Raw genomic sequence first — 72,089 nt, 5'->3', positions numbered from 1 at the left:
ACCAGTACCCAAAATGAACTCCAGTGTACAATGATTGTCTGAACAAACATATCCTTATTGCCAGTCACACACTACACTGACATATACTGGCCAAAATCACAGTGTATTGGAAATCCTGAGGTGTTACAGGACATTTCACAGTCTGCCCCTACAAGCAGACAGACCTGATAGACACCAGCAGCTGTAGCAGCATGCACAGTCAGATAGGTAAAGGATGTATGGCACTCACATCTGCTACTTTCCCCTACCCAGCCCAACAGACATCTACACACAACACTGCTACACAATCCTGGCAGTGTGTTCACAATGGCCAGACATACATAACTGTCATATGTACAGCTTTCCACAGAATTTCTAGTGCATGGAACCATAATCCTGGCCATCACCGCATATCATGGCCAGGAGTCTGCTAGGTCACTGGGATAATAACTGGAATGCAGTTGGTAATTAAGGTTATACCATACCTCTGTACCTCGTAGTGCAGAACATCTGGACAACGCATGATGTATTTGGGGCACAGGGGACAGAAAGAGGGACATATCACACTTAATGGTGTTACAAACTGAAACAGTAGCTGGTGTTACATGTGTTGTTCTTACATAACATCCCTGAAGGATATGATGTCTGAAACACCAATGGATGTCAACAGTTAGTGACTACAATCCTCACATTATCCTACTGACACCACAAAAAAGATGTTCGAGGAACTGACCAAACATAACAGGCAAACCTCTGGCCACTCTGTGGGCAACATGCCAGTTGAGAGATATGTTAGAGGCATATCACTGTCAGATGTCAGGTCACTCAGTAAATGCATGTCCAGATGAACCCTGTCAATCTAGAATCTCTGCATGTGTATAACAGCACTAATGACATACAATCTGTACCGAAATCTGGACCTTTGTCCCATATGTTGTTGGGCTGTCTCCACATCTCCTGTCCTGTAAGGTATTCCCACCTACTGTCTGTGAAGCTGTAACCCCCACACCTCCATAATGTCCCCTGTACAAGCAAGGAAAAGGGGCAAGGCCCACATGGAGGATGTTCCATATGTTGAAACTAGCAGCAGTGTCCAGCCCCACACCACAACAGAATGTGGGCACATACATAGCTGTATGGCCTCAACAATACCTGACAGGACAACATCAACCCCTCAAGGTAGGCTGAATGCCTGCTTTGGACAGGAGCAATACACAACTACTGTCATAGGTGGAAATAATCGCAGGACAGGCCAAGAAGGAACAAGTGCCTCATTGGCAGCCATGTCACCTTTTTCTGCACAAGCAAATAAGGTCACAGGTGATGTACACTAAGGCTGTCTTTGAGTGCAAACTGGATACATCAACCAAGGTCAATCAGTAAGCCTTACAGACACGTGTCTACAATTCCAGAGGCAACACACATAGCTGCTCTGTAGTGGTGGTCAATAACATCACATGAATATATGACATCACTCTAGTCATAGGTGACTCTATAGTCAAGCACACTGATGTTCTACTCACCAGGCTAAACAAGGAGAAAGTTACTGTCAGCTGCCTGTCAGGTGCCAGGATCTGCCACATAACGCATGCACTCAGGTCACTCCACAACAAGTACAAATATGACACTGTCATTGTCCATGTTGGTGTGAATATCTTGAGATGTACCTCCCTGGACTACATGAAAAGAGACATGGAGAAGCTCTCCGATCTTGTAGCCCAGGCAAGTATAACCCTAGCCCTGAGTAGCATCCTGCCATCACCCAAAATGATACCACAGTACAAGGACAAAATGACTGACTTCAACAATTGGCTAAGCTTCTGGTGTCATTCTATGGGAATCCAGTATTTGTCTGCCTGGGATGCACAACACCTGCAACACATAGACCACACAGTCAGAGTGTCAAGCAGTTACAGCCCTTAAGGCCAAACACAATGCCAGACACACTAGTCATTGGTGACTCCATAGTCAGACACACTGACGTCCCACTCACCAGACTGAGTAAGGAGAAGGTCACAGTAAGCTGCCTGTCGGGTGCTAGAATCTGCCACATAACGCATGCACTCAGGTCTCTCAACAGCAGGTACAAGTACGACTCAATCATTGTCCACGCTGGTGTTAATGACCTGAGACGTACCTCCTTGGACTACATGAAAAGAGACATAGAGGAGCTCTCTGATTATGTAGCCCAAGCAGGTATGACCCTGACCTTGAGCAGTATCCTACCTTCACCAAGAATGATGCCACAATACAGAGATAAGATGATCAGCTTTAACAATTGGCTTAAACTCTGGTGTCATTCAAAGGGGATCAATGTCTGTCTGCCTGGGATGACATGCTGGACAAGCCACGCTGCTTCACAAGGGATGGCTTGCACTTCTCACCCTGGGATTCGGATTTTGGCAAAGGCTCTTGCCACCCCCATAGTGCCTTTTTAGGCAAGGCTCAAATTCTAAACCTACCACCCTAGAACAAAACAAAGAAAAAAAACTAAGGGTAATGCTGCTCAATGCCAGAAGTCTCAACCTCAAGATGCATGCACTCGAGGCCCTTCTCAGTATGGAGAACATCGATGTCTGTGCTGTGACAGAAACCTGGTTCAAGGCTCCTGAGAGCACCCCAGCACTATCAGGTTTTACCTCATATCATGCGTTCCGGCCCCAAAACCCGGACAATACCAAGAAAGGAGGAGGGTATCCATATTCATCAAGGACACCCACACCTCAAGATTGGTGGCATCGCATGATGCATCGGAAACCATCCAGGTGCAATTAACCATAGGCAAGACTGCTCTGCAATTTGTAGCATGTTACAGGCCACCCTCGCAAACTCAGGAACCTCATATGGCCTTCCTGAAAACTCTGGAGGGGATAAATGTATCTCCGAACACCATCATACTAGGTGACTTCAACTACCCTAATATAGACTGGGAACACTACTCAAGCCCAAACACTCTAGCACAAAAGTTCCTGGAATTCATAAACTCAAATGCCATGGAACAACTAGTCACCATCCCCACAAGAAGAGAAAACATACTTGATCTCATCATCACGAACATGGGAGCACAATGTTCAACGCCGGAAGTATACCCCTCACTGGTGAGATCTGATCTCAAACTAATCTCGCTGGAGCTCCTCATCCCACCACCACCGGAAATGAAAAAGAACACAGTAAAGAACTTCTCGTAAGCCGACTTCACACTTCTAAAGACTAGTGTGGTCTCCTTTAAGGCCCCTGAGCCGGCGGTTAACATTACTCAAACCGCTGAATTACTTACAAATGCCTTCTACCAGCACCTGCAGGGCTGCATGGATCAGGCAATCCCAAGCAAAACAAAGACTCTTTGTACCAAAGGCAAGTGTCCAGTCTGGTGGACCCCAGCCATAAACAAACTCTACAACAAAAGGAGAAAGCTACTACAAGATAGAGCAAAATCCTTAAAAGGTAAGACACCGCTGATCACTATAAGTAAAAAGCTAAGAGCTCTCATAAAATCATCCAAAGCTAATTTTGAGAAAAAATAGCTAAGGACTCTAAAGACAACCATAAGGCATTCTTTACCTATGTCAGAAACCTAGGAGGAAACTCCCAGATATGCTCAGAATTAGTTCAAAATGATGTGAAGATTACTGATCCTACAGACATTGCCAACATACTGGCTGACAGGTTCAGTGCAAACTTCTCCCCTCCCCTAAAGGAGAGATATCTATACCAAATGATTGTAGCCCCCCAAACATCTCTAACGCCCAGGTGAGAACTGCTGTCTCCAAGGCAAAGAACACAGCATCCATGGGACCTGATGGTGTCCCCGGCTGTGTGCTCCATGAACTCAATGAGGAATTAAACCCACAGTTAGGACAGCTGTTTAATCTTAGTCTCACCTCTGGATACGTACCCAGGGAAGTGACTGTGGTCCCACTCCACAAAGGCGGTGCCTCCACCGACCCTGGAAATTACCGTCCCATTAGCTTGACAAGCCTTATCTGCAAAGCCATGGAGAGGATCATAATGGATCTCATAAATAAAGACATAGGGAACTTGCAGACTTTGGATCCAACCCAGTTTGGCTTTGTCAAAGGCAGATCATGCCTTCTAAACTTGGTTGACTTTTTCGAAACAGTCACCAAGGCCATTGACGAGGGAAAGGCAGTCCATACAGCCTACGTAGACCTGGCGAAGGCTTTTGATACAATATCTCACTCAGGTATCATTGAAAAACTCATCAACTTAAATGTAAACCCATACATTACAAGATGGGTTGCAAACTGGCTGAGTGACAGAACCCACAGGGTCAGAGTTGCTGGCGCCATGTCAGACTCAAAGCCTGTCACAAGTGGTGTCCCACAGGGCTCAGTCCTGGGCCCACTCTTGTTTGGCATCTACTTTTCTGAAGTACAAGCAAACAAAGGAGGGTTATGGCTGACAAAGTTTGCAGATGACTGCAAACTGGGCCGTAGTTGAAAACACATCCGACACAGATATCCTTCAGAAGGGTCTCACAGAAACGGATAACTGGTGCCAGAGCCATGGCCTAAAGTTAAATGCCAAGAAATGCATAGTCATACCCTTCGGGAAAAATAAGGTTACCCCTAGCTACCATATAGGTGGCAATCCCTGAACACAGAAGAAGTTATTAGGGACCTGGGAACCCAGGTTGACAGTAGCCTTTCATTCGACACTCATATTGCTAAAGTAGTTAGGAAGACCTTCTACATTGCCCACCTTATCATGAAGGGATTCACATCTAGATCAAGGGAAGTCATAGTCTCCCTATACTCATCACTCATCAGACCAATGATCGAGTACAATGCCCCATTCGAATGTATCTGACCCGACACTTGCAGCAGCTGGAGAGGCCACAAAAGTTCCTCACCAAAAGGATAAAGGGTCTCAAAAATCTGTCTTATGCTGCCCGACTGAAAGAACTCCAGTTATATTCAGTTGCTTACCGCTTGCTCAGAGGTGACCTATGCCTGACATACAAGGCCATGTCAAACCCAGATTTGATGAACGTGCTTCATCTCAAAAAATCTAGATCCCTCAGAGCCACAAGGGGGAGACTTAAACCTCAACACGGTTATTAATAGGACGTGCTGGAGGGATAGATTCATCACCCAAAGACTCCCTATGCTGTGGAACAAAATCCCGGTTTATGTGAGGCAGATCACCTCGCTGGCCTTGTTCAAGAGGAATCTTGACCAATGGATGGGAGATCGCAGATACACCCCAGGGGTTACCTCAGTGTCACTGCTCGACAGAGGCACAGCAAAATAATGGGCATAGTTTCTCCAAACTAAAGGGGTGGCGTAAGCCACAAAACTATGGGCTAGGCTTATAAATGCCCTCAGGCAGATAGCCTAGTATGAACCTATGAACCTATGAACCTATGACAGACCACGATGCTTTGCCAGAGATGGCCTGTACCTGTCACTCTTGGGATTCCAGATACTGGCTAAGACTCTTGCCACCCCTATAGTGACTTTTTTAGGCAAGGTTCAAATGACAAATTCACCACCGTAACAGGTACAAGCACGCAAAATCTGAGAGCAATGCTACTCAATGCTAAAAGTCTAAACCTCAAAATGCACTCACTCGAGGCACTCCTTAAAATGGAGAACATCAACATCTGTGCAGTGACAGAGACCTGGCTCAAAGCTCCAGAGAGCACCCCTGAGTTACCAGGCTATAATTCATACCACACCTTTCAGCCACCTAACCCGTAATGAAGCACTAAAGGTGGAGGCTGGCCCATATTCATTAAGGATATCCACACCTCCAAGCTAGCTGCACAGCAGAATGCATCCGAGATTATCCAAGTGCAACTATCTCTGGGCAAGACCACAATCCAAATTGTAGCTTGCTACAGATCCCTCACCATACCCCAGGATTCCCACTCCTCATTTTCTGATACATAGGGTACAATCCAACACCCTAATAATGGGTGATTTATACTACTCCGCCATTAACTGGAAAAACTACTCATGTACCAACTCTTTTGCTCAACATTTTCTGTAATTCATAAATTCCAGTGCCTTGGATCAACTTATTCACACCCCCACCAGGGGCAGCAATATACTAGATCTGGTCATTACCAACATGGGCAACCGGTGTTCCATAGCAGAGGTCAATTCCTCATTGGTCAGATCCAACCACAAGCTAATCACCCTAGACATCCACATCCCACCCCCACCCTCCAGTTAGGGAATCAACTGTAAAAAACTTCTCCAAAGCCAACTTCACACTTCTTAAGACAGAAGTGACAAACTTCATGACACCCATGCAGACAGACAATAGAGATATGGCTGCTGAATCCTACACAAATGCACTTTATAAGCACTTACACGAGTGCATGGATCATGCTATCCCTAATAGAACCAAGATGCTATCCTCCAAAAAAATGAAGCCAATCTGGTGGTCCTCTGCCATAAACAAACTCTACAACAGAAGAAAGAAACTGTTGCAAAAAAGATAAATTCACATGACTGTAGGAACTCCCTGGTCAACCTCAGTAAGAAGCTGGGATCCCTCATAAAATCCTCCAAAGCTAGTTACGAAAACAAAATTGCCACTGACTCTAAAGACAACCACAAAGCATTCTATAGCTATGTCAAGAATCTCAATGGCAACACTCAGATCTGCTCTGAGTTACAGCACAATGGCACTAAATATACAGAACCAACTGATATTGCCAACATCCTGTCAGATAGGTTCAGTGCTAACTTTACCCCCACCCCCACCCCCTAGGGAGCCCATCTCTATACTGGAAGAATACAAAGTTCCTGTAATCACAGCTGCACAGGTAAAAAACACACTCTCCAAAGCCAAGAACACAGCATCCATGGGACCTGACAATATCCCAGGCTGCATTCTACATGAACTACAGAATGAACTGGCACCCTACCTAAGTACCATGTTCAATCATAGCCTCACCTCAGGCTTTGTGCCCACTGAATGGTGCACCATGATGGTTATCCCACTCTACAAAGGGGGAGCCATGATGAACCCCAGGAACTACCGACCCATTAGCCTGACGAGCCTGGTCTGCAAGGCCATGAAATGTATCATCATAGAACTCATAAACAAAGACATTGGTAATCTCCAAACCCTAGACACTATACAGTTCATGTTTGTAAAAGGCAGATCATGTCTCCTAAACTTGATTGACTTCTTTGAAGCAGTCACCAAAGCCATAGATGAGGGTAAGGTGGTTCACAAAGCATATCTAGATCTTGCCAAGGCTTTTGACACCATTCCCCACTCTGGAATTATAGATAAGCTCACTAAACTAGGTATAAATCCCGGGTCTATATTAGAACATCGAAGTTTCAAAACTTCAAATGTTCTAATATTGAACCCTATTCAGAGAAAGCTGAAAACATCGAACATACAGAACAGTGAATTTTTTCATAGGGAAAAAATTTGCTGTTCCAAAACACATACACACAACACAAGCACACCAAACAAACAGCAATCCACACATATACACCTAAAATCTTATGCCTAACCCTACAATAAACTATGCACACACCACTAACTATCCACTTACCTTAACCCAAACCCTAAGCCTAAGGTCTGTCACTATCGCACACTCACCTCACTCGCTCCCTAACCCTAACTCAACTAACCCACCCTAACCCTCACGTCCACATAATCACACACATACCTAACCCACGCCCTAACTCTTAACTCACCTAACCCACCCTAACCCTCACGTCCACACAATTGCACACTTACCTGATCCTGACCCGTTACTTTCCACCACAGTGCTGAAAATACTGAAGCAACAGAAACAGACAACTGAATTCTTTCCCTAGGAAAAAATTTGGTTTTCTGTTGCTTCGATATTTTCAGCTTTTGCTGAATAGGGTTCAATATTAGAACATTCAAAGTTTTGAAACTTTAGTGTTCTAATATAGATTCATAAATCCCTGTCACAAGATGGGTTGCAAACTGGCTCACAAACAGAACCCACACTGTGAAAGTAGCAGACTCCAAATCCGACTTCAGACCAGTGACAAGTGGAGTACCATAGGGTTCAGTTCTGGGTCCTCTCTTGTTTGGTATCTACTTCTCTGAAGTACAGGCTAACACAGAAGGTCTTTAATTAACAAAGTTTGCAGATGACTGCAAACTAGGAGCCATAATCGAAACTCCTAACGATGTGGACATACTAGAAAAAGGCCTTACTGAGACAGATGCCTGGTGTCAAAGCCATGGCCTAAAGCTCAATGCCAAAAAGTGTATTGTCATCCCCTTTGGTAAAAACTCTGTGCCCATGAACTACCACATAAGGGGTAGTCTACTTAATGCCAAAAGTGTGATAAGATACCTTGGGACACAGGTGGACAGTAGTCTCTCCTTTGATAATCACATCACCACAGTGGGCCGGAAATCCTATGTGGCTCACCTCATCACAAAAGGTTTCTCATCCAGAAAAAAAAGTTCATTGTTCCTTCTACTCATCACTCATTAGACCCATTATAGTGTACAATGCCCCTTTTGGTATGTACCTCACAAGACATCTACAACAACTGGAAAGACCACAGAAATACCTCACAAAGAGGATTACTGGCCTCAAACAGATGCCCTATGCAGACCGTCTCAAAAAACTCCAGCTTTACTCCGTCGCATATCGCCTACTCAGAGGCGATCTCTGCCTAACATACAAAGCTATGTCAAACCCATAGCTGTTGGACATTCTCCATTTAAAGAAATCCCAATCCCTCCAAGCTACATGCTCTAGGGACCTAAACCTTGTCACCAAAATAAACAGAACATGCTGGATGGCTAGATTCCTGTCCCAGAGAATTCCCATACACTGGAACAGACTACCTATCTATGTCAAACAGAGCTCCTCATTAGCACTCTTCAAGAAAAATCTTGATGATTGGTTGGGAAATAGAAAATTCACCCCAGAGATCACTTCTGTGGCTCTGCTCGAAAGGGGCACACGAAAATAATTTTCTTGGGTGGCGAAAGCCAGGATACCTTTTTGGCTAGGTTTATATAGGCCCTACGTCTAACAGCCTAGTACCTACCTATGAACCTATGAACCTATATGCCACAGATATAGGCAACCGGCTGCATACAAGTGAAGCGTAAACTTCACCCCCCTGTCCTCCCATAAATACACATGTGCATGTACAGCACCTTCCTCTTCCCCTCATGATCAGGAAACAGGTCTGTAATGCCCTCTCAAAGGCAACACACAGAGGTCTCCATAAGCCTGATACCATTCCTGGCTGCATCCTACATTAAATTAGGCATGGGCTCTCAGACCCATTCTGCAGTGTAGTCAACCACAGCCTGAGCACCGGTGTCATCCCATCTGCACAGAGGACAGACAGAAAGTTAATAGAAAACAGGCTATGCATTAGCATGAATGTTCTGAAGGATAAACATCTGAAAGTGAAATATACACCTTTATGTCATGATAGCTGTCTTCAATGACATCGTCAAAAACCTGAATACTCTCCATTTAATAAAAATAACATATTAATATGCAATAAGAGATTAATCAAAATATAGAGCTCAAATCCCCAAACCAAGGTAGTGTAATGGTCAGAGTCCCAGCTTGGCATGCAGGCATACATGGTTTGAGTACTATAGCAGACAATCCAATTTTACAAGGGAAAATAGTGTTAAAACTAATATTTTCATATTAAAATATGTGGTAAGTCAGTTTTGTCACCCAGGGTAGTGTAGCTGATGTAAAATGGAAGTGTGAGTGCATATAACATGTGAAACCACCAGTGTATACATGTGTCCCATACAGTATAGTTACACCCGTTGCTAATGTAATGGAAGCACATATAAAAATATGTATATAAAATATAATATAATATGACATAATAATATTATAAGAATATAATATAATGTTATTATTATAATAAGAATATACTACAATATATATATATATATATATATATATATATATATATATATATATATAAAGATATTTTATAAGAATGAACTCTGAGCAATGGTTACCAATGTTGAGCTATGCTTAACTGGTTTGAGCATTGCTCAAATGTGAATGGTAAGCAGCAAGTAGCTCAGCTAAGTGGATTTGTGCACTGCTAAATGTTGCTAAGTGAAGCCAACACAGATTAAGCATCTGTACGTTTAACCGTGTGTTGGTATTGCTTAATGTCGCACCATCCCACGCAAACCCACTCACAACTGTTTAAAACTGCTTTAATTACTCTGTTTCCATCAGCCACTGTTCTGCCTAGCAACAAAATAATTAGCACTGCTAAGTCTCAAACCCAGGACTCTATACACCATACCCCAGGATGCAAAAAACTCCCTTACCAGCCTCAGTAAGAAGCTGAGATCCCTCATAAAATCCTCCAAAGCTAGTTACAAAAATAAAATTGTCAAAGATTCCAAAGACAACCACAAGGCATTCTATAGCTATGTCAAGAATCTAAACGGCAATGCTCAGATCTGCTCTGAGCTACAACAGAATGGCATTAAATATACTGATTCCAAGGATATTGCCAATATCCTGGCTGATCGAGTAAGTGCAAACTTCACCCCCCCTCTCACCCCCTAAAAGGTCCATCTCAATACTGAAAGATTGCCAAATTCTGGTAATAACAGCCACACAGGTAAAAAACGTACTCTCCAAAGCTAAGAATACAGCATCCATGGGACCAGACAACATCCGTGGCTGTGTACTACATGAACTACAAAATGAACTGGCACCTCCCCTAAGTGTCATGTTTAATCATAGCCTTACCTCAGGCTTCATGCCCACTGAATGGCACACAGTTACAGTTATCCCACTCCACAAGGGGGGGTCCATGTTGGATACCGGGAACTACCAACCCATCAGTCTGACGAGCCTGATCTGCTATGCCATGGAATATATTATCATGGAACATATACACAAAGACATTAGCAACATTGAAACACTGGACCCCATGCAGTTTGGGTTCGTGAAGGGTCAATCTTGTCTCCTGAACCTGATTGACTTCATTGAATCAGTCTCCAGAGCTGTGGACAAGGATAAGGTGGTCCACACAGCCTATACGGACCATGCCAAGGCCTTCAACACCATGCCCCACTCTGGAATCATAGATAAACTTACTAAGCTGGGCATTAATCCCTACATCACTCAATGGGTTGCCAACTGGCTTACTGACAGAACCCATACAGTAAAAGTAGCCAACTCCAAATCCAGTTCCAGACAAGTGACAAGTGGAGTACCTCAGGGTTCAGCCCTGGGAACACTCTTGTTTGGCATCTACTTCTCTGAAGTACAGTCCAGCACTAAGGGACTCTGGCTAACAACGTTCACAGATGACTGCAAACTGGGAGCCATTATTGAATCCCCAAATGATGTTGATATTCTACAAAAGGGTCTTACAGAAACAGATGCTTAGTACCAGAGCCATGGGCTCAAGCTCAATGCCAAGAAATGTATAGTTATCCCCTTTGGGAAAAAATATGTACCCGTGAATTACCACATAGGTGGAAGTACTCTAAACACTGAAAGTGTGATAAGAAACTTAGGAACACAGGTGGATAGTGGTCTTACCTTCGATAACCACATCGCCACAATAGTCAGGACATCCTGCTATGTGGCACACCTCATCACTAAGGGCTTTTCATCCAGAAAGAAAAAGGAGGTCATTGTTCCACTGTACTTATCCCTCATTAGACCCATTATAGAATACAATGCCCATTTGGTATGTACCTCTCAAGACATCTGCAACAACTGAAAAGGCTGCATAAATACCTCACTAAAAGAATCACAGGCCTAAAGCAGATGCCCTATGCTGACCATCTAAAAAAACCACACCTATACTCTGTCACATATCGTCTACTCAGAAGTGATGTCTGCTTAACATACAAGGCCATGTCAAACCCAGAGCTGTTGGACATGTCACACTTAAAGAAATCCCAATCCCTCATAGACAGACGCTCCAGGGATCTAAACCTTGTCATCAGAATGACCAAAACATGCTAGAGGGATAGGTTCCTGACCCAGAGACTCTCCAGACTCTGGAATAGACTGCCATACATATCAAGCAGAGCGTCTCTTTGGCCCTCTTCAAAAGAAACCTTGATGATTGGATGGGAGGTAGGAAAGTCACCCGGGGGATCACGTCAGTCACCCTGCTAGACAGTGGTCCAGGGAAGTAAATACTGTGGGAAGAAATAGCCAGGGAATTGTTATGGCTAGGCTTGTATAGGCCCTATGGCTGATAGCCTACTACCAACCTATGAACCTATGAACCTATACTCAGAGCAATGTACCACTGCACCATTTGAGCTACAAGGAATACTGATGCTTTTTCAAACATATCGTGTAGTATAGTCATTTAACAGTAGGGAAAAGAGTCCATAGACTCAGGTTTTGTATTTATACATATACACATCTATATATGTATGGAGATGCATATATGGAAAAATATATACATAATATAAATAGAGATATACATATAAAATATATACATAATATACATATACACACATACACATATATGTATGTATATATATATACATATATATAGATATATATATATATATATATATATATATATATATATATATAAATATGTGTGTGTGTGTATGTGTGTGTATATATACATACCTATATATATATATATATATATATATATATATATATATAAATATATACAAAAATAAATAAATATATATATATATATATATATATATATATATATATATATATATATATACTCATAACATGTAGTGGAGTCATACCTCAAAACCATGCCTGTCAACCTGTTAGTGCAAGAAATTTGTCCAAAGGCTGTCCAAATGGGGGGCAATGGGCACAAACTAGGGACATATTTTAAATATTGCTCTTATAAATATTAAATATTGCTAGAATGACAGGGTTTGTTTCAGCATACATGTTCAGAAGGATGTAAGTTCTGAAACTGAAATGTATGTTCATAGGTTTATAGGTGTTTACTGGGCTAATGGCCCTGGAGCCTTTAGAAGCCTAGCCCATAGGATTACCCTGACATTGTGCCACCCGATGTTAGTTCCCAGTGCCTCTGTCGAATAAAGCCACTGGAGTGATCGTTGGGGTGAATTTTCTTTTTCCCATCTACTCACCAAGATTTCTCTTGAAGAGGGCCAGTATGTCATCATTTACTGTTAGAAATCTGCAGATCATCACAGTGATTTACCAGGGATATAATAATAATGAATTTGTGGAACAGGCTAGAACTATGAGCAATAAACCTGGACATTCTGCAACAATCCAGACAGTCGAGAGGTAGGCTCAGAACTCCTTAGTGCAACATATCTGGATGAAGCCTGACAAAGTGGGGGGAGAAAGGCATGAAAATAGGGACATATCTAAAATACTGGAGTAGATAAGCTGACACAGTTGCTGCAGTAACACCCTCATGTCTGTCCTAGCATATATTGACTGAAATAGCACAAGTCCAACACTCAATTACTTCTCACTAGTTAGTGACTGAAATCTTCTCATCATCCCAAAGATGTGTCAGAAATACACAACATTTATTGAGGCTAGGCAACAGCACATCCTACAAATATCTGGACATAACATCACATTAGGGAAACTACACTCAGCTGCTAAGCATGTTACCAAGCACTGTCCAAACTACAGTCAGACTGACTCATCCCTAACCCAAATCCGCTAGGGGGAATTACATGTGTATTGGCAAATATATCAGGCATTATAGGGATGTAAAAGCACTGAAAAACAGACACCAGTGTGAAAGTGCAGACCCACAACCAGTTCCACCACAGTCACAGAACAGTGACATATCAGTAAACCAAAGGAACAGTACAGTATAAGGACTGTGTGAACAAAATATCTCAACATGTTTGCCACTCACACACTTCCCCTACATATACTGTCCAAATTCACAGTGTAGTATGATGCCTGGCCATAGTATGGGACCTGTCTTAGTCTTCCCCTACAAACATATACAGCCGATAGACTACCAGAAACAGGAGCAGTATTCACAGGCAGATAGAAAAGGAGCCACAACACATACATCCACCCCCTCCCTACACAGGCCAAATAACATTGACACACTACACTGCTACACAATCCTGACAGTCCATCAACAACTGTCAGAAATACACAGACCTCCCAATTGTACAGAGTCCCACAGAATGTCCAGGCTTTCCCCTCATATATAAGGCCTCTTCCACATAACATGTCTGGCAGTCTGATACATCACTGGGATGATACCAGGAATGTAGGTGATTAATAATCATATGCCATACCTATCAACCTCTTACTGCATGACTTTTGGACAAAGCCTGGCATAATTGTGGGACAGAGGGCCAAAAACAGGGGCATATTTGAAATATTGCTGTTATAAACTGAGAAATCTGCTGGTGTAACAGGGTTAGTTGTAACATATCTTTTCTGAGGGATGTGAGGTCAGAAACACATTGGATGTTAGCAGTTACTGACTGCAGTCCTCAGAGTATGCTACTGATTTTCCAAAGCCAAAAAATGTCTGAGGAACACAAAAGACATAGGAGTCCAAACTCTGGCCATTCTGTTGATAGCCTTACAGTTGTGAGTTAAGTCAAACACATAGCACTATCAAAGTTAAAATCTTGCAGAAACTCCATGTCCACACAAACCCTGTTAGACTAGCATTAATGAAAATGTATAACAACAATACTTACATTCTGTCCCTATGTCTGGAACATTTTGTTGGCCTGTCTCCACAGTTTTTGTTGTAAGAAGTATTTCCAAATACCCTCTGTGATGCTGTTGTTCACACACCTCCCTGAAGTCCCCCTTACTGGCAAGGAAAAGGGCCAATGCCTACAAGAAGTACTCAATTATAGGAGTGTGTTGCCATGCCATTGGCTATATGAATAACACCACAGCTGTTCTGCATGTAATTAGCAAGTGGGGGACACCAAATGGTGCACAAGCCATCAGCTGCTTATGAGCATTACCTACACCTGCTGCCTATGCAAAACAGATGTACACCCTACTTCCATGAAAGAGAGAGAGAGAGAGAGAGAGAGACATTGAGAAATAAAAAACAGCAGGCTATAACCACCTACACATGGCAAAAAATAAGGTATGTCAAACAAGTAAGCATGTAATGGACTGTAGTAGGGGGTATGTAAGAATGGGAAATAGGAAGTTTAGTATATATGTCTCAACAAGACTTGCTCTACTGATATATTGCTGATCAGAACTGATGGCCATACCATCTGGGTCTGTCTGCAGTGACATAGATCATAGGTCAGGCCCCTGAGTCACCCCAGGAAAGGATGGCTCACATATGACTACTATTGGAGTGTGTGTTGAACAATATTGACTATGACAATGCTAGGTCAGCTACTGGGATGTCATACGTATACATACCTTACTTGTGAATACAGCTATGATATACTTGTTTGTCTCAGAAATGTGAGAGACCTATACATGGTATTTGCATAGTAAAGTATTGCTGCAGCTGTGTGTGTTGAACTGCATTTGATACACTGAGCTCATACCATGTAACTGTCCAGTGTTATGCACACTGACCATATGTGTGCCTCATATTTGTAGTCATTTACTCATCGAGTGCTGTTATGAATGGCAAATCCTTGGCAAATCTATGAAGACTGACATTACAAAATCCTCATTCTTTTTCCTCTGGCTGTTCCCATTAGGGCTTGTCACAGTGGACCATCCATTGCCATTTCTGCCTGTTCTCTGCATCTTGCTCTGTCATACCAACCACCTGCATGTCCTCTCTCACCACTTCCAGAACCTTATCTGAGGCCTTCCTCTTTTCCTCTTACCTGGCAGCTACAGCCTTACCATCCTTTTCTCAATATACTCAGCATCCCTCCTTAGCACATGTTCAAACCGATGTAATCTTGCCTCTACAGCTTTGTCTCAAAATTGTACAACATGAGCTGACCCTCTCATATACACATTGCTAATCCTGTCCACCCTCATCCCACCCAGTGCAAATTCTAACATCTGTAGCCTTGCCACATCCAGCTGTGATTCCTGCCTTTTTGTCAATGCCACTGTCTCCAACCCATATGACATAACTGGTCTCACTACCCTCTTGTAGACCTTCCCTTTCACTTTTACTGGTACTCATCTGTCACAAATCAGTCCTGACACACTTTTCCACCTTGCCTGTACTCTCTTCTTCATCTGTCCTCCACAGTTGAAATTACTCTGAAATGTTGATCCCAATCATTTCAATACATCTGCCTTTGCCAACTCTACTCCCTGCATCCTCAATATTCCGCTATCGTCCCTCTCATTCACACACAGATACTCTGTCATAGTCCTGATTATCTTCATTCCTCTCCTCTCTAGAGCATATCCCCACTTCTCCAGGTTCTCCTAAATCTGTTCCCTACTCTCAATACAGTTCACAATGTTATCTGCAAACATCATAGTCAACAGGGACTCCTGTATGATCTTGTCTGTCAACCTGTCCATCACTATTGCAAATAAGAAAGGGCTCACAGCTGATCCCTGATGTCATCCCACCTCCACCTTAAACACATCCATCACTCCCACCGCAGACCACACCGCTGTCACACCACCCTTGTGCATATCTTGTACCACTCTTACAAATATCTCTGCCACTCATGACTTCCTCTTACAATACCACAACTCCTCTCTAGGCACCCAGTCATATGCTTTCTCTAAGTCCAGAATGACACAAAGCAGCTCCTGACCTGTTCTGTACTTCTCCATCAACAGTCTCAGAGCAAACATCACATCTGTAGTGCTCTTTCCTGGCATGATACCATACTGCTGACCACTACTCATCACTTCCCTGCTTAACCTAGTTGCTACTACTCTTTCCCATAACTTCATGCTGTGGCTGATCAATGTTATTCCTCTGTAATTACTACAGCTCTGCAAATCAACCCTATTCTTAAAATGGTACCCAAACACTTTCTCTCCATTCCTCATGCAACCTCTCCCTTTCCAAGATATCATTAAACAATCTGGTTAAAAACACCACTGCCATTTTCCTAAACACCTTCAGGCTTCCAGAGGTTTGTCATGTGGACCAACAGGCTTTTCAGTACTCATCTTCTTCATAGCTATCCTTACTTCCCCATTGGTAAGCCATTGCACTTTCTTATTCACCATATCAACATCATCCAACCTTCTCTCTCGCATTCTCTTCATTCATCAGCCTCTCAAAGTACTCTGTCCATCTGCTTAACACACTCCCCTCACTTGTGAGCATGTTTCCCTCATTATCCTTATCATCCTTATCTGCTGCACATCTTTCCTAGCTCAGTCCCTCTGTCTAGCCAATCGGTACAAGTCCTTTCAACCCTCCTTAGTGTTTAACCTGCCATGCAACTCTTCATATGCCTCATCCTTAGACTTTGCCACCTCTCTCTTTGCCATGCACCTCATTTTCTTATAGGCCTGTCTACTTTCCTCATCTCTCTGAGAATCCCACTCCTTCTTCCCCAACCTCTTTCTCTGTATACTGTCCTGTACTTCCTCAGTCCCATTCCACCATCAGGTCTCCTTGTACTCCTTCCACCATCCACATGTCACACCAAGCACCTTTCTAGCCATCCCCCTTACTAACTCTGCTGTACTTACCCAGATATCTGGTAAATCATCACTGCCACCCAGTGCCTGTCTTAACTCTTCCCTGAATTCCACCTCACAATCACCCTTTTCCAGTTCCCCCCATTTAATCCTTGGTGCTGCCCTCACACTCTTCCTCTTTTTGATTACCAATGTCATATTACAGACCAACATTCTATGCTGCCTAAATACACTTTCCCCATCACCATTTTACAGTCTCCAATCTCCTTCAAACTGGCCCTCCTATATTGGATATATTTCACCTGTGTGCATCTTCCTCCACTCTTGTATGTCACCCTATGCTCCTCCCTTGTGTTATAGTACATATTCACCATAGCCATGTCAATCGTTTTTGCAAAATCCACTATCATCTTACCATTTGCATTCCTTTGATTAACACCATACATACCCATCACTTCCTCATCCCCTCTTTTTCCTTCACCAACATGCCCATTGAAATCTGCTGCAATCCCCACTCAGTCACCCTGGGGTATAGTCATCACCATGTCATCCAACTGACTTCACATTTCTCTTTCTCATCAATCGCACAACCAACTTGAGTAGCATATGCACTAACAACAGTCATCATTACAACATAATTTTCTAGCTTCATAAACATCATTCTATCAGACACTCATTTCATCTTCCAAAGACACTCTTGGCATAATGATCATTCAGGATACCCTTTACCCCCTTTCTCCTCCCATCCACACTAGGATAGCACAATTGTGACCTGCCTCACATACACCTAGCCATACTCACCTTCCATCTGGTCTCTTGCACACACAATATATTAACCTTCCCCTGGCCATCATATCAGCTAGCTCTGCCCCTAAACCAGTCACACTGCCAACATTAAAAGTTCTTACCCTCAGTACCACACTCCTAGCCTTTCTCCTCTCTTCCTTCCATATGTGTGCTGTACATCCTCTAGGGTATGCCTATCTATGCAAAGTCTGCTGTGCTATTGAATGATTCAAGTACGTTACACTAATATTAAGACAGTGTCACTAATTTTGTCCCATTGCCCCCCCATGTATGTGTGGCATCCTACAGATGTCCTGCTCTAATGGGTTAAGAGGGATGACTGGGCAGCAAGCAAGGGTGTAAATACAGTGTGCCATACTGACATAGAAGAGAAATGTACATCAGGTATTACTTGTGCACATGTCAGTATGAGTAGGTGTATCTGGTGGCCTCATAACAGACATGGGATGAAAAACGTCAGTTAATTAAGCTGTACATGTTGTACATGTATAATCTTAGTTACTGTGCATACAACAGAGTGACATTTCTAAAGCTACTGATTGTTGCATTGCCCTGACACAGCCATGTGTACTACAATAAGCATGTTTATCAGTTTGAAATTGGAGAGGTGTCCAGCTGTGTTATGACTTTGTGTCTATGCTTACTACAAACAGCTATATGAACACCTACACAGCTGTATGGACTCAGCAATACCTTACTTGTAAAACTTGCCTGCACCAAAGTAGAGTAATCCCCTTTGCTGGACTGCAGCAATACAAAAACCACAGACTTGGTCCCTATATTGACTGTACAGGGCAAAGTAGAAGCAGGCACCAAACTGGCATCAAGTCAGACATTGTCTGAACAACCATATAAGGTCACAGGTGGATTACTGTAAGACTAACTATGAGTACAAATTGGACACATCCATCAAGGCCAATCACAAGGCCATCTTCCCATATGCTGCAATCTCAGAGGCAACACACCAACCCAACCTGTAATGGTGGGCAATCAGACCACATACACACACAACATAGCTATAGCCAACCTGCTGCAGATAGGGTTAGGGCAGACATCACTCCCCTGCCTCAGCATCACTATAGGTGAATATGCACAGCACCCACACCCCTCCTCTCATCACCAATGAGCAGGTAGATATTGCCTACTGAAAGCCAACAAACATAAGTATCCATGGGACATGATAACATCCCTGTCCGCATCCTACATGAACTCAGGCATGTACTCCCAGCTCCATTACACACTTTAGTCACACCAAGCCTCGGCACCATCCACACCCCATCCACATGGAAGATGGCCAATGTCATCCATTTACACAGACCCGAATTGGGAGTAGAGGATTATGCAATTAACTGGTCCTCAGTGGAGGGAATATGACACACCAGGACCAGGAGTGCAATGCAAGCTGATACTGTGCTGATAGATTACAGCGGTATGGTGTGGTTGTGAGTGGTGGCTACTGGTATTAATGTACATGTGCAGGTTCTGAACATACTGTTGCCAAATGTATGAGGCCCTGTGATGTGTTTCCCTGTTTATGTCTTCCAGGTGTAATGTCACATCTGAGAAGGGCAAAAGTTTCAGCAGCTGGGACTACCATTATCATCGTAGCCATACTACAACACCATGCAATAATGCTTGGCTGGATCCAACAACATCTGCGGGAAAGGACTGCCCTGTGGAATGACCTTGTCCACAGGGTAAACTATGTCAGCCTGCACGCATGTGCATAAGAGCAGGTCCGGCATTGTGCAACCAACCTCATATGCCATGCCCAGCAAAGGGCTGCTGCTGTGGCCAGGGACCACACAGTCACAGGTGGGGGCCCAGCCATGCAGCCCCCCCCCCACCACCCACGAGCTCGCTCTCACCCTTGGGGGGGCACCAGTACCACATCAATCAGGGTAGAGACCCCAGACCCCCACATGCTGATAACTAATCCATCTATGTCATCAAAAGTTCTCATTAGCAGTTTTCAAGAAAAATCTTGATGACTGGGTGGGAAATAGGAAATAGACCCCAGGGATCAATTCTATGGCTGTGCTCGACAGGGTCACAGGAAAATAACTTTCTTGGGTGGCGTAAGCCAGGAAACATTGTTGGCTTGGCTTACATAGGCCCTTGGGCCAGTAGCCTAGCACATACCTATGAACCTACCTATGAACCTATGGGTGGCACCCAGACAATGGAAGATAACCGTACAGGTACGGCCCCAGTGGAGATTACTAGACTAGTGTAGCAGACATACTTGTATCTGTAGAGTATCTATATGCATGTTTCAGGTCAGATTGCAGTTGTGGATGAGGTTTTCTAATGCACAGAATTGCACATCTATGGTAAATGACAGCAAATTGTGTAGTATTGGGGGTTGTACTGTAAATTTACAGACATGCTGTATCCATCCTGTACTAATGCCACATGTGAGTCTGCTGACAATACCTCTCTCCCACAACTACCTAGGTCCCTCTGGTCTGCATGTGGGACAGCAGCCTGAAGCCGGTGAGTATGAAATTGTTCTGTTGTGGTTTGCCGATACCCAGGCATGTGAAGGGCATGCAATTTACAATGCAGACAACTGTCAGTTATAGCCATATTGGTTTATTTGCACGTTCACTTGTGGTGGGGTTAACTGCATTGCATCACAGTGGTCAACACAGGGGCCTATCTGAAGGGAATGTAACATTCCTGTAGCATACCTAATAACCTGTCAGTGCAAGACGTATGGACAGAGACCAGCAAAATGGGGAGACAAATGGCCTAAGGTAGGGACATGTGTGAAACATTACTCTTATACATCGGATATAAACAGTGTACACACTGCTGTTAAGATGCCAGGTGTTTGTGATATATACAAATCGAGACCACAATATGTCAGTCCACACCTTTTCCAACCTTTAATGTGATCCATAACATGAACAATTCACTTCTAAAACCAACCAATCTGTTGGGCAACAAATATGGAGTATACAAACCTTACAATAAGCTGGATGCCTACGTGTGCACACCCTTCAGATAATATTTTATTGCAGCAGCTTGTAATTTGCTGACAGCATTGAGTCTGCTTGGGTACACACATGCCAACAAGTAAAGGCACTCTGAGTAACACCAAACAACAGTCTGCTGTCCAAGTTGGATATTCATGACATTTGTTCAGTTGCCTGCAACTGCAGCAGCCATGGCTTGCAGACAGCTTACAAAGCAGAAAAGGGATCTCATATTTGAAAGGAATCACTCAAGAGTATGGTACAACAACATTACTACAGCATTGCATACACCATGGAACACAGTGGAGAGAGTCATCAAAAGGGGGATTGAATATGGGACAACAGTGCTGTTGAAAAGAACCTGACATCCCTTCAAAACTGATGAAAAGACATGTCCAAACCTGGTCAGGGAGGCTGCCAGGAGACATACAGCAACAATGAGGGTGTTGCAGGAATCTCTTGCAAATACTGGTGTTGTGTACTACATGTAAGAACAATCTCCCATATTCTGCATGTCTGGCCTATGGGGTAGGGTCAGATGATGGAAGCATGTTCCCACACCAAAAAACATCCAGGGGTGGATACAACTTACAATACAAAATGTGTTATGGAGTAATGAGACTATAGATTGACCTCACAGCCACAATACCAAAAGGTACGTGTGGTGCACAAGCAACACCTCCCTTCACCTGAAGACCACCATCCCCATTGTGAATCACACTGGTGGCATTGGACTGCTGTGGGGATGCTGTTGTAAAGCCGGAACTGGGCTTGTAGTCATGGTGGTGGGAATTCTGAACAGTTTAAAATAACACTCACGTCTTACCCACATCCATCAGCCATCTGCAAGAACACTGAGGATGGGGAGGGATGTCAGCATTCAACATGACAAAGACCCAAAGCATACATCCAACGCTACCTAAGAATGGCTCCACCTGAACACACTCATGGTTATTGATTGGCCCAGCCAGAGCCTAGACCTAAACCTGATAGCAAAACTCCAGTGTGACCTGATGAGGGCTGTGAACATGAGTTGCCCTTGCAATCTGACAGAGTTGGGGGAACTTTGCAAGGAAGAGTGGCCAAATAATGCCAAGTCAAGATGTCCCTTGCTGATAGACACCTTCCCAAGAAGAGTGAATGCTGTAAGTCACTTACAAGGTGCTTCAACAAAGTATGATTTTAAGGGTGTGCACACTTATGCAACCACCATATTGTACATATTTCATACATTAGATTTTACACATAACACATTTGTTTGTTTAGCGATTGGATTGCACAGGTCATATGTTACATAAAAGGTGGGTAACATATTTGAATGCATTATTGCAGTCTCATCTTACATATTACAAGAACATGGCATGTTAACTGGGTTGTGTACACTTATCATATCCACTGCAAACTTAGAAGGTTGGTGGTGTAACAGGAATTGTGTGACCACACATTTACTGCTGGTCTGGAGGTCTGAAACTCAAATGTATGTCATTAATCAGTGATGTCATTCCTTATATCATCCCACTTATGTATCAGACAAGCACAGGTGTTATGAGAAACAGATCAAAATTATGAGCCAAACATCTACACATCCTGCGAGGATCTGTATGGTTGTGAGGTATGTTCTGTAGTAGTTGCCTCTGTGCTATACAGGTGAACAGCAATGATGTGTACATGGGTGCAGTCTGTGCTGGGGAAGGGCCATCACCTACTAACACTATTCATGTATCCCAGACCTCTATATTGTTAGTTACATGTAGTAAAACTGGCTGAAATGCATGATGTTGAGGTCTGTGTGTCACGTATGTCACCATTTGGGTAATGTGAGATCTGTGTGACAGATTTGTGCCACCTCACCCATAAGTGTGTGTGTGTGTGTGTGTGTGTGTGTGTGTGTGTGTGTGTGTGTGTGTGTGTGTGTGTGTGTGTGTGTGTGTGTGTGTGTGTGTGTGTGTGTGTGTGTGTGTGTGTGTGTGTGTGTGTGTGTGTGTGTGTGTGTGTGTGTGTGTGTGTGTGTGTGTGTGTGTGTGTGTGTGTGTGTGTGTGTGTGTGTGCGCGTGTGTGGGTGTGAGTGTGTGTGTGTGTGTGTGTGTGTGTGTGTGTGTGTGTGTGTGTGTGTGTGTGTGTGTGTGTGTGTGTGTGTGTGCATGTGTGCATGTGTGTGTGTGCTTGTGTGCATGTGTGTACCAGCCAAACTGAAAGTGCAGTTATTAGTGTACATATATTGGCTTCCCCTCACAGGTGGTGATGGGGTTCTGGGTCCCTCCCACTTGGAAACTGATGTCATTGTCTCTGCAGACTCTGACAATGATGATAGGAATAGTGAGGTGCAGGTGGGGTTGTCAGGGTTGAATGTGTACCATTGGTTGGCATCCCACTCTTGTCTACACAGTGACAATGCCCACACATACCCCATCACCATTGTCCACAGATGATGGACAGTTGGCAGGTGGTGGGATGGAACAAGCTAGTGTGGTGACTATGGCAGGTGTGAGTGTATACACTGGCCATAGCCAGAGTGCAGGCAAGGTCCCACACAGGTGGATGGACAGGGATGCTCACAGGAGGGCTGCTGCTCATCAAGTCGCTGTCACAAGTGCCACAGCAGGTGTCACCAGATGCATGTTTCAGTCTGTCATGGATGCATAGGCAAGAAGTGAATTCCACACCAGACAAATACTCAGGGTGGTGGATGCAACTCTTTCTAATTTACATGGCAACATACATGACCTTGTTAAGGTCACATGTCAAAATACTGAGGTCATGAATAGATGGTGGGGTGAGACCTTGGCAATCCTCCACCGTGGCATGTCTGTGCTAGAGCGTGTGGTGGGAGATGGGCATCGGCCACGTGGACGTAGGTCAGTACCAACAACAGCTGAGAGTCTACAGGGCCATGCACCGTCACACTATTGTAGTGGCAGTGACACCACCACTACCGAAGGGGGGGTTGCTGTCCACATCACACCAGAGCAGACCATGGGCACATCGTCCTGGCCGGTCCCGTTAGGGGCACTGATCCAGCAACAGAAATCATCATCAGGAAGCAATACTGTATCTGGTCTTGGGCCTGGTGGTGTCAGTGATACCCCTGATAGGACCATATCCCATGTTCATGGCTGGAGATGGAGAAGTGGACACCCTGTCATGTATGGTCCAAGGCTGTCCAACATACCCCTGTGTAGTGCAGCCACATAGTGTGACTATGTGCACACACACACACACACACACACACACACACACACACACACACACACACACACACACACACACACACACACACACACACACACATCTGTATCACAGGCATGTCACCTACAGACACACACAGCACCTCTGCACAGCCCATCTACTGGATACCCCTCCAAACACACATACATGATGTCAACCATAAGGCCCAGCCTAGACCTCTGGCAAACCCACACCACACCTTGTGCATATGATACCTGTGCCACATCCCTGTCATCCATAACGTTGATGCAGGGACATGCTAATATGGTGATGCACAGGGTGAATATAGTACAGTGTAGCTATGTAATACTATGTAAGGTGCTGTCTGCTTGCATTTGTTATGGGTACACATACAAGTGTATGTAACTTATTAACCAGGATGCATTATTGCTGTTAGTACCACTGACTGAATGTAGTCTGACATGCTGTATTCTGTTTGTGTCCCAGCTGTCTGTGTGTATGCAGGCTGTACCCCTGCAGACATTCCCAAGATGGAGTATGTCAGAGTGGGAATACACCGGACTGTCATAGGCAAGGTACAGATTTATATGTACATGTACCAGGTGTGTATGCATGCAACAGTGTGTGATGGACACTGTTGTCAGACAGTGTGACCTTGCATACATAACCCTTGTTACAGGCAGGTAGCCTTCAGACATGTCACCTCAGTGTTGTGTAGTACCACAGGCTCATACATACAGAACAGGTTACTGCAGTACTGTCAGCAGGTCCCTCACAAGTGTAGCCATTACATTAACTGCAACAGATTCACCTGTCAACACCTGTTGGCCCTGCTGTTTCTTTCCCATACACTCAACCCTGATGCAGTTGATGAGGGCATGCATGATACTGTGTTAGACAGGTTTGTGGTATGTATGCCTGAGTTCACCAGGTGGAAAGGGAGACAAAATGGTATATCCTTTGCATACACACAGTAAGGACTGACACAGGGGATCTGCATACAGTAACACAAACACAGTTTGCAATAGACAGATTAGTAAACCTACATTTCCACTTTGATGTACTGTAGTACTACATACACATGCCATGCCCCACATAGATTATATGCATGGGACATAACACACTAAGTCTTACAACACGTAATGTTCTGAATGCCTTCATGGAGGGTGAGATAACCCACAAGAAATAGCATGTGGAGTCATGTATTGCTCCTACAAGCCTGGACAAGTGATAGTGTAGCAGATGTTGTATCAGCATGATGTTTCAGTCAGGTATGATACCTGATGCTGGCATGTGTGTCACTACACTCACTGTGGCTTATTTGGCAACAATATCACATACATGGTCATTATTAAGGAACACAGACCACATATAGGTTGTAAACATCTGTATATTTCATAGACATCTGTACAGAGGACTGGTATGGCCTGCACAATGGTTTAACATGCTGCATGTGACGCAGATGCCATTACCACACTATATAAAGTAATGCCTTGGGAGGTGAGAAACAGGAGTGGATGGTACATACATAAAATGGTATTAACGAAACTCTTTTATGACCACCCAAACATACACACTGATGCCAGTATTGAGATTAGAACCTCTACCTATCTAGTTATTACTATTATAGTGTTACACAGTTATCAGACACTCCACAGAGCTTACATGATTTCACCTAGTTCCAAGGTACTTCTATGGTGAATTACATCAGCAGGTGTAGTAACGTAGGGTGATGGGAATTTTACAGGGAATTAAAAAACACAAAATGGTATAACCCACACAGTATATGATTCTCACTCAAACACACACACACACACACACACACACACACACACACACACACACACACACACACACACACACAAACAGTTGCTAATATTGAGATTAGAACCCCTGCCTATCTAATTATTGCTACTATAGTGCTACATGGCTATTAGACGTACCACGGAGTTTACATGATTTCATTTACTCCCAAGGTACTTCTAAGGTGAATGACATCAGCAGGCCTAGTAAATTAGGGTGATGGGAAGTTTAAAGGGTGGTACACAACTCAAAATGGTATAACCCACACAGTATATGATTCTCACTCAAACACACATACACACACACACACACACACACACACACACACACACACACACACACACACACACACACACACACACACACACAGAACCAGTTGCCAGTATTGAGATTTGAGCCCCTACCTATCTAGTTATTTCTATTATAGGGTTACACAGTTATCAAATGCACCATGGAGCTTACATGATTTCATCTAGTCCAAAGGTACTTCCAAGGTGAATGACATCATCAGGCCTAGTAAAGTAAGGTGATGGGAAGTTTACAGGGTGGTACACAACTCAAAATGGTATAATCCACACAGTATACGATTCTCACTCAAACACACACACAGTTACTAGTATTAAGATTAGAACCCCTCCCTATCTAGTTACTTCTACTATAATGTTACGCAGTTATCAGACACACTGCAGAGCTTACATGATTTCACCTAGTCCCAAGGTACTTCTAAGGTGAATGACATCAGCAGGCCTAGTAAAGTAGGGTGATAGGAAGTTTGCAGGTGCATACACAACTCAAAATGGTATAACCAACACAGTATATGATTCACACACACACACACACACACACACACACACACACACACACACACACACACACACACACTTACTTCCCAGTATTGAGATTAGAATCCCTTCCTATCTAGTTATTTGTGCTATAGTGATATGCAGTAATCACATGCACTACAGAGCTTACTGAGCTGATAATTGGCCAAAGGCGCTGATAATTGCACAGCTAAGGTAAACTATTACAGGTGCCAGAAAGTCTGCCTTCAGTTTTTCCTTTAGATCTTGCTAGTTCTTTCTCTTTTGCACTTCAAATAGCTTAAAAGCTTTTCACTTCAACAAGTTTTTGTATAAATTATTCTAGCACACCTGAGAGCCATCAGCAGTAGTCAGTCCTCATGGAATTAGCTTCAGTACTTAGTAGTTATGACCACCCCTCCTGGCATGAGTAAAGTGGAGTGCTGTGTGCCTTTTCCTGTTAACCTCTTGCACTTGGGCATTCTGAGGCACTGTTGCAACATCATGTACACAGACAACCCTCTCCTCTAAACTCCCAACACTCTGACTTGTGAGATATACCCCTATAGCACCAAGTTGGAAGATATGCACCCTCCAGTGAAGACTGGACTAGTTAGTGAAGAGGAGAAGGGTCAAAACACCTGCACCACACCACAAGGAACACATACCCCTCCAGAACATCCACTATCACAGTTCTGACATACAAACAAAAAATACACCCCACCCTTCACAGAGGCACTCAATAGACATTTACCCAAACAGCAGAGACCACCAAGACAGACACCCACTTGACCACCACAACACAGCACAAACCACAGTACACATATCTCACGTATACAGTATGCCCCTCAACCTAAGCCCCTAAGGCTAACCACATTGCCCAATACAGTAATCATAGGTGACTCAATAGTGAGGCACACAGATGCCCCATTCACTAGGTTGAACATGGAGAAGGTAACAGTCAGCTGTCTATCAGTTGCCAAAATCCAACACATAACACACCCAGTCAGGTCACTCCACAACAACTAGAAGTATCACTCTGTCATTGTCCATGTGTCTGTGAATGACCGGAGTTGCACCACCCTGGACTACATGAAAAGAGACATGGTGGGGTTCTCAGATTATGTGGGCCAGGGAGGTATGACAGTAGCCCTGAGCAGTATACTACTGTCACCCAGAATGATACCACAGTACAAACAACAAATGATTGACTTCAACAATTGACTTAAGTGTCTGGTATCATTCTCAGGGGATCCAGTATCTGTCTGCTTGGGATGACATGATTAACAGACTGTGATGGCTTGCCAGAGATGGCCTGCATCTGTCACCCTGGGTTTCCAGGTACTGGATAAGTATCTTGCCACCCCTATAGCACCTTTACGCATGGTGTTCCAAATCAAATTACCACTGTAACAGCTATACATAAATACAATCTGAGGGTCATACTGCTCAACACTAGACATCTAAATCTCGAGATGCAGTCACTCAAAGCACTCCTCAAAATGGAGAACATTGACATTTGTGCTGTAACAGAGACTTGGTTTACAGCAGCAGACAGCATAACTCATTCCACAGCTGTCAGCCCTAAAACATGGACCACAGTTCCAAAGGTGGTGGTGTCTCCATATTCATAAAGGATATGCACACCTATAGACTAGTATACCATCATAATGCATCTGAGATACTTCAGGTACAACTGACATTGGGTAGTAGCACAATCCAGGTCATAGCCTGCTATAAGTCCACATCCATGTCCCTAGACTCTCAATGCACATTCCTCAACACCCTGGAATCTATCAAGGTCCAACCCAGCACTCTCACACTAGAAGACTTGAACTACCCCTCCATCAACTGGGAAAGATACTCAAGCACCAATACACTGACCCAATGCTTCCTGAAATTCATCAGTTCCAATGCCCTGGACCAGCTCCTTCTGACACCCAGTAGAGGAAGCAACATTCTTGACCTGTGTTGATTACTAACATATGGGACCTTTGCTTGACAACAGTAGTCAGTCCCTATCTGGTCAGATCCAACCATAAAGTAATCACCATGGAAATGCACATCTCACCCATACCACCCATCCCGCAAAGGTAACCACCTTGAAAAACATCTGCAAAGCTGATTTTGGACTCCTAAAAACAGAGGTGGCTAACTTCACATCACCCATGCCAATGGAAAATACCTGCATGATTGTCAAATCATACACAAATGCACTGTATAAACATGTACATCAATGCATGGCACTAGCCATACCCAACAGAACCATGATACTCTCCTCCAAACACTGGAGGCCAATTTGGTAGTCTCCTGCCATTAATAACCTGCACAACAGAAGGAAGAAACTGTTGCAAGAAAAACTTAGCCTCAACAGCAACTTGAGATCCCTCATGCAATCATCTAAGGCCACCTATGATGGCAGAACTGCAGTAGACACTGACAACAATCATAAAGCCTTTGATAGTTATATCAAGAACCTCCACAGCAATACCCAGAAGTGCTCTGAGTTATTGCACAATGCTACCTCCTATAGTGAGCCAACAGATATTGCAGACATTCTTGCCAACACATTCAGTGCCAGCTTTAGCCCTCTCCCCACCTAGGGGAACAATCAGAATGCCATAAGAATGGCAGGCACCCAGGATTACTGCCGCCCAGATTAAACCGGCATTGTACACGGGCAAGGATACAGCTTCCATGGGACCCAAAATTATCCCTGGCTGTGTTCTACATGAACTAAAGAGATACCTGGCACCACATCTATGTGTCCTGTTCGGTCACAGCCTCACCTCAGGCTATGTCCCTCCCAGATGATGCATTGCTACAGTCATCCCTCTCCATAAAGGGGTAGAGACTACAGACCCTGGGAATTATCAGCACATTAGCCTGATGAGTCTGATATGTACAGCTATGGAGTGCATAATCAGGGACCTGATCAACAAGCATATAGGTAGTCTCCTAACTCTGGACCCCACACAGTTTGGCTTTGTAAAAGGGAGATCAGGCCTTCTCAACCTGGTTGACTTCTTTGAGTCAGTCACCAGGACTGTGTACGACAGTAAGACACTGCATACAGCCTACAGCAATCTGGCCAAGGCTCTTGATACCATTCCTCAGTCAGGAAGTATTGATGAACCCACCAAACTAGGAGGGTTGCAAATTGGCTCACAGTGAGAACACACAGTGTGAAAGTAGTGAGATCCAAGTCAGACTGCCAACAAGTCGAGTCCCACAGGGATCACTCCTGGGTACTCGCCTGTTCAGCATCTGCTTCTCAGGAGTTCAGGCCAACACAAAGGAACTCTGGATGACCAAGTTCACATATGACTGCAAGCTGGGAGCCATCATTAACTCCACAAGTGATGCAGACATCCTACAGAAATGCCTCACTGAAATCACTGATTGGTGTGGAAACCATGACCTGAAGCTTAACACCATAACATGCATCATCAGCCCCTTTGATAAAAACTCAGTTCCCACTAAGTACCACATTGATTCGAGCCCACTGAACACTGTAAGCATTATAAGAGATCTGGGGACACAGGTTGACAGCAACCTTTCCTTTAACCACCACATTGACACTGTGGTCAGGAAATCCTTCTATGTGGCACATCTCATTACCAAAGGTTTTGCATCCAGGAAGAAAGGGGTCACTGTCTCTGTGTACTCTTCCCTCATTAGACCAATCATCAAGTATAATGGCCCATTTGGCATGTACCTCACTAGACACCTGCAACAGCTGGAGAGGCCACAGAAGTACCTCACAAAGGGGATCCTAGGCATTAAACACATGTCTGACACAGACAGACTCAAACGACTCCAGCTATTCTCTGTCTCATATCACCTACTTAGAGGCAATCTCTTCTTGACTTGCAAAGCCATGTCTGACTCAGCTCTTTTAGAAATGCTACATCTAAAGACATCCCAATCCCTCTGCACCACACACTGCAGGGTCCTTGACATCATTATTACAATCAACACAACATGCTGGAGGAACAGGTTCATAACCCAGAGACTGCACATGCCCTGGAATAGACTTCCCATACATGTCAAGCAAAGCACCTAGATGACCCTGTTGCAGAGAGATCTTGATGAGTGGATGGGTAATATAAACATCATCCCAGGGATCACTCCAGTGGCTCTACTTGATGGAGGCACTGTTAACTAACATTGGGTGGCACAATGGCAGGGCACTTCTATGGGCTAGGCTTGAAAAGGCTCGAGGGCCATTAGCCTAGTACACACCTATGAACCTATAAGGGGAGTGACATTAGCATGACTGATAAAGTAGGTCAGTGGGTGGGAAACCTATCAAAATACTTCTTCCTATGAATATACGCACACAATTAGAAACATGCACACACTTATATACTTGCCAGATCTGAGAGTAGAACCCCTGTCTATCTAGTTTTTTGTATTATAGTGTTACACAGTTATCACACATGCTACAGAGCTTACTGGGCTAATAACTCACCAAAGGTGCTGATAAGGGGAATGACATCAGCAAGTTGATAAAGTAGGGCAAGGGGTGGGAGACTTATCAAAATACTTCTTACAAACATACACACACACACATTCATTTGCCAGATCTGAGATTAGAACTCCTATCTACCTATTGATTTATAACATAGTGTTCCACAGTTATCAAACGTGCTACAGAGCTTACTGGGCTGACAATTGTCCAAAGGTGCTGAAAAGGGAAATGACATTAGCAGGAGTGATAAAGTAGGGCAGTGGGTGGGAGACTTATCAAAATACTTCTTTTCTTACAAACATGCACACACACTCATTTGCCAGATATGAGATTAGAACCCCTGTCTAGCTGGTGATTTGTATGACAGTGGTACACAGTTATCACACACACTTCAGAGCTTACTGGGCTGACAACTGGCCAAAGGTTCTTATAAGGGGAATGACATCAGCAGGACTGATAAAGTGGGGCACTAGGAAGTGTTGTGGGTCAGAATGGCCTTAAACTGTTTCACCTACAAACAAACACACACTCCCTCACTCTCTCACATACACAAGTGTTACACACACACACACACACACACACACACACACACACACACACACACACACACACACACACACACACTTGCCCGAATTGTGATTAGAACCCCTACCTATCTAGTTATTTGTATTATAGTGTTACACAGTTATCGCATGAGCTACAGAAGTTATAGGAGCGATGGGTGTCTAATGGTACTTCTAAGGCAAAAGAAAGTGGCAGATCTTGTGAAGTAGGGCAATGTAAAGTGTACTGAGTGGGAAGAGTCTCGTAATACGTAGACCTACAGACACACACACACATACACACACACACACACACACACACACACACACACACACACACACACACACACACACAGAGCAGGTGAAGTGATATTATAAACCCAACCTCAGTACTGTTACACAGTGGGGCTCACCTTTTATGCTGGCACGTGCAACTGTTTACAACTGGCATGCAACTGCCTACAGCAGGACATCACTGTCTTCCATTCAGGTTATCCATGTGTGTGACTCACTCTGTCTGTGTCCTCCTGTGTCTCTCTCTGTATCACTGTCTGTCTCTCAGTTGCCCACATCTATGTGTGTGTATGCTTGACATATGTTGTTATCTGTTGCCCATATATATATGTATATGTATGTATCTCACACAACAGATGCAGATATGTCACATATATGCTACTTACAGCTATCTGAGGGTAATCCTGTCTGATGTGTGTGTGGGAACAGTTCAGGTGTACATAGCTGTCTATATGCATGGACATATATACACAGTACAGTTATATATTACAATGCGAGTTGCAACATGTCCTGTGATTCTCTAAATGTAGGAGCATGCCCAGTGTGACCTTCTATAGTTAGAGTGGGACTCCATTCAAGAGATAGGTGTACTCCAGTCCAGCGTTTTGTGTGCTACAGCCATACCTCTCAGGAGTACACAGGACTTTCCTCAGGGTACTGGGTTTGTTTAGCAGACATTTTCTGACATATCTGTAGTCCGAAACTGTAATGTATTGTGTCATTACCTAGTGCCAGACATCCTCAGATCATCAAAGTGCTTTACCAGAGGAATACTAGTTGTATGATGCATAGACCAATATTATGAGGACCGCTATGTAAAATCTTGCCCAAGGCCATATGTGAGGTGTGTAAACAGTCCAGCAACCTGGCGATATACTGGCTGTGGATCTCCTGCTTGTGTGGTATCTTTCTAACCTGAGATGTCATATCCTTGTTTGGGCATATCTCTCACCTGTACATTTTTGGCAAGTTGTCAAGGTGTTTGGCTAGAGGTTTCATCCCCTCTATGTAAACTTGTGTTTTTATGGCAAGTTAGTTACATATAATTGAAGTGTGATGTTATAAAATTATACAGACATTACTGTTTCAGAATACATAACCTTCAGATAATTCCCACTACTGCAAACCCCTCACCCTACCAACTTTATCAGTATGTTAAGGTGATATTTACAACACATGCCTATCATTGTGCCTTTGTTCCACTTTTATTTCTGCCCTTATCCAGACATCTTGCTTATGGGTGTGGGTACAGAGTGCATTCAACTGTGCAGGCATTTCCATTATATGTAAAAGCAAACATAAGAAAAAGGATTATTGAGAATGACCACTGGCAACAGTACCACAAAGCACTTATATTCACAAAAGCCTTGGCACCTTTGCTACACATCCTTGAAGATGTCACTAATATGTGTAGTATATTCCACATAGCACTGTGACTTCCAGGTATGTCAGTGGCAGAGCAGTGGGTGCCACTGACATGCATAACAGTTGGCACTGCAGTTATCTGCACATGGCCCTGTCAAAGGCAGCACTGTACCTAGGGCACTACAAGACGACTGCCAGGAGAATGTGCTGGCCAGATCCAGACAGTATTAGCCACACATACACATAGCTCATCGACCCCTGCATAGTGTGGACAGGCAAAATGTTGTCATGTGTATTTGTTCAGCCCTGCCAATATGTGCTATGCTGCTATTTCCCTGCAAACATACATGTTACTGCATTTGTGTGGGTATATGGGTGGGGGGGCACACCTGTCAACTGTACACATTTGCAAAGACTGTGCTTATATTTGCTTTACATTTTGGTTCCATTTACCACACTATTGTGCCCTGTCTTGGGGACTAGAGGCATATCAGTAAAGAGCCAAGATAAGATTGTACTGGAATACATTTGAGTTTCAGACTTCTCACCCTTCATAGTCTTAGTGCAACTGTGGGTCCTGCTGTGCTATCACTGTGTGAGTCTGTAGGGGGGTTAATTCAACATTGCCACCATTTGTGTGCCTTTACTAGGCATTTCTCTGTGGTTTTCTACAGCTGATGTGCTGTGTGAGTGTTAGGGGATGTTATGGGACCCCACTCTGACATCTATGCATGTGACCTATGACCCCCCCAGTTACTTATCCCCACACATATACTTCAGTGGGATTTGCCACCTTGGGTATGACTGCATAGTGTGTGGAGGCCAGTTTTGGCCAGACATTTTCTGGTGTCCCACATAGCTATCATTTGTGTGCTGCTATCCCAGTAGGCCAACCCATTCCATTGCATGCATGCAGTATCACCATAGATATGCTAGCAAAACATACTAATCCATTCATTTATTGTTAAGAAGACTGACGTACCTTGTGCTTGCAGCAGTTGTGAGGATGGTGCTTGAGGGCCGCCTATGTTGGATGCACACAGTACACTGCCTATACGTGGTAAGTTGCAGGTAATGTGATGTGTGTGTCATCCATTTTACTGTGTGTGCAAGTCAGAGAGATTTGTCAGTCCCTGGGGTCCCTACAGTGTCAGTGTGTGTTCTGTGCATTGCCTCTTTTCCAAGGCTTGGGTATACTGGGTATGCCTATGTCTGCGTACAGGAGCAGGCTCTGGGGCCTCCTTCTGCGAGTCCCTCTGTGCCTGTGGGGACCTTGGCAATGATGGTAGGCTGTGTGGCCCTTCCACATGCTGCTCCTGCTGCAGCTGTTTCTGCAGGATCATAATGTGTGGCATGGCACAAACTATGAACATGTGTGCACATGTGGCTGGAGAGTACTGCAAGGCTCCACCGGATATGTCAAGGCAGTGGTACTGTGAATTGAGCATCCCAAACACTTGCTCTATAATGATCCTGGTCTGTGAGTGTGCCTCTTTATGACGTTCTCGTGTGGGTGTGTGTGCATTTCTGATGGGTGTCATCATCCATGCCTCCAGTGCATAGCCAACATCCCCCACCAGATGGCCATACATGATGCCGCCACTGGCAAATGCCTAGTACAGCTGTGATGAATTCCAGATGTGGGAGTCGTGATAGCTTCCAGGCCTGCCAGCACACACATTCATGATAATGTCCTGACCATTGCACATGACCTGGCAGTCGATGAAGGGGAATCCCTTGTGGTTTATGTAGACCCTACCCTTTTCACTGGGTGGTGCTTTGATGTGGATGTGCGTACAGTCTATGGCATCCAGTATCTCCGGGTATTCTGCTACATGGTGGAAGAGACGCATATTGATGGTCCTCCCCTCATGGGTGTTGGGGAAGTAAATGTGCTCACTGGGATGTGGTAGCATGGCATCCAGGAACTGGTGGAGTACCCTGGATGCAGATGCCTGTGAGACTACCATGATGTCCCCAGTAGGTCTTTGGAAAGTACCTGTAGATAGAATTTTTAAGGCTACACATACCTTGGTATCCACTGGTATGGGTTTCCCTCTGTTGGTTCTAGCTCTGAGTTGAGGCCGGCACAGCTCAGTGAGTTGCTGAAGTATGTCTCTGTCCACCCTTAGTGCTCTACTATCTCCAGATCATGTAGCCCTGGTAAGTTATCCTGGGTCTGAACACTCTTCTCCTCCTCCTTGTTCTGTGGCAGTTGTCAGTATTATCCTCCTCTCCACTGTCAGCCTATAGCACATACTGATGGATCAAAGCAATGGCAGCCCCTAACATTTTTCCAGTTAAAATTCCCCCCTGATGTGACACCAGTGGTGCAGAGTTTGTGGAAAAAAACAGACGGTAAGGTGTTTCCATGCTTTATATTGTTGTGCTGCAGATGCTGCCTGTATAATTGGTTTACTATGATGCATTCCACCTGCCAGCTATGTTATTTGTACTTGATTGCTTTAATTCTGCTATTTTTCCTTTTTTTTTCTTCTTCCCCTTCCCATTTCCTCCCCTTTTAAGTCCAGAGGCATGCCGCACAAACCCGGTGCCCAAATGTAAATAGTCCTGTTATTTCTGCTTTTTTGTTTTTGTTTGTTTGTTTTAGAATGGGTGCACACCACACAAACCCATTTAGCTTATGTAAACAGTAAGAATGGCCCTCCCCTGGCCGCAAACATCCTCCTCAGTTCATGGAATAAGACAATACAGCCTCAGACACACCCCCTTACTTAGCTGTGCTTAGCTAAGCTTATCTCTGTGCCTTAGGGCTCCAACATGCCTTACATGCCCCCTTTTCATGTCTGTTGCTCCTCCTAGTTACACCATCATGCTAGAGCACCTATACGGTTAGGTGCAGTTTGGGACTTAGAAGATTTCTGTGATTCAGTATATTTCCCCTCATTTGCATACCCCACTGCCTTAGTCCATAGTACCTGCACTTACACAAAGCCTTTCCTCTTGACAACCATGATTCCCTGGTATTGTTTTCATTCTGAATGCCATAGACTATAATGGGAAAATGCAGATTTCCCTTAAAATTGAGTTTTCACCTTATTTTTTCTTATTTTCTGCCCGATCCCATTTGCACTGCCCTATGCTTAAATGGCCGAGATTGGCCAAAAAAAAGTTTGATTTTTATAAAAAATAAACAGTTTTCCATGCCAATGGCCATATATTTGGCCATTGGTATGCCTAACCACTGTAACACATGCTTTTTGAGAGCTGTCGCACCTCTGTTTTGTTATTTGCAGAAATGTATTTGGTTAGTAATGCATTTCTGCAAATAACACTGTTCCTGTACAGATACCTGGCTGCTTGGTGAAGCACTAATTCACCTCATCTGCATGCTTTTCACCAGCAAATGAAGTAATTAGCATTCTGCAGCCATTTCCATGCAGGAACAGTGTAGGTACGCTTGTGCACGTCAGATCAGCTGTTTGCTGGATCACTTGGTGGCCATATTCCATGCAGGAATGGCTACACTGTTCCTGCACAGAAAAATCAGCTTCCCGAATCCCGGGGAGTGACATTTTAGAAAGATTACTTTTAACTAAGAGAATGAAGCCTGCAGTGGTTCTAAAGTTAAACTATGATATGAACTAATTATTGTCCAAGGGTTTTGCTAAAGAAGGGTTAGAAAAAATAAATAAAGGACAGTCACTGAGGAGCTAAACTATTAATTCCATATCACACTTTGCTTGATTAGTACTTTTAGTACATTATTATTTACCATTTGCTTACCTAGATTGTGATAAGAGGGATAAGAGGCCTTAAGTCAGATTTTGACTAAGGATATCCCATGTCAGATTTTATCTATCTTATGTATTTTATCAAATAAATAGAGGAGTATTCATTTTTTATCACGGTTGGGCTGACTAACATATAAGTTATAAATAGTCCAAGAATGTTTTTTTTTCTTGTAAAGTATTTCAACAGTCTTGTTCCATTAAAAAAAAGATTTGTTCCTTTCTGGTACACTACAGATTATTAGTGGTTCATAATTCTGAATAAGGTTATATGCCTCCTTTTAAAATTTTAATAACTGTTCTCTTTGTCATCATCAATGTCCTCATGGCAATGCCGTTCCTGAAGTTAAATTCTAATAGAGTAAAAGTTTTTCTAGACAAACTGATATAGTTGTTTATCAGAACTTTATCAGGAATTATTTTTATGATAATGAAGCAATGGGAAAATAAGGTTTGATCTCAATGCTACCTGTTCAAGGGTGAGCACATATCATACATTGTATGTGTTTCCCCTTTATGGGGATGTTATCAGCAATTCCAGGAAGGGACATCCAAGATGGACAGCTCGTGGAAAAGAAATCAGACAAAAGATAACCTACTGGAGAGTTTTGCCAAGTCAACACTACAGACAAAAGTAATCAGAAACATGTCAAAATGACAGCATAAAATAAGACCCTATGGACTGAGGAGGGTCCAACCTACTACTAAGAAGCAGAGAAGTTTGAGTATGAGGTATGTTAGAGTTTATGATGTGGATATTTTAAAGCTGGAAGAATGAGATGCTCAGAGATGAAAGGAGAGTCCAGGGCTGGAAAGTTCTAGACACCAACATGGAATGTAAGAACTGTAAACCACTGTAAACTTGAAGTGATCAAGGAGACATGACAAAAATAAATATTAACATCTTGGGAATTAACCAACTGAAGTGAACTGCAGACGGTCATTTCACATCAACTAATCATTGAGTCTTCTAATCTGGTCAAGAAACTTACAGAAGGGATAGAGTAGCCTTCACAGTTTATAAAAAGTAACAAATCAGTGTTTGTGCATGCAGCCCCACTGTTCATTGTTTTAATTTTTTTTTCTGTTTTTGCCCCTAGTGTATGACTATGAAGTCAGTACATATAAGTAAAGAAGCTCTGGTAGCAAAGCTCCTCACAGTACAGTTGGAAGGGGCTTGCTCCCATGTGAAAATATTCTCTTAGAGTAGCACAACTGGTGTTTCTGGAAATTATGTCCTCAGTCAATTGTCATGAAGCATTTCTTTAGCAACTGATCATGTCAAATTAGTGATAGAAGATGCCTACATTTTATTAGTTGACTGTTTAAAATAAAAAAATGCAGTTTAATGTCACAAAACTACAACTTCTTTGATGGGAAACTGCATCCTAGAAATGTATTTATTCATGATAATGTTTTTCTGATGCCGGTTCTTGGGTATTCACTATAATATTGATCTGTGAGGATTTTAAGAATACTAGCCTTACATTCTTACATGCTAGCCATTATATTTTTTGTATGACTACCTCAGAGATGAGCAAAACAAGGATATGTTGGGGCATTTACTTTTAGCCCCTTTTCATGAGGAACATGGATGCTAAACTGGGGGGAGGTGAATCTTTGGTTTCCTTTCCAGTCAGCCAAACTGCATTTGAGTAGAGTAAAGGAACTACTTTACGTTATGTGTAGTGGAGGATGGTTCTATAGAAGTGGCATTTTCTGCGATATATATTTATTCCTCCAAAATATCTGTTTTTTGTTGCAAATGTGAATGAGATCCCTTGGTTGTGTGTTTGCATTACCATTGGCTTGTGAACATGCAATAGCTCTGACATGACGAAGTCTATTGAGGCTCTATATGTGAGGCAGAGGTTGCCTCATAGTGACGTGTATAATACTGAGAGAAGGAACCAAGCTTTGAGATGTTCTGCATACTTTTTATGATTTAGGCTCTTGAGGTTTTAGAGAGAATGTATTGTGGTCATTCCAGTTGTGATAAGTGTTTGGACAGGTACATACCTAAAGGGGCATTATACTCAATGGCTGAGAGTTGAGTATGGTGAAATGATTACATTCCTGGATCCGGATGCCATACATTTAGATTTATGCTTTGTGATGAAAAAAAAACTTCCTTACAATAGTTGATATGTGGTGGTCAAAGGACAAGTTGTTGTCAAAATGAGTTTCCAGATTTCTGACTATGGGATCAACTTTTAGGGAAGTGTTGTCAACATGATAGTTACAAGAGAAGTCATACTTGCACAAGGATACTATTATATATTTCTTGGCATTTAGTTTTATTCCACAGTTTTGACATCAGCTATTTCTTTTGGAAAGACCCTCTTGGAGGATCTTGATATTTTCCGAGGAGTTTATGACAGCACTAAGCTTACAGTCATATGGACACTTGGTCAGCCATAAACCTGTAATATTTGCTTTGACCTCTGAAAAGTAAATGCCAAAGAAGAGTGGGCCAAGGGTTGAACACTGGGGTAAACTGCAAGCGACAGGTCATTTGGTCCAGTTAGTTACAGAGGGATTTATGTTTAACTTTGAGTACTTATCTATGATGCCTGAACATGGAATGGTGTATTAATGCATTTCTAAGGTCAAGTTATGTGCTGTGCATTGATTTACTCTTGTCCATAGCTTCAGGAATCTTCTTGAAGAAGCTGACCAGGTTCAGTAGACAGAATCTACCCTTAGCAAATGTGAACTATCTTGGGTCAAGAGTTTGTAACTTGCCTATGTTTTTATTTATTAATTCAATAGTGAATCTTTTCTTGCCTTACAGATGAAACTGGTCATATTAAAGATCTATAATTACCAGGGTCTGTTGACCCCTACCTTTGTGCAAGAGGATGACTATTGCTGTCCTACATTCATCCGGCACTAAGCCTCTTTGGAGGCTAATATTGAATACCCTCTGTATGGGGTCTGACAAGTCCTGTTTTAAACTGACCAGATGCAGTCCAGTATGTTATCTGGCTCATGAAAGTCATGCTAATGGCACAACTACTGACGGAAGCATTTCATCTCATAGTTAATGTATTGATTTGAGATATACTAGTCAGGGTATATAAAGAAAATTTTGTTTGAGCACTAACACCAGATAGTAATAATTTCTGCAGACTGACTATGAGATTGGCTTTAGACATGCCATGATGTACTATTGTTTAACTCTGAGGGTTATACAGCTAAAACTGGGAGGTGGAGTTGACTACCGTTCCTAAGAGAAAATTTGAAAATGAAAGTGTCTAAATCTATATATAAAGAACACTACCATCCACTACCATCCACTGATAAGCTGAGTGTAAAAGTGAAAGAACCAATAAGAACGTAGTTAGATCTTCAATAATGTCTACCCCTCAGAAACAACAGGAAATTATTCCCCGCCATCAAATAAGCACAACTACTCTCAGCATGTTTGCACCTGCTAATCACTGAATCTATGGTAAATGCAGCCTCATTATAACAGAACAATGTTTTCTCTTTAAGAATAAGATGTTAAACTAATGTTTATTGCTGTCATCAGAAGGACCAAGTAAGTCTGGGTACAAAGAAGATAATTCAAGTATTGAGAAGAGTTGGTAATAAAGTATCCAAAGGTCTTTCTCATCTTTTTCTAGGCAGTAATACTAGAGATGCATCCTGAGTTTCGTCATAAAAATATTTACGCCAGTAAGTCCCGAACTTGATGATCTAACACCTGCATCAGCATGACTACATTGAATTCTAATGGCATTACTGATATAAATAAGTGTTGCATGTACATGAATTTTAAGATATAATACCTTCATTATTAGGTCATGTGGCTCAAACTGATCACTGTCTAAAAAAACTTCCTCTCAAAGGTTGTACAAGCAAAGCTGGATAAAATTCTCCATTGCCATGTCTGTGCAGGCATTTTTTTTATTAAAGATACATTAAATTATAGTTCTATTTCTAAGAACTTTTGCAAATGCGCACATAGGAATATATCTTTCAAGTATTTACCAGTGTAAATTGTATTCTCTAATATAAGAACAGATAAAAAGTAGGTTGCAAAATGTAGTGAAAAATTAAGTACATTAGGTATGCCCAGATAAAATCACTGATTTTTTTATATGATCAAAAGAGAAATGAAATGATAAAATATCTTTAGAGCAATCAATCCATTGTTTTCTTATTGTAAGAATGCAGAATAAATTGAAACTGTAAAAAGACTCAAGTTGTCCATATTCTTAGTTATGAAGCATATTACATTAACTACTTACAATCTTTCTCTAGAAAGGTGCTGATAGAAGTTGATAATATGCCTGTTAGTATAGGGTAACAAAACAGGTCCCTAAATATGTGGCAATGATGACTTTCCTACAAAGTAAGTATTAAGGAAAAGAAATGCCCTCTGAAAAAATAACTATATGAATGAAATAAATTAAATCTAGTCCTTCAGCTGAAAGATTAAAATAATACACATGTACAAATCAGGTACTCTCTCCGAAGATCTAAGTGATAATTTCTTAATGTATACTATTAGGCATAGCGTTGAATGTCCACATCTACCCAGCTATAAAACAATAAGAAATAACAAAAACTTCAACCTTAATAAATTCTTAGAAGAACTTAAATTATGCAATTGGTCAATTCTAAAACAATTACCACTAGATGAGGCAGTAACACACTTTAATAACATATTCCTGGCCATCCTTGACAACCATGCACCTACACGCTCTATTAGAATTAAAACAAAACCTGCCCTCTGGCTCACTAAAGAAACCAAACAAAAGATCATCCAAATAAATAATGCCTGGAACACCTGGTGGTCCTCTAAAGCCCCACAAGATCAACTCAAATTTTGACAATATAGGAATGATACAAAAAAATCCATATTACTAGACAAAAAAAAACTATTTCTGCTATCTACAGCAGAAACACCACAACAAGCCACAGAAGTTCTGGTCAGGTATTAACAAACACCTCCACCCAAGGCAATCCACAACTCCAACCCCCTCAGCCCCAACCCAAATTTCACCAGAGTCCATTGCCAACACCTTCAACAGTTTCTTTACAGGAAACCATCCAGGCCTTTGCTAGCAAACTTAAACCCACTTGTCCTAACGCTGAAACCCCTAAACCCAGTGACATTCTCTCCTTTAACTTCCAAAAAGTTCTGACTTCACTCATTAGAGCCCTAATTAAAAAAACTCAAACCAACCACCCTTTCAGCTGACCTTCTCCCTGCAGTCTACCAGCAAAACGCTGCTGATGTTATAGCATACCCTGTCTCTATTTTGATAAACAGAACCATAACTGAAGCCTCTATCCCCTCTATATGGAAAATATCACATATCATACCACTCCACAAAGAAGGTAGCTCCATTTAGCTGTCAAACTATAGACCAATAGCTATCCTTTCTCCTCTGGCTAAAATTATGGAAAAGTGTATCCATAAATAACTTTTATACTACCTTATTCAACATAATCTTCTGGCCAACTCCCAGCATGGCTTTAGACCACAGGACAGTACCACCTCAGCCCTCCTCTTCTTTTCTAATGTCATAAATTCCAATCGTAACAACAACAAACTATCTTCTGCCCTGTTTCTTGATCTTTCCAAGGCCTTCGACATGGTTAACCACCAGCTACTCCTACTTACCCTAAATAAAATATCCCTAAGCAACCATGCCATACAATGGCTTCAATCTTATCTTAGTGGAAGACAGCAGGCTGTCCTTTAGCAGGACAAACTCTCCATCCTTCTCCCAGTTACCCTTTGTGTCCTCAGGGCTCCATATTAGGTCCCCTTCTTTTCTCCCTCTTTATCAATGACCTCCACACTGTAATCCCAGACACAACCTATATACAATATGCCAATGACTCCCCTCTGATTTGCTCAGCCTCTACCCCTACAGATCTCCTTAGTTTAACCCAGAAAACCTTTAATACAGTGGAAAACTGGATCTCTAATCAACAGCTGATATTAAACCCTAATAAAACAAAGCTATTGCTTTTCTCCCCTACTCACAAATCCTCTCAATCTTTGTTTACTATAACATCTAATAATGGGACTATAATCTTACCAGATACCAAACTCCTGGGTGTTATAATAGACAACAACCTCAAATATGATATGCACGTAAACCAAACTATTAAAACTGTTAATAAAAAACTTGGCTCCCTATACAAAAACAAACCTTTTCTCACCCCTCGAGCTAGAACTGCCATTGCCCGTACTAATCTGCATTCAACTCTACTTTATACTTCGCCAATACTCACTAACTTGAACAAAATTGATCTCAGCAAACTCTCTAGTTGGTGCAATCAAATTGCCAGGTTTGCCACAGGAACTCCTTACAGGACAGACCATTGTCAAAACCTAAACCTCTTAGGATGGCTAGAACTCCCCAGGCTAATTCAATATAATCAACTTACTGTAGCATTCAAGGTTATTAACCATCCAGAAAAAATGCCCTCCCTTAAAAACATTATCCATCCCTACAAAAATACTGGCCCACTTTGTTCCACTACAAAACTTTTAGTTCTATCTGTTAAAGTTAACAGCCTATCTGGAGAATCTTGGTTTGCAAATTCAGTAGGCAAAACCTGGAATTCGCTCCCATCTGACCTTACTCTGAACCCCTCCCTTAATCAGTTCAAAAAAATGTAACCCAGAATTTTAAATCTTACTGGTTATATCCTTGCTCTAACCCTGACTAAAGCCTCATCTACTTCCATATCCTTGCATTTCTTATTCACAGCGACGTACTTCTTACACAAAAAGGTTTGAAATGAGAAACTGTAACATCTTTGCAGATACTCTGTATATAGCTGCACCTATAGGCTTGATAAGAGAAACTGTAACATAGTTGTATATATTTCTGGATATAAACTGTATTCTTCTTAGGCTTGAAATGTGAGACTGTAACTTGTATGTTAATACATTATGTTTGTGCTTATACTGTAACTTGCTTGTCTTTATTTGTTTGTAAGTTTGGAGCTTTTTTCCCCGGGCCTCTACTGAAAATGGACATGTATCCAGTCGGACTATCCCGGTCAACAAATGTAAAATAATAAATAAATAATACATCTTTTGATATCAGTAGAATTTATACTAATTCTGCGTAAGGTTTAATATACTATTCCCTGCACAATCACACTATTACACAAACAGCATTTTTGCTCTACTGCAGTTAACCTTCCTCCCTAATTTCTACAAAAAAATGCAGCTGAAGCTCTATCTTATCCAATATCTATTCTAATATTCAATTCCAGTCTAGAATTTCATGTTGCAGTCTTATTTGGAAGAAGGCATACCTAATTCCTCTTCATAAAGTAGGATCCCTCTGCCAACTACTCCAACTTCAGAGCAATTGCCATTTGGTCACCATTGTCTAAAATATTAGAAAAGTGCACCCAATCCCATTTGCTGCAATATCTAATAATAAACAATCATGTATCACCCACACAACACAGGTTTCGTCCCAGCTATAGCACCACTAATGCCCTGCTCCACTTTGCTGATATCATTTATAAAAACAGAAATACCAGAAACCTAGTATCTTCCTTTTTCCAAAACTTGCCTAAAGCATTATACACCACCTTGCACTATAAAGTATTATTAAACCACTCCTCCTTAGTTTTCTCCCCCTCTCCCATATTTTGTCTTCCCTCTCCTCTCTCCCATCTCCTCTCTCCCCTAGCCTGGTCGAACAGCTACCTAACAGATAGATTCCAAACAGTAAAATGACAGCAAGAACACTCCTCATTTCTATCCCTGACTGTAGGGATGCCACAAGGTTCTATACTTGGACCCCTCCTGTTTAACATATTTATAAATGATCTACACACTCCTTCCAAGCACACCACTCTTACACAATATGCATATGACTCTACACTCATCAGCACAGCCTCCAACCTACAAAAACTACAAGAAATTATTTAAGATTTACATCAATAGAATCCTTGCTAGAAAAGTCGCAACTTCTACTTAACCCCCCAAAACAAGCAAACTACTACTTTTCACCCTATAAAACATCTTCCCAAAGCAAAACTCTTGTCAAAGTCACTACATTAAATAACACTCAGATTGAACAGGTCTCTAACACCAAATATTTAAGGTTCACTACTGATGACAACATGAAATTTGACCTACACTTCCAAACTGTTATTAAAAAACACCAAAAGCTTGGCCTTTTATATAGAACAAAACCCTACCTAACAGACAGAACTAGAGAAACCATAGCTAAAGTCTACAGCCTACCTAGCCCTCTATATGTCTCCCCACTGTTTACTTACCTACAAACTTACACACAAATAAAGCTACAACAAAATAGCTTACTTTGCTGTTAAATGCCCTTTCAAATTCATCACTGTCCCACAGTGAAACAACTAAATTGGACTGAAATCCCACATCACCTCCACTGTAGTCAGCTGCTATTACCTCATACTCTACTATGCTGATAAGTATCCAGTGCTACCACCTTACAAAAGCACTTCCATGTAAAGACAAACTTCCCTCTCTCACTGAAGCCCAGAATGCATCAGGAGTTTCTTTATACTTAGGCTCTATAGCTACCTCATGAAGGCCCTCCCACATGCTCTCAGGCTTTTTGAAGACCAACAGGCATTCAGAACACATCTAAGGAAACACCTGTCAACATCCTGCCTTTGTAGCTGTACATCTGCAGGATAAGTATAACATCTCTGTGTTTTCTCCTCTTCTACTATACCTGTGCTCTCCTTTACTCTATTACCAGCCATCACTCTCTCTTTACTCAACACATGTTCCACCTATGCTTCTCTTAACTCTTTTATATCTCATTTCATTTATATATTTTTTTATTTATTTATTTTTATTTTTGACATTTGTTAACGGGGTTAATCTGATTGAGCTAGAGCCCATTTTCAGCAGAGTTCTGGGGAGAAGAGCTCCAGACAGTGGCATTAAACAAAACCAGTGACATTAAATATAAACAGTAACATCACTTAGTAGTAGAAGCTTATGATACAAGACTAAATGAGTAAAATTAAATCTCAACTGTATTACAGAAGTATACAGAATGTTTGGTAGACTTAAGTAATTATACATGGAGATAGAATGTGTTTTTCATAGGAATGTATCAGTCTTACGTTAGATACTTTACTGCAGTTACAAAAAAGTAGTCTTCAATTAAGGTAGAAAGAGAGAGAAAACAGGTAGCTGGGGTAATGCAGGCCTTTGAGTGCAGCCAGTAATAGTGAGAGTGGTAGATATGGAGTAGAAGTGTAGTCAGGTATAATGAGAAGAATAGAGTACAGCTAGAAAGGATAGCACAGGAAGAGAAATTCAACTGAGATAAGGTTAATAAGAGCAGGGGTGGTATCAGGATGAATGACAGGTGGTTTATAGGACACGTAGTCTAGAGGAATAATAATGAAGGGGAGGTATGTTGGCCCATGGCAGTGGCAGATCCAAGAGTTCAGGAGAGTATCTTTTAAAGCTTTTTTAAAGATATTTGTGTTGGTTATAATTCTAACACTCAATGGAAGTTTGCTCTAGGCTTGAACAAATGAGTAGCTAACTGTAAATAAGTTTGCCAATAGTTCTTTTGGGATTATATATTTCCAAGAAATGTTGATCAGAGCTACAGAGAGAGCATTTGGGAGTATAATAAAAGATAAGAGATGACAGAGCGGGGCAGGAAGTAGGTTTCTTGAGGATGGAGTGAGTCAGGAGCAGTTGAATTAGTAGCATCTTTCACAGGAATTCAAGCCAATGTAGGTTTTTGGGAGAAAGGCAGTGGTGAGAGTTGTATGGTTGGTTTAAAGCAAATCTAGCAACTATGCTATAGGTGAGTTCCAGCTTGGATTTTAGAGTGGCTTGCAGGTTGGTTAATATTGTAGAGGCATAAAGTAGACTGGGTAGACGGTAGACATGTGCAAGGGAGAGTTCAGTCTTTAGTGAGGAATTTTTTGTTCCTATAAAGCAAGCCCAGTTTTTGGTATTTTTTTTGATGCAATATTGAACATGAAGATCAAAGTTTAATTGCTCATCTATGATGGCGCCTAAGAGCTTTGTCTGCGATACTACATTAATAGTCGTGTTATTAAGTGATGTGATGGTAAAAGCAGATTTGTGATGAGAAAGAGATTTTGGGAAGAATAGGAAAAATTTGGTTTTCTTGAGATCGAGTATGAGTTAGTTATCAGTTAGCCATCTCTCAATAGAGTAAAATGAGTTTTGAGTTAAAGTTAGGACTTGAGAGAGATTGTAAGAACAGGAGAATATTGTAGAGTCGTCTGCATATTGTATGTGAGAGGAGTGAGAGCATGATGCATGAAGGGACTTACTGAAGATGTTGGATAGCAGTTGTCTGAGGATGGAGCCCTGGGGATCACCTGTTTGGACTGGGAGAAAAGGGGAGAAGGATATGAGCTACTTGACAGACTGAAACTTGTTGGTAAGGTAGCTGGAGAACCAATTAAGAGTAGATTGGAGAGACTGAGGTCAGATAGTTTGGTCAGAAGCTTGTTGTGGGAGACAGTGTCAAAGGCTTTTGAGAGGTCTAGGAATAGACAGGAGACTAGTTTGTTGTTGTCTCAAGCTTTGGAGATAGCATGTATGAAAGAAATTAGAGCTGTAGTTGTGCTGTGGTTATGGCAAAAGCCATGCTGGGTGGTAGTGAACATTTTTTCCTGGAGAAGATAATCAAGGAGATGGTTATGTATGCATTTTTCAAGCATTTTAGATAGGGAGGACAGAATGGCTATGGGCCTGTAGTTAGAGGGGTTAGTGGAGTGTCCTCTTTTGTGTATAGGTATAGTATAGAATTTCTTCCAGATATCGGGGACTGTAGATTCTTGGCTAGATCTGCTGATTAGTATAGAGATTGGGTAGGCTATGGAGTCAGTGGCGAGCTGTAGGAAGTGGGGAGGAACCTATTCAGATACCAAACCTATACCATCATCTACTTCTAACCCTGCCATTAATAAACCCCCTACTCAACAAAATGTCATACAAACCTCATTCTCAATTCAGCTCATACCCACTGACACCATTAAGAAACTGCTACAAAAACTAAAACCCTGCTCCACCTCAACTGATATTCTTCCACCACACTACCTCAAACTGGGTGCCAACTCAGTTGCCTACCTAAATAGGTCTTTATCCAAATTAGAAGTACCTACCATATGGAAACAATCTCACATCACCCCCATCCACAAAGGAGGCAACTCTTTTGAACCATCCAATTTCCATCCTATATCAATCTTGCCACATATATCTAAAATTCTCAAGAGAAGTATCCATCAGCAGGTAATGCAATACTTATTGCAAAGCAATCTTTTAACCAAAACCCAACATGGCCGCCAACCCATACACAGCACAGCAACAGTCCTATTATCCTTTACAGGCACTGTGGAGAAGACCAGAAGTGGAGGATGCTATACAGCCTCAGTATTCCTTGATCTCTCCAAGGACTTTGACACAGTGTCTCACCCACTTACTATTGAGCGTGTCTACATTATGGCATCGAATGGGCTGTTAAGCGAATGCCCTTTTATCAACACATATTAAATAAAATACAAAAAAACCCAAATGGGCACAAAAGCAAATTTCGTCCCAGGGGAAAAAAATCATTGGCCAATACAAAAAAAAAAATTCAGACCCGACGAAGTGGGGGGCTTCACCCCCCCCACACACACCCATGTGGGGGGTTGTGCCCCCACATCATCGCTAACTAAATATACCAACTCCGTGATTGCACTACAGTGGAGGAAAGGAAAAATTCCCGATGACACCCAAGCGATTTTTCCCAAAGGGAAAAATTTGCTTTTGTGGCCATTCTGGGTTTTTGTATTTCACTTAATATGTGTTGGTAAAAGGGAATTTGGTTAACAGCCCATTCAATGCCTTAATATAGACCCCTATTGAACACACTGTCTAACTAAAGCTTCTCACATACATAGTAAAATGGTTTCACAGCTACCTCAAGGATCGTAAACAAGCAGTGAAATGGTCCGATGATCTCTTACCCTTTCTCCACAATTCTTCTGCAGTCTCTCGAGACTCCATCCCCGGACCCATACTCTTCAATATTTTCACAAACAACCTTCACACTGCCTCTCACCCTGGAACTCTCATTCAATATGCTCATGATTCCATCATAATCTGTACTGCTCAATCACTACCAGAGCTACTTTCAAAAATTCAACAGTACTTTACTGCAGTCAAATCCTGGCTAAGAAATGCCAAACTCTTTCTTAATCCAAAGAAGACTAAACTAGTACTCTTTCACCCCCAAAACACCTCCCCTGTCACTGATCATTTCAATATCCTTGCATCTGACAACACAGTCATAGAAATATTACAGGAAACCAAACTTCTAGGAGTTATCATTGACAATAATCTTTCATTTGACTCCCATATACAGCAAAATATAAAGAAAACTTACCAAAAACTGGGATTATTATATAGAAACAAAAATTTCTTTAATATAAAAACCAAAACTACCCTTGTAAAAACATTTTTACTTCCCACCCTTCTTTTCAGTGCTCCTATCCTAACTAATTTACAAACTTCTACCTTAAGCATAATGGAACAGTGCTACAACAAAGTTGTAAAGTTTGCCACGGTATGCATGCATTTGATCGGCCAGTAGATGGTCGATCTGGTTATTGTTGATTGCAGTGCATCAAAATCTCAAAAAAGCAATTGCAAGTGTTAAGAATTGCAAATTATTGCCCCCTTTATGACCCATGGCAGCGCTTGTTTAGGTGGTAGAGCCTTCAGACATGTTGAATTCGGTGTTTTTTATAACATTCCAACCATTCGGCATTAAGAAATTCGTGGATAAAAATCGGTGTACTGCATGATTGAGCAATGTGCACTTGACTAAATGAATGTAAGCCGTTTGTCACAAACTCTAAATATCACACCACTGTAAACCACTACTAGAACTAAACTGGCTTGAACTCCCCAACCAACTTGCCTTTATTCAGCTATCCACCTTGCACGATTTTATTTTCAAGCCTTCTGCCTGCCCAGCACTAGCCAATGTAGTCATACCTTACACACCAAATCGATCCCTATAATCAGATGACAAAAATCTCTTCGCTATCTCAAAACCCACAGGAAAACCAGATCACTCTCTGTATTCATACTCTGTCTCTATACTTTGGAATTCACTACCTCTAGCTACCAGGTCTATGCCTGGCCTAACCCATTTCAAAGCCTCTTTAATAAATCATCTCAAAAATACATGGCTCTGCTCCTGCATAAAGCCTGCCTAATGCTCAGCTCTTCCTCTTCTTCCACACTAGCCTCATCCTCCTCTTCTGTCACATTTCACTCCCTCATAGTCTGCAAGATCCTAAGGCTCTTCTAACTCCTTCTCAGTTTCTATACCATATCCTTAAGCTGCTGCTCAGGCTGTATTGCTTATATTCTTCTTAACTCCCTCACTGTCTTTCTGCATCACTAACTTTCTGGCTATTATTTTCCTAACCAAAACCAGGATTCATTTTTTTCATGTACTTTAACAGTCTATTTCATACATTGCACTACCCGCTTACTATTTTTGGACACTATCTACTCATAGGCTATGTATATGGTGACAGTGACTATAATTGTCTATAATGTTTTAACTCTATAGAATTGCCTAGATGTGTATAATATCTTGTAACATCTTGTAATGTAGTTTATGTTCTTTCAACTTATTTTTGTACAGTATTTCTCATGTCATTTGTGTTGGATTGGATTATATTGTATTTGTATTGTACTGTATGTGGAGCTTTTCTCCCCTGGGCCTCTGCTAAAATGTGTTCTGTAGACCCAGTCAGACCACCCCAGTAAACAAATGTCAAATAAATTAATTAACAAAAATTCCCCCTTGACAGATAGTTAATAAATCCCACCAGAGGACATAATTTTCTGGATCTAGGACTGTTGAACGAAAATTCAACAGTCCAAATCCACTATCACTGAACACACTTTAACGAAAGCACTTTCACCAAAAAAGCACTTTCGTTAAAGTGTGTTAAAAAAAAATAAACATTACATTTACGTTTTTGCCCCCTGCAACCCCCACACCCCCTACTTTTATATTCCCACTCCGAGGTCGCACTACAGTGGGGAAAAGGGAATTTTCCCTTATCCCCACTGTAGTGCGATCTCCACAACAGACATACTTATGCAAAAGTGCTTCTTCGGTGAAAAGCACTTTCACGTAAGTATGCCTGGCTGTTTCACATTTGGTGAAACGGCCGGTCGAGCATTAGTCCTGGACCCAATATTCTATATCTGATCCTTATGAAAATAGTCTCTACTTGTACTATTTGTCCGATCTCGCCTTCCATAGTTAAGACAGCCCAAAAATCTTCAAAGTCCCTGAAACCTATATCTCTAGATTTAAGGATTTGAAATGGGAAAATCTCATACAAGTAATACAACAACATTTTAAATGTCAAAACAAAAAAGCCAAGGGAAGACGCATCCAGCAAGTATGCGATACAAATGCAATACACCAACTGTTCAAATTCAGTAATGAAAGGAATAGAGCAACGATGGTTCTGTATTTTAACGTTAGAACTTTTATTGTAAACAAGCACTTTCGGAAGGCTTCGTATCCCTCCTTCCTCAGACAAAAATGAAACACTCATTTGTTACAACTTCGCCATTAAATAGGGTAACAATTATTCCATTAACAATTTACTAATTTAAGTTAATAACATAGTAATCTTGCTTAAAAATGTATTTAAAAATCAGCTTGTTCTAATACCCAATCATCAGTCATTTAAAAAAACGTAACTCTTACACTATAAATACACTATAAATACACAGTGGCTACAACCCTCTCATGGACTTCTTAACGATAAATATGTTTAGTTTAAACATAACCATAAAAAATGGTAACTGTAAAAAGCTCCTTAAAATTAAAAAACTATGTGTGTTAATTCTATATAATCAAATAAGTTGCTATTGCATTAACTAAACAGGACTAGTAGCACCACTGCCATTTTTCAAGGGCAGTACCTTAATCTAAGTTGTCCTCAATCGTCATTTCACGTCCTGAATGAAAATAAAAATACAACCTTATCATTTAAAATTTAAAATTTAAAAATGCCAGTCAGGTCCAACATACATTCCATGGGACAAAATTAATATTGTTGGTTAAATAAACCCAATTCATGAACTTGTTAAGTCAGAAAATTAATTTATCAAATAGTAATTTAAACTAATCAGGGTTGTTCAATGTATAACTAAGTATTTTTTATATATGTTTTATATGTCTATATACTTATAAGTAATATTTTTATTTAAACAATCAAATCAAGATGAATTTGTTTATTTATCTATTGTTAACTATCATTAAAATCCAAATACTAAAAAACCTTTAAATAATGATTTTTTCAAGATTATAATAATAATAAAAAAATAATAAAAATAATCATAATGTTATCAAAAATAATACTGAAAATAATAATAATGACAATAAATAATGGTTCAATAACCAATGCCCTACATATTGTAACATACCCCCTAAAAGTTGAGATGTGAGTGCAAGCCAAGTATGAAACTAGGTTAGGTTGTATTACATTATTGTACCCTAACCCAAATACCTTTGTAGGGATATTGTGCGTGCTATGCACCACCTAAAATCTACGAGATGATATGTTATCTCCTTAAAGTTAAAAGTTTTAAAATACAGGTGAGGGAGATAGCTTCATTTAGGCCTGGGTATGTATGTGCGGCCGTCCTCAATTGCCATAGCAGTTCTTCCTTTTCTAATAAGATCTGCCATGGACCTGAGTTCGCTTCCACCTTAATTTGCTTCAAAACAGCAAAATTAAAAGCGTGGTCCTTATGTTGCATGATGTGGAAAGCTAGCGCGTTGTTAATGTCGCTTTTAGCAATCGCATACAAGTGTTCGTATATTCTTTTATGCAGTGCCCTCTCAGTCTTTCCAATGTAGAAAGCCGGGCAGTGTCTGCAGCTTGCCACATAAACCACTGCTTTAGAAAAGCAGCTAAAATTTCCAATCAACCTATATTTTACATTGTTGATGACCACATGACTCCCTTCTTGTATACATTTGCATTGATTGCAAAACCCACACTTGGTCATACCTTTCAACCTTTTAAAGGTGGTGATGTTATTCATTTCTAAAAGGGCTTTTAGGTTAAAACCTTTTCTAAAAGTAATGTTGGGTGTCCTTCCTAACAAATGATGTAAGTTTGTGTCTTCCATTATATTTGCCCAATTTTTCTGTAAAATTTTTCTTATAAAATGATGGTCTATAGAAAACGTGCACAAGAACCTAACTCCCATGTCAGATTCAGTAATACTTTTATCGTTCCTCACAACCATCTCTTGGTTAACTGTTACAGATGGGTCATTTCTATTTAAAATAGGCTTAAAATATCTAGATTCCCTTTTGTACATCACCTCAGACTTAATCTCCAAAATGAGTGAATCCGGGTATCCCCTATTTAGAAACATGTTAGTCAGGTTACTGCACTCATCCTGGAAGTCTTCATCCCTGGTGGTCATACATGCCGCCCTCACCATTTGCCCTTTAACTACCGCTCTTTTTTGATGGAGAGGGTGGCAGCTGCCAAAGTGAAGGAACCCATTGGAGTAGGTGGGCTTTCTGTAGATCTTACTGATGAATCTAGAGGCACCGATGTCCTTATTTAATTTTATATCTAAAAAACTAATTTCAATGTCATTAACCTCATATGTGAAATCTAGGAAATTAGTCATAGTTTTAATGTCATCTATAAATGAAGCTACCATGTCCGGAGGCCCTTTCCATAAAAGGAACATGTCGTCCTGGTACCTAGTGTACCAGGCGACATGTTCCTTAAATAAGGGGTTGGTAAACAGTAGAGTGTTTTCCCATTGCGCCATTACGCAATTGGCAAAAGAACCCCCACAGGGTGATCCCGTGGCTACACCGGAAGATTGCCTGTAAATCGAATTGTTAAAAGTGAAAAAGTTATATTTTAGCACTAATTCCAATAAGGTCTCGATAGTGTAGATAGTGTTCTGTTCTACTTTTCTTGACTCAAGGAACTCTCTCACCCAATCCAAACCCAATTGTTGTGGGATGACAGTGTATAGATTTTTAACATCCACAGTCATAAATGTTAGGTTAGGGTCAAAGGGTATCTTATTGATGTTCTCTAGAAAGCCCCACGAGTCCCTACATATCTGAGTTTCTTTTTCTATGTATGGTTTTAAGACATTATCTACATATTTGGCACAGGCAACCAAAATGGATCCCCTGCCGTCAACTATGGGTCTAAAGGGGGGGGTCAAAAATTGATTTATGAATTTTGGGGGCTCCAAAAAAAGAAGGCATTCTTGGTGCTACAATGTTCAAATAAGTATGAATTTCAGTGTCTATAAAGTCTTCCAAGAACAAATCTTCTATTGTAGTCCTAATCCTATTGTATGCTGTATTAACCTCATTAATACTTGTTACCTCATAGGGGCCATTTTCCAAGTGGGTAGTCAATTTGTTTATATAATCTACTTGGTTCATGAAAATAAGCCCACTACCCTTGTCGGGCTTCATAACCCGGATGTTACAATCCTGTAATAATTTTATAAAATCCCGTTGTTCAGTTGTTATATTAAGGCTATGTTTGTTTTTGTTATTGGTTTTGTTAGCAGCCAAAAATCTTAAATCCAATTCACAAGATTTTTCAAAAGTTTTAAGATTGCTTACTAAAGGTGGATTAAACAAACTAGCTATTCTAAAAGGTTTAATGAGTGAGGAGTTCTTGCCTAATACGGCCAACAAGTTTAGTTTACGAACATATAGTTTCAGATCTACAATTGTTTTAACCAAGTCCATATGGGTATCAGGGACAAAGGACAGACCCTTAGAAAAAAAGTCAGCCATTCCAATGGTAATGTTGAGGGTAGTATAATTGAAAATCTTAAAATCCCCCTCAGTACTATATACAATAACTGGCTGACTTCTCCCCTTCATCATTTGTTCTTCTGATTCTGCTTGTTCCTTAATGTCATTTTGCTGCTGTTCGACCTCAGGTTCCTCTGTCGGTAGTTCTGGCCCTGTCCAAAACCCTGTTTGTATTCTACCCGTGGTTGTACAGCCCCATTGCTGGTACCATGCTGCTGTTGCCCACTATTGTTACTCTTTTGTTTTCAAGCCTTCTGCCTGCCCAGCACTAGCCAATGTAGTCATACCTTACACACCAAATCGATCCCTATAATCAGATGACAAAAATCTCTTCGCTATCTCAAAACCCACAGGAAAACCAGATCACTCTCTGTATTCATACTCTGTCTCTATACTTTGGAATTCACTACCTCTAGCTACCAGGTCTATGCCTGGCCTAACCCATTTCAAAGCCTCTTTAATAAATCATCTCAAAAATACATGGCTCTGCTCCTGCATAAAGCCTGCCTAATGCTCAGCTCTTCCTCTTCTTCCACACTAGCCTCATCCTCCTCTTCTGTCACATTTCACTCCCTCACAGTCTGCAAGATCCTAAGGCTTTCCTAACTCCTTCTCTGTTTCTGTACCATATCCTTAAGCTACTGCTCAGGCTGTAATGCTTCTATTCTTCTTAATTCCCTCACTGTCTTTCTGCATCACTAACCTTCTGGCTATTATTTTCCTAACCAAAACCAGGATTCATTTTTTTCATGTACTTTAACAGTCTATTTCATACATTGCACTACCCACTTACTATTTTTGGACACTATCTACTCATTGGCTATGTATATGGTGACAGTGACTATAATTGTCTATAATGTTTTAACTCTATAGAATTGCCTAGATGTGTATAATATCTTGTAACATCTTGTAATGTAGTTTATGTTCTTTCAACTTATTTTTGTACAGTATTTCTCATGTCATTTGTGTTGGATTGGATTATATTGTATTTGTATTGTACTGTATGTGGAGCTTTTCTCCCCTGGGCCTCTGCTAAAATGTGTTCTGTAGACCCAGTCAGACCACCCCAGTAAACAAATGTCAAATAAATTAATTAACAAAAATTCCCCCTTGACAGATAGTTAATAAATCCCACCAGAGGAAATAATTTTCTGGATCTAGGACTGTTGAACGAAAATTCAACAGTCCGAATCCACTATCACTGAACACACTTTAACGAAAGTACTTTCACCAAAAAAGCACTTTCGTTAAAGTGTGTTAAAAAAAAAAAAACATTACATTTATGTTTTTGCCCCCCTGCAACCCCCACACCCCCTACTTTTATATTCTCACTCCGAGGTCGCACTACAGTGGGGAAAAGGGAATTTTCCCTTATCCCCACTGTAGTGCGATCTCCACAACAGGCATACTTATGCAAAAGTGCTTCTTCGGTGAAAAGCACTTTCACGTAAGTATGCCTGGCTGTTTCACATTTGGTGAAACAGCTGGTCGAGCATTAGTCCTGGACCCAATATTCTATATCTGATCCTTATGAAAATAGTCTCTACTTGTACTATTTGTCCGATCTCGCCTTCCATAGTTAAGACAGCCCAAAAATCTTCAAAGTCCCTGAAACCTATATCTCTAGATTTAAGGATTTGAAATGGGAAAATCTCATACAAGTAATACAACAACATTTTAAATGTCACCTGTGACTTCACCAGCTCAGATGCTGACAAAGCAGTCAGCTTCATAGAGGAGTTCTATGCCCACTTAAACAAATGCATATAATATCCATAGTTAAGACAGCCCAAAAATCTCCAAAGTCCCTGAAACCTATATTTCTAGATTTAAGGATTTGAAATGGGAAAATCTCATACAATTAATACAACAAAATCTTAAATGTCACTTGTGACTTCACCAGTTCAGATGCTGACACAGCAGTTAGCTTCATAGAGGAGTTATATGCCCACTTAAACAAATGCATATAATTAGTAGTCCTAGTCAGAGCAAAATACAATGGGACATTCAAAAATAAACCACCTTGGTCCAACAAATTAAATAAATGAACTTTATAACAAGAGAAAAAAAAATAATTATACAGCAAATCCAAAACTTCTTATGGCAAGTCTAGTATAAAACTATTACTAGGACTAGTAAAGCAACCTGCAAAGTTAGGCTAACTTTTAAAGCTAAGAATAATTACAAATATGTTTTTATTTATGTTAAAAATTAAGGAAATACATTAAACATAGCTAAGAACTCATGTTAAAAAAAGATCACCCACTCTGACCAATTAGGTGTCACAAATATATACTACCAAACATGTTTTATTCAAATTTCAAATTTCACCCCCAAAAGATATAATCCAAAAACTACAGATCCCAGAATCCCTATTATTACCAAGAACATGGTTTGACTGCTATCAAAGACCAACAATACTTTTTCCTTGGGACCTGATAACGTACTCAGATATTTTAGAAATAGTGCCAAACCTGCCCGCAATGAAGCAAGCTCTCCTCAAACTGTTTATCCTAAGCTTAGCCATTGGATTTGTATTTGTTTCCAAATTAGGGAGCACCATAGTGGTGATGCCCATTCATAAGGGTAGTCCTATCATGGACCCCAGTAATTATTGGTCCATCATCTTTAAGAACTTTTTCTGCAAAGCAATGGAGACTATCATAACTGATCTTATAAATTATGATATCAAAAATCTCATTAGGCTAGACATTCAACAGTTCGTATTCATCAAAAAGAGATCCTGCCTGTTAAATATAGTTAACTTCTACAAGAAGTAACAAAAAAGAACTCCGACCAAGAACAAAAAAGAAAGAGCTTAAGGCAAACAAACACTTCCAGGACACCACAAATTGAAGAATAAAATGTACCAAACTAAAGTGGTGGAGATTTTGGTAAAAATTTTTACCAAAATCTCCACCACTTTAGTTTGGTACATTTTATTCTTCAATTTGTGGTGTCCTGGAAGTGTTTGTTTGCCTTAAGCTCTTTCTTTTTTGTTTTTTAACTTCTACAAGAAGATCACACAGGTGGTTTGCAGTGGTCATGTTGTTCACACAGTATAACTTGAGCTAGCCAAAGCATTTGGCACCACACCCCATGCAGAACAAGTTAGCTCCTTCCAGTGTCTGGGAGGTGAACATTTTTGGGGTAGACCAGGATTATCTTGAGAGGTAAATCATTGTTGGAAAACTCTGTTAAGATAGACAGTATAGGAAAAATGGTCAAATATGGCCACTGTGCACAATTACTTTTTTTTTTTTTTTTTTTTGAAGCATCTAGTTTGTTGGTTGAAGGACTGGGGGTCGTGAGATTGCACCACAAGTTTTATTGTGGCAGTAAAGGAGTGGTCTGCCTAGCTCAGTGTAGAAATTGAGTGGCCTTTTATATAGAGAAGATGAAGCTAAGCCTCAGGAAGAGGATTTACCAGCATAATTACAACATTGGTACAAAAGATGTTAGGAATGCTTTGTATGAGTATTTGCTTGAGAATCCTGACTATGGGTTTAGATTTATTGTTTGTTGATCAGGTGAATTTAAGTCAGAGTGGTGGACCTACTGAAGATTACCTGGAGTTCTTGGAGCTTAAATGGCAAGTAAGAGCAAATGCCACCCAGTACCCATGTTTGAATGAGATGACTTCCTTGTCAAGTGTCCTTTAATTAAAAGCGTCTGATTTCATTTAGTGTAGATATGGATTCATTGAGTCAGGGCTAGAGCATATTGTGTATGTATATTTTTGTATTTAGGAATGATTTATATATTACATTATATGTTAGATTGTATAGGCTTTTTTGGAGGGGTGCAATTTTAAGTGAAGATGATAATTTTCTGATTTGTGCTAATTTTGTATTTGTATTTCTTTTTGGGTTTTACTCATCTATTTTATTCATTGTTTAATTGTTTAATTGAATAATTACTAATGGGGCATTGAAATGCTGTTGGGATGTGGTTGTGTCATTTTGAAAAAGTCCAGTTACTGAGGGACAAAAGCGCTCAATAAATTGTCATTGTTCTGGATCTGAAGTCTTCACCTTCATTTGTTTATTTGTGTGGGAGGTGTGATTGAGGAGAAGGGAAGTCTGAATGAGAAAGTCAAAGTCAGAATCAGAGGTGTTGCAATTAAATGGCCAAAGTGTCATGGTAATTTATGACAGAAGAATGTTAAAGGTGCTGATGATTAAGGTGTACAAAATAGTGGTGTGACCAGTGTTTCTCTGTTGCACAGAAATGGACATTGAAGACAGAGTAGTTTAGGAAACATGAGATGATGTACATGAAGTGCCAATGATGGTTAGTAGTATGCCAGCTCTGAAAGAGATGAAGAATGAGGACATCAGAGCAAAAGCCAAAGTAGCCCCAGCTGCAGAAAAGGTTAAGAAGAATAGATTGCAGTGGTCTGGTCATGTACAGGAAAGCAGAAGACAATCTGCTAAAGAAGATTTGGGAGAAACAAAATGAATGCAAGAGGAGATGAGGGCATCCAGTCAAGTGATGGATGAATTGTATGAAAAAAGACCTACAACCAGAGGATGCAGAATCAGAACCCTTACCCCCAGAAGCATTGTGCAAATTGGCAGAATCAGAGGAATGGATACAGCAATGCCAAGTTTCAGAGGTGACTGTTACTGAAACTCATATCATTGCTTTCAACTCCAATGGAGACTTTAAGATTTACAGTTACAGGGGGGTGGCTATATCTACTGTGCATGCTGATTTGTTTTGTAAAGGGTATGGTTTTGTGACCAGTAAATCAGCTGATGTAGTTAAGCTTATTTGGAACTTAAAAATGTACACCCGTAATTTGAACTTGCAATTAATGTTTTGTGACAATTCTGAGTATGATAATGTCCTATGGGTTCCTAGCACTTGCAATCCAGATTTAAATCATACTTTAAAATTTTTGAGAAAGCCTGTGATGTGGATTTTTGGCATTTTATTTCCAACACAGGTTATGCTGAAAATATTTCATTTGCAGAGTGGATGCTACTTGAGGAATTAAAATCACAAAATAACTTGATATTTATGCAACCAGATAAGAGCGGGTGGGGGTGGGGTTCTCATGGAAAATAATTATTTTGTTCAGCGTATGTATATCATGCTATATGATGATGGATATACTGAAGTGTCCTTGAACAAAGTTAATGTTGGTTATAAGTATATAGATTATGCATTATCTGACATGTTATCCCAGGGACAAATTTCTATAACAGAATTTAATTGCATGACAACTTCTTGGCCTACAATTCCTGGTATCTTTGGAATACCAAAGATACACAAAAATTTAAGGGACCCCTCCCCCCTACGCTCCATAGTTGACTCAGTTTGGTCTAAGCTAGTTACATTGCATGTTTTCTTGACAAGCAACTGAAACATGAAGTATCTAAAATTCCTCACATATGCAGCGACTCCTGGCATTTTTTGACCTTATGTAATCAGATTAGCCCATTTCAAAAAAGGATTTTTATTACTGTTGATGTTAAATATTTGCACAGTTGCATTCCACATGATGTGGCCATGGCATGGTTTTTGGATTTTGTGTGTCAAGTGGTGAGTCTAGGTCAAGATAAAGTTAATACTCTTAGTCAACTAATGGAACTGGTATTAAAACACAATTACATCTATTTTAAAGGGCATTATTTTAAACAGATTTAGGGGTAGCAATGGGCTTCACATGTGGTCCATTGTTTGCTAATATTGTTATGATTTGGTGGGAGAGGGTTTATTTGTTTCCTTCTGAATTTTATAACTATGTTAAAATGTATATGAGATAATTGGACAATTTGTTTATTGCATGGATAGGACCAGTAGATGAAATTCCACATTTTATTGAATATATTAATCAGACTACTTATTTTTTGAAGTTTACACACACCATTGGTCTGGATAAAATAGCCTACTTGGATGTCTTAATTACCAAGTCCCCAGATAACTATGCCGTGAGACCCTCCGTTTATAGAAATTCTACTTACTCAAACAGTTATCTCCACTATACCAGTAGTCACCCTTTTTACGTTAAAAGGGGAGTGGTAAAAGGGCAACTAGTTAGGGTGGCTGGTATGGTCACAGACTATGATGATTTCCTTCAAGAATGTATGTATATACTCAAAATGTGTTTGAATCGAGACTACCCACCATGGTTATTGATCAAATTTTGTAATGAGGTGGTTGACAAGTGTAACGAGTATAAATATAAGCCCCTCTTGCATGATATTTCTGTACAACAGGAAGATGCAAGTATGGCATCTTTGATGAATATTAATCAGGATATTGTGGGTTCTGGTACCAGAATATTACTCAGGACAAAGAAACAGTTTTTTTGCCCTTTTGTTACTACATATTATAGTAACAGTTTCCTTATTACTGATATTTTGAATAAGAACTGGAATATTATTATGGGTGACCAGGATATCCAGGATAGACTGGGGTTACATCCCAATATTGAGTATAGGCATGCGCCTAATTTAAAAAGCATCATGCAGAAGCAAATTGTTGTGAATAGTACCAACAATGAAAGGATGGTTCCATGCGGAATGTGTAGTCACTACAAACACATTTTTATTGGTACAAGTGCCAGTATAAGGGGAAGAAATATTGATATAAAAAGAAACTATTCCTGTTATTCCCAGTCAGTGGTGTATATTGCTTTGTGCTTGCAGTCTTGCCTTTTATGTGGGCAAAACCAAACATAAATTTGCTCAGAGAATATATGAACACCAATATGATATAGCCCATAAAAAGGAGACTAATGCCTTATATCAGCATCTGATTAAGTACCTGAACATCAGTTCAAATTTGTGGTAGTGCATCAAGTTCAAAAAAGTCCCTATAATGGTCCTTGGAAACTATACTTGGAAAAAAAGGGAAACTTGGTGGCAAATGTATTTGAATGCATATTTTCCCCCTGGGCTGAATGACAATATTTCCATCTCTAGCACTTTAAAATGAAAACAGTTTGAAAGATAACAAGTGCAGTTTTTAAATTCATATTTGTTAGCATGCATTAATGTTTATGTGTTGTTTATACACCTGTAAGCATATAGATAGTTTTTCATATATTTACTTTATAGGTTTTTTAAAAAAACATATTTTTTTACATGTTTAAAGATTTTGGTAAACAAAGGGTTACTATCAGGGTTGCATGTTGCACTTTGCATTTTTAATCATTGTTTTAGATTCATTGGCTGTTGGCCCATGATGTATTTCAAATGTGGTATAAGAAGGACAGATAATGTTTTTCTTTATCTGAAGAAGTTTGGTTCTTGTACCTGACAAAGCACTTATTTCCATTAATGTTTGTGTCCTGGGATTCTACACACTGCTGTGCTTCTTTTGTTTTACTAGTTTTGGTTGCTGATTTTTGTGTTACCTACAACCTCAGGCATGACTGTCAAAGAAGGTAGGAGACTGGCTCTGAATCAAGAGATGTGGTTAACAGTTGAAACACCACCCTGACCCCTTGTAAAAAATAGGAAAGGGGGGTGTTTATGATGATGATGATGAATACTATGGATATGCAAGACACTCAGATTTACATGTCTTACAATTTACCCCAAACTTTAGAAATATTTTCTGATAAAGCACATGTTGGTATGAGCTATTCCTTAATTATTAAATGGTTATTCAAATGCAGGACAACTGCATACATCCTTAATAGGATTTCTTAATTATAAAATAACTATACATTCAAGATTCCTGTTTGGTTATTGAGGCAAACATACAGTAATAGTACCATACAGTGGTACATAGTGTGCTGTACTTAAGCAATCAAGTTGTACAAGGAGTATGTTATGGAGTTATTAATTTATTTATTGACATATGATTACTGCGAAAGTCCAAATAGGTAGGTGCCCATGTTCAGTGGAGGCTCAGGGAGAAAAGTATTACAAAAACATTTTCAAAACAATAATTTTGCAATCTTCAAATTAATATATTAAAAACAATAAAACATCTACAGTACAAACAATTACACCAAACTAGTCATAATGTGAAAACATCGGTGAAGAATACATACAATTTATATGACAATGATTTAAGATTTAGATACATTTTAGTTAGTTTAGAGATATTAAAGGTTAGTTGGTATAATACAGGCATCACTTCTGGGGTGAATTAAAGTACTTTAACTTCCCAGGAGATATTTATTTATTCACCTTTGTATACCAGGAAAGTCCAACTGAGTCAAAAGTATTCATTTTCAGTCGAGGACGAGGGAGAAAAGCTCCAGAATAAACAGTTCCATTAATTAACATACAAAAAAATTACAAAAATATATAAAAAAATATTAATGGTATACACAGTTTCAATAGTAAATATGCAATAAGATAGAGCAATTGTCCCATGCAAACAATGAATGAATGGATATAAACAGTATATGAAGTTTCAACGGTATTTGTGGAATAAGGTAGAGCAGAAGTTTTATATACACTCAAAATGAACACATAAAAATTAATAGTTAATAATAGGAAGCAACTTAGATTTTTATCAAGACTGCAGAAGACCTTTAAGACTAGAGGAATAGCACTTGGAGTCGAAGTGCAGGAGGATGCTGTAAAAGTAGAAAATTGGTGTGAGGTAAACGCTAATAAAATAAAGTGATGAGTGTTAAAAAGAGATAGAGTGGAGGATAGATTATAAAATTTATTTATTTATTTATTCTACATTTGTTGACTGGGAAAGTCCGACTGGATTCATGTCCATTTTCAGCAGAGGCCCAGGGGAGAAAAGCTTCAAATAAACAGATACATAAGACATAACAGCTGGAGTTTTTTTATACAATTACATATAGATACATGTTCCAGGTTTGTTGGAATACATACATAAAAACTTTACAATTATTAATTCTAATATGAGAACATAAACAGTTGTAGTAGTACAAGCTGAGCAAGGTAGCATTTCATTCAGTAGTATAATGCATTAGAATGAGACAGCTGATTTTATCCAATTTATTATAAGACAGTTTATACAACTAACCAGGGAATGTAGTAATGCAGAGTTAATAGTGATTAGGTTAGTCTGGGTTAGTACAAGAGCACAACCAGTGAGTTTTTAGGTGTGCTTTGAAAGACGTTTTAAATTGGGTTAAGGAGTGGACTGCCGTAAGTTCAGCAGGGAGTAGGTTCCAAATTTTGCCAGCAGAGTTGGAAAATGATGACTCACCTGCTGTATTATTGGATTTAACAGTTTTTATTAACATTTTATCAGAAGAACAGAGTGTTTTTAAGTTATTGTAGGGGGTGATTATGTTTTTGAGTATGGGCATGCTTTTGGGTTGATAAAGGACTTTGTGAGCAACTGTTAATTGGGTATACTGGAATTGAGAGGGTAACTCTAGCTAGTCTAGGGACCGTAGGTTAAGACAGTGGTGTGTTCTATATGCTGAACCTGTGGCAAATCTGGCAATGTTATTATAGCATCTATTAAGTTTATTGAGGTCAGATTTACTTAGGTTTTTATAAATCTAGGAGGCATAAAGAAGGGTTGATAGTGTGTACGGGCAATCACTGTCCTAGCAGTTGGGGTTAGGAATGGCTTAATCCTATATAAAGAATAAAGAGCCAAGTTTCTTATTGACTGTTTTAATGGTTCTATTGATGTGGGTATTAAACTTTAGGTTATTGTCAACTATTACACCTAGTAATTTTGTAGGGTTCTTATTACATGATCAAAGTTTTGAAACTTCGAACATGACAATATCGAACTTGTCTGTTCGAAGTTTCAAAACTTTGAACATGGTATAAAAAAAATGCAACAGTGAACTAACAACTCAGAAATCGCACCACAATGCAGTAAAGGGAAATATTCCCTTTCCGCACTATAGTGCTGTCTTGGAGTTGGTATATTTAAACAGTGGGGGATATGGGGGTGCAGGGGGCTTGCCCCCCTGCTTGCAACAATTAGTTTACTGTTTCATCTTTTATTTATTTATTTTTATGAATTTGAAATTCAGCAAGTTTGTCCATATGGTTTCGACCATTTAGGGTTCAAAATTGTTGAAGTTCAATAACGTAATAGGAACCCAGTTTTGTAGTAGATTCTGGGGAGATTATGGTGCCAAATCATCAGGTTATTCAGTGTAACAGAGTTAGATAACTGCAGAGGTTGGGGAGCAGAATGGGATATTTAGGGAAAGTTCTGAGAAAAGAAGTAAATGAGAGATGAGGTTAGAAAGATACAGGAGTAGGAAATGTTAGAATAGAGGTGATATGTGTGGGGGGGGTGAAAGCAGAAGGGTTAGCAGGGCATGTTAGTTTTGTTTAGAGCATGGACAGATCCATATTTTGCTTAGAAATTCTTTAAGTGCATGTTTGAAGGCATGTTGTTTAGGAATGAGTCTGATATTTGCAGGAAGATTATTTCAGGATATAGCTATTGAAAAAGAAGAGACTTATGCAGCAGAATTTTGGGTTACTACTCTGTGAGAAGCTGTTTGTGTTTAGATCTTAAAGGTCTAGCGGGATTGTAAGTCTGCAGGCTAGGAAGTAAGGTGAAGCAGGATGAGGGTCTATGACTATGTTATGGGCAACTGTAAGTTATAGGTAGGTGAGATGCTGAGGTAACTGGAGACATTTAAGAAACTGAAAGGGGATACAGTGGTAGGTAAAATCTGTTGAACCAGCAGTAAATTTGGATATTTTATTGTAACAGGATTCAAATTTGGAAATATATTATCCTTGGAGGCTGGGGAGAAGTTGTGAACCATAGATGAGTAAGACAAGAGGGAGTTATTTATTAGTGTGAGTGTAATGTTTTTGTTTAAGTAATATTTTTGCCTGTATGACATGTTTAATTTCAGTGTGTTTTTTGATGCTGTGTGGGACATGGAGTTAAATACCAGCTTGTCATCAATAATTGCACCTAGGAGTTTGATAGATGTCACAATTTTGATTCATGTATTATCATGGTATATGATTTTAAAGTCTGAATTATCTTTATTATAAGGTTTGGGTGTGAAGAGAAGAAGTTTAGCTTTGTTGAGGTTGAGAGAAGTTGGGAGTCATTTATCCAAGCTTCCAGAGAGGAGAAGGTTTCTTGGGTTATAAGCTGTAGTTGGAATAGATTTTGAGAAAAGGAAATGATGGTGGAATCATCTGCATACTGGAGTAAAGAGCTATTATGAATGCAGTGTGAAGGTCATATGAGAAAATGCTAAAATGGAGTATAGAGCCTTGAGTGACACTATTGTTGGTTGGGAAATAGGATGATATAGAACCTTGCCATTTTACCTCTTGTGGCCTATTTGTTAGATAGCTGGAAAACCACATGACAGATAAGGATGAAAGGCCAAGTCTTAAGCGGCAATGTAGTAGTATGGGATGAGATAAAGTATCAAAAGCTTTAGAGGGGACTGAAGCCTAGATGGCCAACTGGGAGCAGTGAATTTTGAAAGCTCCATAAACTAGTATAATAATATAGGAAAATGTTATTATTTTCAAGTTGAAAATGTCAGAAATCTATAGATATACTTTTAAACTACATAAATATCAATTTTGGTGGAGATATACAAAACATTTTCCTGTCAAGTAACTTGGAGATATATTGAGTCACTGGATATGAACAACTCAAGGAATTCTCATCCAGATGCTGCTTTGAAAAAAGAACTGCAATTGATGACATCTACCTTACAGGATTTCAAAACAAATGACATTACAAATGGAATCCTAAGGAATACATGATATTGGCGCAATCCACTTATACGACAAAGACAAAGGGGGTAATAATTTTATGGAAAACAAATGTGATTAACCCAGAAATCATTTATAAGTATGAAGATAAAGATGGCATTATGGCATTAGTAATAGTTAAATATAATAACAGAATATGGACCCTAGCCAATCTATACTGATTCCCAGGCATTGGAACCGGAACTGTTAAAAAACACTTGGATTTCATTTCCAATAATTATAAAGGCAACTTACTATTAGAAGGAGATTTTGACTGTATATTTGGTATTTCTGAAACTACAAATAAAAGACCACTGCATACATCTGATGTATCAAAAGCTTTAAACAAGTGGGTAGAATCATTTCATCTTGTAGATACTTTCAAATATAAAGAAGATAAATTTTTGTTGTTTTCCCATCAAGACCACAGATTTGGTACCCAAACTAGAATAGATAAAATATTTGCTGCCCATGACTTACACATTAAAATCTTTAATTTCTCAATCACTCCCTGCCCTTTTTCAGACCACAATTCATTGATACTAAAACTTCAAAATGGGTACGAACCATTAATCTTTAACGCCAGAATTACAGCATATATAACTAAAATTAAAGAGTTCAAACCCTGGTTATTATCTGAATTACGGTTCTGCTTAGATATTAATTACACTACAGAGATAAATAAAATAATGATATGGGACTCATTAAAAGATTATATATATGGTAAAACCCTAACTTGGTATAAAGAAAATCAGAGACTAGAATTCTGAATTATTAGAGCTACAATCCAAACTTATATCAGTAAAAGCTGAAAAAAATCAAAATCATTTGGGGATGAAAAAGAATGTAGATGTATTAAACAATAAATACAATGAAATTCTAACACATAAAATTAGTTTAGCTTTAGAAAAACTAAAAATTAATACATTGGCCACTTCTCCCAAATATCTGCATAATTTATCCACAAGAATCAAAATACAATCAAAAGCTAATAACATTAACAGTATCTTCCATGAAAAGAAAAGGAAAATGCCTTGGATATAGGTGACATGCTTAATGCCTATAGAAACGACTATATGGAACATTTCCAAAAAGAAAATATACATATCAATCAATTAAATCTAGAATATAACAAAAATACCAGAAAATTTAAAACTAGAACTGTAAGCACCCATATCATACAAAGAAATTACAGATACAATAAAAGAGGGTAAAAATAATAAAGTTCCAGGTATATATGGCATAATTATGGAAATATATAAACTTTTTCCTTCAAAGATACTATCCTTCTTCCATAAAACTCTATTAGAAATTTAGTCACAAGCTTTAATACCACTGTTTTAGAGATATTCCTTAATCACACCATTCCTAAAGGAAAACAAACCCCCAAACCACTTTACCTCATATAGACCTATATCATTATTAAATAATGACTATAAGATATTTATGACAATATTAACTAACAAAATGAAAATACCACTATCCAAAACAATAAATAATGATCAAACTGGATTTATGTATCATAGACACACACATGAAAATATTAAAAGGATAATTTCTCTTATAGATTATGTTAATAAAGAAAATAAAGAAACACTCATAATTGACTTAGATAAAGAGAAAGCCTTTGATTCCCTAAATTGGGACTATTTATTCAAAATCCTAATGCTATTTGAATTTCCTGCATCCTTTGTTCATCTCCTAAATATATATATATATATATATATATATATATATATATATATATATATATATATATATATATATACAAATAATTTAGCATATGTCTAGTTAGGTCCTTTTACCTCTGAATCTAAACATATAATGAAAGGCATTAAACAAGGATGTCCCATGTCACCGATTCTATTTGCTCTAGCTGTTGAAATATTGGCAGATTCACTTCGTAACAATATAAAAATCAAAGCAATAGATGTTTATGAAAAATATAATTCTAAAGTAATGCTATTTGCTGATGACATATTACTAATATTATCTAATACAAAATAGACATTAGAAGAATTAGATATATTAATTGACAAATTTCACATGACTTGAGGACTCCATTTCAGTAAATCAAAATCAAAATTTTTATTTTTAAATAAAAAAAAAAGTGCAGACTAAGGGGATTCACATCATAGGGAAACAAAAATCTACCTTAAAATATCTAGGAATTGAGTTATGCAAGGATAATAATGAATTAGTCTCAAAAAACTATAATAATATGATCAACAGAATTTAAATCTCTGTGGAAAAATGGAACAAAATAATATTAATATTTGAAGATAGACTACAGTTAATAAATATGGTTTTACTGTCCAAGATCCTATATAGCCTTGGCAGTACAACTGTTACCAGAAAGAAATATACTTAAATAAATAAATTCATGCCTAATAAAATTTTTATGGTTTCCAAAAAGAAACACAATAGCTTTAATACATCATATCAGACCATGGAAACAGTGAGGATTAAACTTTCCTGATACAGAAACATATATAAAAGCTTCAATATCTAAAACAATCTCAGATTGAATAAGTCCAAATTACTCTGCAAATTGGAAAGAATTACTAACTGTAATATCAATAAATGAATTTGATTTACAAAAAAATTTTCAAATAACAGATAAAATCAATTTGCCATGGCACATATGTATTAGTATGCAATATAACAACTAAACCCACTAAAACTCGTATGATTAATTATTACATTGACTCATTTAGGAAAATTATTAATGCAAATATAGATTTAAAAATCTGGTTTGATCTTTTAACACCATTTAGAGTCACAAATAATTTTCCACATAAAATATATAGAGAAATGATTAATTCCTGGGAACAGAAAGGATTTGTTTGTTGGCTACAGTGTATAAAAGAACTAAAAGTTTTAGATATGGAAGTAATAAAAACAACATACAAAATTCCACAACAGGACTATCTAACTTTACAGAGTATTCTGCCATATTCACAAGATTTAAGTAGAATAATTAACAATTCTTCATTTAAAGAAATACCTAAATTTATGATATATATATATATATATATATATATATATATATATATATATTGTTGTGTCTTTTGGCTTTTCCCGGTTAGGGGTCGCCACAGCGGAACTCCAGTCCGCTAATGATTGGCAGTAGATTTATACATGACGAATCGCCAGCCCTGACGCACAACCTTCAATGAAGGTACGCCCATTCATGCATGTCTCCACACAGAAGATGCTCTAGCTGAGAATCGAACAGGACAATGTCTTACTGTAAGGCAACAATGCTACCGCAGCACCATCACTGCATATAAATATATATATATATATATATATATATATATATATATATATATATATATATATATAAATCATATATAATGACTATGACATGGGAAACAGTATTTCAAAATTTTATAAAATATTGATAAACTATAAAACAACAACCAAAACCTCATATCAGAAATATATAACAAAAGGACACTCAATACAGTTACTGAAGATATTAAAACAAATATATTATTATCGATAAAATATATATCCCTTACACAATACTGGAAATGTTTTAATTGGAAGTGCTTGCACAGAGAATTCTTAGCCCCACACAGAATCAGTAAAATTAGTTCTTCCATAAAAGGAATATGTTGGAGATGTGAGCAAGTACACAATGCAGATTGGAACCACATTTTCTTTGATTGTGTTAAAATTAAGCCACTTTGGAATGGTATTAATAACTTTCTACAAGCTTTAATGAATCATTTTATTTAACTAAAGCTGTTGTATTATTAAATGTGAATGAAGGTCCTAATTTGAATAGGTCAAACATGTATCTAGTTTGGACTATACTTGTAATTTCAAGGAAGTGTATAACAAGAAGATGGAATACAAACACAATACCAACCTTGGAAGACTTCTACAGCCTACTGAAGACTACAACATTATTAGAAATTAAAATTAAAGAACTAAGAATTTACCCAAAGCCATTTATCAACAACCCTTGGGGAAAAAGTCTTATCATTGATTGACACTATACAACAATTGAGCAGACAATCCGATAATGGGTTTGACATATTTATAAAGTAAGTTTATACATTACGATCTGTTATAGTGTCAGGCTAATGTAAATAGTGTACATAGTTATTTAAGATGTTATGTTTAAATACTATGGAATTCATTCAAATGTATTTGAAAAATAAAAACAATTTTGAGAAAAAAAATGTTTAGAGAGGTCTACAAATAATGTGGACTCAAATTTACTGCAGTCTCTGAATTTCTTTAAATTGTCCTAGAATGAGATAAGGGTTGTGGTTGTGCTATGGAGTGGTCTACATACATCCTGAGTGGGGGTTAGAAGATCAGTTTGGAAAATATAGTTGAGGAGTTGGTAGAGGATGCATTTTTTAAGATTTTGGACAAGGGTGGTATAATAGCAATATGGTGAAAGTTATCAATCTCTATAGAGCTGCCCCATTAAGCAATGCAGTGACATGGGACTTTTTCCATAATGTTGGAACATAAGACTCAGTGATAGGTCAGTTAATGAGAATATTAACTTGATAGGCTACAGCATCAGCTGCTAATTTAAGGAATTCGGGGGGAGGCAAGTTGTCAGCTGCAGTTGAGCCTGGTTTGAGTTTTTGCAATAATTTCTTAATGAGACTAATAGAGACTAGTTGAAGTACAAGATGTGGAGTACTGTTGGCAGGATGGGTAGAGGCTGTTGAAGAGACAGAGAATAATGATATGTGCAAGGGTATGTAGAGAGCAGGATATTTATTTATGGCATTCTTAGGGGAATATTAATTGTTGAGGTTATGGTTGTTAGAATTAGCTGTGGTTAAGTTAGCTATACTGTCAATGAAATAAGAATTAATGATGGTGGAAGTATGGATTGGATGAGGACTAGGATCTATTTGGTACTGAGTTTAAGCAGAGTTTATGGCAGACCATAATTTCTTGCAGTTGGTTTTGTGGGTAGTTTGGAAGTTGATGTGAAAGTTTTTTTTCTTGTCTTTCATTACATGTTTTTTTAGCTGATTTTGA

The sequence above is a fragment of the Protopterus annectens genome, chromosome 12.part0 (genome assembly GCF_019279795.1).
Source record: "Protopterus annectens isolate FY-2018-M chromosome 12.part0, PAN1.0, whole genome shotgun sequence".
NCBI classification, from domain to species: domain Eukaryota; kingdom Metazoa; phylum Chordata; order Ceratodontiformes; family Protopteridae; genus Protopterus; species Protopterus annectens.
The sequence above is the reverse complement of the archived record's forward strand: the minus strand, read 5'-3'. Positions refer to the sequence as shown.